Source organism: Lagopus leucura, unplaced genomic scaffold, assembly GCF_019238085.1.
Source record: "Lagopus leucura isolate 7727_CA_CO unplaced genomic scaffold, USGS_WTPT01 Super-Scaffold_100017, whole genome shotgun sequence".
NCBI lineage: Eukaryota > Metazoa > Chordata > Aves > Galliformes > Phasianidae > Lagopus > Lagopus leucura.
This window is the reverse complement of record NW_024962271.1, coordinates 13,381,229-13,453,317: the sequence shown is the minus strand read 5'-3', so window position 1 is coordinate 13,453,317 and position 72,089 is coordinate 13,381,229. Positions and strand designations below refer to the sequence as shown.

Below are 72,089 nucleotides of genomic sequence, written 5' to 3'. Positions count from 1 at the left end.
GAATTGCAAGAGAGTTGGTCTGTACTGGCCCCTACTCTAAATAATTCTGTCAAGGTCAATTGAAATATTTCTTGAACCCCATTGGTTTTGCTAAACCTTTACAGAAGGAAGAAGAATGGCACAATTCAATTCTTTTCGTAATGATCACTGCTAACTAAAATATTGTAAATGCCTGTATTTTAGAGATATAAGTATACATTTTAAATACATACATACTTATAATTAAGATGGCAAATTCAACTCTATTTTTCCCCCCAACACCAGTTTGTACATTTGCTGCAAATGCTCCGTTTCTAATCCAGAAGAAGTAGAAAGCTTTGGTTTGTCCCTACCTGATGAACTGGTGTAATTGCTGTGGCTGTGACCCCGATCACTCGTGTAAATTTGCTTCCCCAAATTTGGTAGCCTTCAAATTGCTTTAATTAGCGCCGTGGCATAGTTACATTTCTGATTTCCTTGGCGTTGGGAGGAAATACTTGTACCTTTAAGTGTCTCCCTCTGAATTTAGCCAGAACTAACTCTTCACATTTTTATTTAGGAACCTGGACTGGACTTTTTTCATGAAAACATTGCCTGTAACGAAGGCACGGGCAAACATTGAGGCACTTTGTTGTTTGTCTGCTTTTAATGAAAACGTTGTGTTGGTCTGAAATCACACTTGAAGTATTCTTTATCTTCTGAAAATGTTTCCAACCAGAAATACTTCAAAAGCTTATTTTCCATCCACTGAAGAAAACATGTTCACAAAATGAAGTACTTTTAAATGTCTATGCAAGCAAATAAGGAAACAGCCTTTAGAAGAACCAGTATACCAGGAGAAAGCACTTCAGGAACAGGCTCATTCTATCAGACAGATCATTTGCTGTGAGCATAGGTTGAGATCCAAACAGCCAAAAACCAAAGCAGCAATAGGCTGCAGCCGGGGTGATTCATGATACTTTGGGATCTGCTTCACGTGTTTTGATGGAGACACGGCTTCGGAGCAGCTTTCTTCATAGTCATCCTCGTCAGGCTGCATCACCAGCTGTGGTATGAAAGCCAGGTCTAACCTCTGTCTCCTCAGAGCAAGGACCAAGGGGGGATGTAAGCATAACAAGTGGAAGGAGAGAGATAGAATGCTCTTTCAGTCAACTTTGTTCTAAAGTCTATTTTTAGATTTATTTTTATTTTTGCTTCTTCACCTTTGTTGCTCTCGGTATGCACTTTCTGGTTCATGGTGTTACAGCCATGAGCCGTTTTCTGCTCTCTGTAAGAGCTGCCAGGCAGTGTCCAGGGCAGCACCTTGCTTTCAGTCATCGAGGTGCTGACCCGCAGGAGGAGGTAACATGCACAGCGTGTACAAAGCAGTGCTGCTCCAGCACGTTCTGTGGCCTGCATGTAATAGCAGCTAGCGCCAGTGCACTGATGGGCCTTTGTCCTGCGTGGATTTGTCTCATCCTGCTTTGAACCTGGTCATACTCTTGGTCTCTGCAGTGCCACTGGGCAAAAAGGTTCGCGTGCTAATTGCATACAGAGCAGTGTTTGAATGGGGGAGAGGGATGTGCTTACAGCACAGTGTGGGTCCACGCTCCTTTGGAAGAATGATGGCTTGATTCATTCTCTAACTGGAAGACCACCGCCCAGTGAAAGAATTGAAATGTATTTGGAATTGCTACCCGGAGCAAGTAGTAAGTTGCCAACGTAAGACATCCTGACCTGCTTGTGTGAAAATATATGGGAGCTCAGAGGGCTTGCACAGTTTATAGTGCTGACATTTTATGAATCATGAAAGATTGATTCTCAAAGTCAATCTGAAGATTCTGCAAACAGTGTTGGTCATTCTGAGGGAAGCTCTGCAGTGCAAATGGTGAAACTTCTCTTCATCTCCTGTGCCTCTCTATTTGCCAGCCTGTGCTAGCATCAGATGGCAAATGTTTCTGGTTAGGAAGTGACAGCCATTTTTGCAGCTCCAACTTGCTTTTTGAATCCGTTATCTCATCAATTATTTGTCAGTGTCTTAGATTATTCCAAAGAACCAAGGAAAAGATGCCTTGTCTCATTCAGCATCAGGCTATGTGTATGGATATTTTTCTCTCTTTTTGCTCTGTTTGACTGTCAGCCAAGGCAGGGAGTGAGTGAGGGATCTCTGTTGTAGTTGGAGTTGCTGCTTCATAAAAGAAAGTGAAAACAAAGGCTGGTGGCATGCAACTACATTATCCAGGGAGACTTGTTTCTTATTTGATTATAGGAGAGGCTCAGGTGCCTGTGGATATGTTCTTCATTTAGTGCCTCTCTTTTCCTGTCCGTGTGCCAGCACAGGGCTCAGAACTGCACTCGAGCACCTGTTCATCTGGAGGAGAGAGGGATATACCAATGCTAACCCGAAAAAACCATGGATGCGTTCTAGGCCAGGCTGGATGCAGCTCTGGGCAGCCTGGTCTAGTGGTTGGCGACACTGCTTGTGGCAGGGGTGTTGGAACTAGATGATCTTTGAGGTCCTTTTCAACCCAGGCCTTTCTATGATTCTACGATTCTATGATTCTATGTAAAACTCCCAGTTAGAATTTCTGCACAGGTACTGAGTACAGGTGTTCATCTGTGCCATGTAGGTCACAGATCTTGTGGAAAGGAATAATTTGGGTTTTCAAAGCAAAGGGAAATCCAGTTTAGAGGGATCTGAATTCCACCCAGGAAGGATTTATCTCCATTCTTTCTTATGCTTCTATCTGCAGCATGGCTGCACAGTGCTGCACACTGCTTGCCTTCTGCAGCATGAGGAGCCTCGCGGAGGAAGCGGTGCTATCTCCTCATCAGGTGCTGCGGTGCCCAGAAGTGAAAAGCTGAGCAGTGCAGACTCCTGAGGCAGCAGTACTTTGCTCCAGTCGTGTTGGCGTCACGCTGCTGTTAGTGTGCTGAGCAGGGGGATGATGGCTTTTTGGCCTCTAGCACAGACCAAAATGAGAGCTGCTTTTGTCCCTTGGTCCTTTTAGCTGCAGAGAACCTGATTTTAGCACAGTAGACTTTATATATATCTATGTTTATGTACACATGTATCTGTTTATATACACATTCAAACTAAAATTTTAAAACACTGAAAAGCCACAGAGCCTGGAATTAGTGAGAGGCCAGGGAAAATTCACAGCCCTGCAGACACACTTGCCTCCTGCCAGCCCCATGGCATGACCGACGTGATGGGCTTCTGTGCATGGCCTGGCCCAGCGTGTGGGGTGCCAAGGCAAGGGGTGCTTGGGGTGGGCGAGGGAGCTGTGAATTCCAGAGTAGCCATCTACATCCATAATGACCAAAATGCTTCTTCAAGTTGGGCTGTGATCCCTTCCCACCTTGAGGGTGCTTTGCTTTTGTTAGAACAAATTCTTCTGAAAACCAGACAGCTGTTTGAATTTAACTTGACTGTCTGATGGCAAGGAAGTTATTTCACAGTTCGGGTTTCAGATGAATGACTTGTGCAATTAGATCATTTTTATCTCAGAAATTTAAATAGACTGTGATCTTTTTATTTTATTTTTGTTCATTCTCCTGGAATATTGTAGTGTTGTATGTTCAGAAAAAAAAGAAAATTACTCTGGTAGCTAGCTCTTATGCAGAGATTACAAAGCATCTCTTTATAACGGCCTTTATGAGAGCCAATATAATCAGCATTATACTGGGTGCCTGGAGACTGTCAGAAGTCAGAGCTCACCTTCTGCCTGGGGCTGCGTGCATTCTCCTCCAGCTGACTGCTGCCATCTATTTGCCTTGGTTGCCTGTGTCCCACAGGGTGCTCCCATGGTGGGGCGGTAACACAAGTGGGGCAGGGCAGGGAGCCGGCTGGGCTCCGAGGGCTTGTGGGAAAAGTGGAGGGAATCCTGGTCAGGAGGGACAGCAGCAGAGATGAGATGCGTTGCCATTCTGAATCCCCCATAAAACGGCTGCATTTGTTGCCAACATGTATGTTGTAAATTCTGCACAGTCTTTCTTCTGGAGACTTGCAGAACTGCGCTAACCTGGCTGTGCTAAGATTAACATGGTATCCTTTCAATTACCTTAAACAAAACAAGCCAATTTTCTATTGCCTATTTTTAGGCTTCCAGCTGGGCTTAAGAATTGAAAAGTTATTAAAGAAAGCCAAGATCTGAGCAAATGTGCCTGTTATAAATTGCAATATAAACCACTTATAAGTATAGGTTTTATCATCCTAGAGTTATTTCTTAATTTAAATGTTTCATGTGCGTATCGTGGAGATTGGGACGTATTTGGGTGAGGAACGCAATTATAAAACTATTTCTATGTATGGCAGACTGTGATTATTCCAGATTGTAAAAATAAAAGTACTACACATCTGTGAAATACCTGACAAACTTCTTGGACAAACCAGATGTTAGACCATTCAATGCTTATTTTTAAAGATATGCACACAAATGAAAGAATACATGCAAACTTCTTCTGTTACGATGATAATGTTATAGCTGTAACATTAGTTTGTTTTGCTTTTCGTGTCTCCTGCAGCACAGGCAGTCTGAGCATCTGAGTCTGGTTCCCATTTGTTTAGCCTGGAATGTATTGGGCTGTCTTGAATATCTTCCATCGTTGTACGGACAGTACATGTGCAATAGCTCTCTCTTATTGTATGGCAGGGAGACAGACTGTAGGTATATGGTGTAATTAACTATGCAACTATTCAAGAGCAGCTGTTCCCTATTGTTGTTGCTTAATGTTGTGCAGTACAACAAAGCCTTAAGGCAGCACTTGTTAGTATTTATGGAAACCCATTAGCCAGTCTGTGAATAAGCCTGCAAAAGAAGAGGAAATTCTGATGATAATAATAAACACTGGTTCTTGTTAAAGCTGGAGAGCTCCAGTCATCCCTGTCTCTTGATGCTGGTAGGAGCTCTGTGCCTTTGATTTTGAGCTTGGATCTCCGAAGCCCAAATGAGTGAGCTCCCTTCGAAGGCAATGCTTTGCTCTTCCCAGCCCAATGCATTTTTTAAAGGAAATCAGAAACTCTTCCTGCTGCAATCTCATTTTGGTGCCAGGATGTCCACAGGAAATACTATTTCCTGCCTGTGCTGGCAAGTTTAGTTATTAAACCACTTCCTCCAAGAGCCAAACTTTGAAGAAGAAATAAAGTTCAAAGCCTTTTTAAGAGACCATTTGTTCTTCTTATGTGCCTAACCTGAACGTTGCGCTGTGTGCCATATAAATAAAAAGAGCTTAATCTCTTGAAGATGGACTGGCCCCGGGCTGGGAGCAGCAGGAACAGGTTCCAGCAGTGGTACTTTAGGAAGCTGCTTTTTGACTCTGAGCAGTTAGCTAAAGGTGAGGGTGGCACCCAGTCCATCGGGCAAGGGAAGAGGCTTTGGGCTGCTGGGTGTGGGTATTGGGGTATGGAGCAGCTCTGAGTGCACATGGCTGGAGCAGATGGTAGGAAGGCAGATACCTCAAGGCACTTTCCTCTTCCTGTCAAAGCCATCTCACTCCTCCAGGCATCCAGGCTTAGATCCTGACTAGCAGTGCACAGTGCGTAGCAACGAACAATAGCAACCAGTCCAGTAATGGAGCAGAACTGGTGCCAAGTGAGTGGTACTGGTCCTATCCCAGCAGAAATCATCAGAGAACCCGCAGGACAAGAGTTCATCAGAAACTAGTTTTTTTCCTGAAATCATTTATTTTTACGACTTGTTCTCCAGCTTTGCCTTAAACAGTATAGAGACAATTAGTTGGGCAAAAAGCTCCTGGTAAAAAGTTCCCCACTCTGACCGATCAAAGCAAGAAGAGATGTTTGTGCAGTGTTGTCGGCACTTTCTAACCTTGGAGCATGTTAGCAGTGAGGTACATCTGTGAAGAGCAGCAGCAGTGAAGTGTTTGTTATTGTGCACCTCCATCCTTTTTGCGAGCATTGTTCTGTGAGGATGGGGCTGCTTTTCATCTCCTGCGTGCTGCCAAGGTGGATAAGAGAGGTTTGTGTGATGTCAGATCTGAAACCAAGAAACCTGTAGACAGGTTCTGAGCAGTGATGCCTCTGGCAACCGGTTTCAAGGCAGAGCTTATGTAGAGTGCCTGAGGTTTTAATAAGCATATAGATGTCTGAACAGCACATAAAGAGCATGGGAGGTGACAGGCTGACCCAGTCACTTTCATTAATTGGGATCAAGTTACCCTCGTACTTCTGGGCTGAATGCTGTGCGGGAGGTTTGGGGAGTGAACAACGCCTTGCTATTGTCTGTGCACCGGGGCAGGGGAGGTGAGCAGGCACAGCACTGCCCCTGGCTGAGGGCACCAGGCTGCACCGGGCATGCTTGCAGAACGGCACTCACAAATTAAAGAGAGATCTTTGCTGTGTGTGTTTGTCAAAGGCTACTGACCAAATATGAGCCCCACACTCTGCAATTCAAACGCTGCGTTGGAATTTCTGATGGTGTTTGCTCTGCACTGGTCAAAGTTTGGGGCTAAATCTTCAGGTAGCTCTGTCAAATACTTCAGTTGGTGATTGGGTACTATATATATTCACCAGAACAGCTTTTGAAGACAGTTGTTCTAATTTAAGCAAAGTCTAAAACCTCAGCCTTACAGTGACTAGAAAGTACAAAACTGCAGCCAGGGAAAAGGCCTCTGACAAGGCTCATGGACTGTGACTTGAAATCCCAGGTTTGTTTGCAGAAATAATTTGTCGATGTTTGAATCTACTTTTTGGCAGCTGTGTCCCTGAGTGAGCCTTAAGGTGATCCAGTTACTCAATTACAATTTATATATCGTACTTCAGGACCTCAGCAGCAATGGGCTGCGATGGCTGACTAAAAGCGTTTATAAAACACATGTCTGTCTTCAATGCAGAAGCTCCTCTTGTAGCATTTTGACAGTTTTTTTTTAATCAAAGATGGACTGACTGATAGAAGGAGAGCACATCCAGAGAGTGGTGAGTGCTGGAACAGCTGCCCAGAGAGGCTGTGGATGCCCGTTCCTGGAGGTGTTCAAGGCTAGTTTGGATGGGGCCCTGGGCAGCCTGGTCTGGTATCAGATATGGAAGTTGGTGGCCCTGCATGTGGCAGGGGTTGGAGTTTCACGATCCTTGGGGTGCCTTCCAACCCAAGTCATTCTATAATTTTGCAATTCTATGGTCCTATGATACATGAACAAAAAAAACCAAACTGGTTTTCTGAGAAGTTTGCACTGTGAAAGATACTAATGTTATTTCACTGTAGTACCAAATCAAATTACAGATCCTTGCAGCGGTATTTCAGGAACTGTTATTTTCCAGACAGCTTTCCGTAACATTCTTAGTTATACTTTTATGAAGGTTGAAATATTTTTATCTACTTTTTGCCTTCGTTCCTCCCTCCCTCCCTCCTTCTCTTCCCCTCTTTTCTTTTCTGAGTTTTTGGGATGTATTTTGGTCATTTTTAGGCTTTTGCATAGAAGCCTACAGGAGAGCTGAGTTTTTCCTCTGGTCTTAAATATATAAGGTGTAGGGATATAAGTAAAGCCATTCTGAATTGTGGGATTTGAATCAAAGTGGTGACAATTGGCTACACTGAAGGTGTAATAGGAGGATTCCTTGATATTAACTTCTGGTGCTCTCTAGTTTGAGCACTGGAAAGCAGGACTGTGTCTGGTTAGTGAGAGCTTAGCCATGCATACAGTCAGAAGTCCAGGTGTGCCTGGAGTCTGTCCTGGAGGTAAATCGTATTAGCATTACTTCTCTATCCATACATACATGAATGAATGTGCATATATGTACACATTCTCCCACATGTGAACTGTGGTCAGGCAGTGAGCAGGCGGATGTCAGCATGCTTTCTTCCTGCTCTGTGTTTCTTCCTGCCAGCAGTCTGTGGTACCTCTGCTGCCCTCCTGGATGTACCTTGGGGCAGCGAAATGCATCAATTGCTGACACCCTGCATAGCATTTGTCAGTCCCTCTACTGCAGCTTCCCAGAAACATTGGCTTTGGCTGACTGGAAAAGCCTGTTCATTTCCTGTGCTTTGGGGATCTGAACCTTCCCAGGATGGTGAGTACTGGTGGGCAACAACCTGACAGGCAAGTCTGAGTTCAGCCAGAGTTGCTGGGCTTGAATACAACGCTGCTGCGCTCTCTTACTGCCAGATAGCAGTCTCCCATCTCCACGCCAGATGCAGCCAGCACCTTCATGTGAAATTCTTTTTTAAAGCAACAGATCAGCTTAAAAATGTGAGTTTTATATGCAAGAATTTGGGGGAAGCTCTTTCATATAACTTTCCTGTTTTCTGGCATTTCATTCTAAAATGATCATAATCTGCTCACTTCATTCAAGTGTATCCAATGTGAGTTAAAAATAATGAAATGCAGTCTGCATTAAATTCTATCTATATATTTAAAACATTCCATGAGGATATTTATTTTTTGTTACTATCTAGGACTTTTTGACAGAAGAACCCAGCGGCTCTGCTCAGACATGGAAGCCCATTGTGCAAGCTGTGATGAGGGACAGTAAAAGTCACCCCTGCCCTTGGGAGCTTCTGAAATTTTGGACATTGCAGTGGCAGATCTGAGCCCGTCCCATTTCTCAATATTATGCTCTATTTAAAGCAAACAGAAAAAGCAACCTACCAAGCCATACTCTTTGGGAATTTCAGGCCTGATCCAAAATTGAAATGCCCCTGTTGTCTCTGCCATTCAGAATTTGTTTCTTTAGTAAGAAAGGGAATCTTATACTGAGGTAACAGAAAGAAGTTCCTGTGTGAGGTGGTTTTTATCACTATTTTTGTACAGCTTGAACGAAAACGTGTCGTGGCTAATTGTGTTTGCTAATTGCAGAAGCACACTGGCAGTCAGGCCAGTCATCTTCCTGCTGAAAGCAGTGGAAGGAATTCAGAGTGGTTGTGACAAACCCACTGTTTCAGGGTATGAGGAAGGGCAAGGCTGTTGGATGTAGATTTGGCTGCTGATTCTAGAGCCACTTAATGGAAGCTAAATAGCCTGTGTTGTCAGGTGTCATTAACTGCTCTAGTTGGCACTTGGTGTCTTCCTCTTACCTGGACCAGTTTCACTGCATTGGTCACATCAAAAGTGGCTCGCAGTCTGAATTGTGTAGTTACACAATTATAGCTGCTATGGGAAACTGCCAGCCAGTTATTTTGGGATGTCTTAGAGTAAAACATGTCTTGAAATTATAATCTGCTGGGAGAGGTGTTATGGTCTGGGTTTGTTTTGGGTTTGTTTGCATTTTGTTGGTTGGTGTTGTTTTTTAATTTAGATTGTGTTAGCTTCTTGGTCTGAAGGCATATGGCACTCAGCTGTCTGAGCAGAGTGTTGTGCAGTCCCGTGAAAACAAAATTTAGGAGATTAAATCCAGTACAGACTGTCTTATCTGTTAACTGTTTTGGTCCCCTTGCCAGTACACTAAGTCTGTTCTGACTGCTTTTGTTCATACATACATAACAAAAGGTGTCTCACAACACTGAGTCTTGCTATAATGAGAAATAATGTTAAGAAGAAAACTCCATGTTGAACATTAAGGTGACAATCCTATTCAAAGAACCGGGGTGGGTGATGTGCACCGTCTGGGCCACGCTCTGCAGCACCGGGAAGCTAAGGGAACCAGACAGGGGCTACTGCTTAAAATTACATGAGCAAAAAAATGTTAATGGAAATCAACACATGGCTGCTTCTTCATTTAATTTGCAGAGCCTAAAAAATATTAGCTACAACCAGGAGAAAACAAAAAACCAATCCACCACACAGTTTTAAACAGAGCTATTTGCTGGAATAGCGCGTACCTTCCTTTGGCAGTCATTGATCTATTTTTCACGTATAAACCATCCAGTGTATTAGCTGTATATATTAGCTAAGAGAGTAGGAGTTCTCGAAGGAACAGATGGTTATTCCCAGCCTGGACAGCACTTTTTAAGCATTAAGAAATCTATACAACTGTTCAAGTGAATTACCTGGGTTTTGCTATTGCAATTTTAAAGTACAATATAGACCTAAAGAGTTCCTACTACTAACATTAAAAAAAAAAAAAAAAATTAGAAGTTTCCTTTCTTATGCCCTCTTCATTTGCCATGCACTTTAAAAGTGACAGTTGTCGTCCCTATGAAGATTAGAAGATCCATGTTGGCTATGTCACATGCTTTGATGGTAGTATTGCCCCAGGCGTTTGTCATCCAACCTACAGGGATAACAATGTGTAATGGTAGTGCTTTTCTCAGAACACTGTAAGTATACAGATATTATTAAATTTTACAATTACCACAGGGAATGAATCAAAGCCTGCAATAAGCAAATGAACTATATATTAATGCCCTGCCTTTGTAATTTTTGCTCAGTGCTATCTGATTGCGTTCCTGTTATCACTTCGTTGTTTCTCTGCGTGTAGTTTTATCTAATTTCTCTTTATTTTGGTCACTTGCCGAGGAGATAAATGGATTATTTCAGACTAATTGCTACTTGTTTAAAAAGCCATCAGCCTCCTGTAAGAGTTCCAAATCAGTGGTTTGAACTGGCTTTTACTATCTGCAGTATTTATCTTGCAGGATTTCATCACTGTAGAGTCTGCTAATGAGACATTTTTCTAAAGCTGCTTTCAGTCTGCCCTCACCTGTTCTGCCAAAATTTTTAACACAAACATCATCACGGTTAGGTAGTTAATGAGATATTTGCTGCTTATAGCATCCATACAGTTGGAAATACTAATGATGGACCTTCCAGCTGTGTGTGTTTTGATGTAAAGCATCTGACTGAGAAAAACAGAATAAAAATAAATATTACATTATCTTGTTTTCTCCATCCTTATGTGATGGAGGAAGCAACTGCATTATTTATCTAATTGAAGAAATGTTGTGGGTGTGCTTAATTAAATGTAAGAGAACTTAGTAATACTGGAGAAGTAAACAAAGAATAAATGACAAAATGAGCCCAAGTGATCTAAGATGGTTTAATTCCCAAGTGTTGTGCTCTTCCAAACGATTATTGTAGTGTATACCTGCACATCAGAATCAATGTATCCAATCTATATTCAACAGCGTATCAATTTCTCATCCCCCTTAACAAGCTACCCTCTTTTCCCAGTGCAATTGAATAGTGACTTCTTGGAGCCTAATTTTCTCTCATCCATTTGCACGCCCATTTTCAGTGGGATTTGTCTATTCTTCCCTTTTGAGAGAGCAAAATGCAGGTTCCTCGTGCCGATGCACGAAACATCTGAAGTCTTGTTTTAAAACACTGTAATCCCAATTTATGGAGTTAGTCTTGAGTAGGGAATGCGATTAACACGAAATTAAGCTTTGGCAGCACGGACCAAGTGTGAGGATTTCTCAGTCATTCTGTGTGATGCTGCCAGCAAGAGATGCAGCATGGCAGCCTCAGATGAACACACTCCTGATTATTGTTGGTATCAGAGGAAAAAGCGCAGCGCAGGAGTTAAAATATTTACAAGTGTTAGGTTCTCTGAGGGAGTAGTTGACACTTCACAGTCAAAATGGATTTCTGGGGGATATAAACCTGTGTTTGTTAGCTGAAGGTTTCCACGTAAATGGACAGAAAGAAAAGATCCTGCAGGATATGGGATGTGGATTCTGGTGAAAAACGTGTTCCTTGTGAAACAGTCCTCCTCTTTACAACCAGCTGCCTCGAAAGACTGGGTGTAAGCCATAAGACATAATTAGATCATGGAGTTTGATCCCTGACAAATTCATTATTTAAGTTAATGTTTAAGTCACATCAGCAACAACAACAATGTAAAGGAACTGCCGTTAGTGCGTGGAAGTGGTGCTTTCATGTGCTAATACAGCGATCACTCCAATTCTCTGTTAAAGTCAGAACTGGAGAAGTCCTAGCTTCATCCTCAGTCACTTTGGGTCGTCTCAGAGGTGGCTTTTAAAAAGTTGTTTCAGTTTATTAAAGCAAAAAAATATCATGGAAATGCATTTTTAAGTGTCCGATGGGAAGTGTGAAGTTTGGAAAATATATATGTGCTTTGCCAAAGGTAAAGCAGCCCTGCTCAGGCCCTGCTTCAATAGATCGATCTTGGTAGCACACCCATTCTTCCTAAGCACTGCTCAACTTTCACAAATATAGCAAAATAAACATGAAGGAATATCATCAAGAAGAAGATATGCTGCTTGTGTAAGTAATTATGTCCCTTGTTAGTTCACTATAAAGTAATTTTTTTCCTCCACTCTTTACATTTCTTAGTGTGCCCTGGAAGGTATTTTTACTTAATTTTGTTTAGAAATTTGAAAAGCAAGAGAAAGTGAGGGATGATTACAGACTTTAAGGGTTTGATTTTGGTTTCTCTCTGTTCTTATATCAAAGATAAAATGGAAGTGGTGGTGTCATGTTCAGGTAATGAGATTTTATATTAAAAAGAATAAATTAAGCTCATAAAGCCAATGGCAGGAGGGACATGAGGAACCATTTCTAGCTCACAAAAAGGACTTTATACATTAATGCAGTGAGCATCAAGAGTTATTAGGAGTTGAAATTCAAAGCTCAAAGGATGTCAAGTGCTTCAAAAGCAAAGGCTTATTTTGTATTGTTTATATTTAGAAGTGATACGGAGCTCCCTTGAAATATTTTACCCATGATGTCAAAAATCAAAAGCGTTACAGGGGAGAAAAAGAACTCGGGACATTTCCCTTGCAAACAAGAGTTCTGTCCGTGACACACCAGAGGATTCCTCTGAGGTACAGATTTGTACACAGAGCTACTTACCAAAAAAACACAAACATCCTCTCTGCTTAGCTGCATGTTGTTGCCTGCCTTGAAAATCCATAGTACACAGAGCGGTTTTACAGTACATTTACTACTTTCTTTTTTTTTTCTCTCTTTTTTCCCCTTCTGCTTTTTTTTTTTTTTTTAAGAAGAAAAAAAAATCCTGGCATAGCGGTATGTGGTCATTTTTTAAATAGATATTTTTTTGAAAAGCTGTGTGACATTTTTCTTTAATGGCTGATTTTTTTTTAATGTCAGCTACATTTTTAAAGCATGAGGCCTGGTTGTAAGTAGCCTCGGCACTGCTACTGTACATCAGACTGTACTATTTGATCATTAATTTATCACAGTTCTAGCAGTTTGTTTGACAGGTGATAGTGCTTTCATCTAATGGCTACACAGCAAGTGTGTGGTGCACTAAAGAGTGGATGCCACTGACTAGAGTTAGAAATCAGCAGACAACAGCCACTTTGCAGAGCCTTATCGATTTACCAGAATCATTTAAAGATATGAAACAACTAGAATAATGAATGCCAATTCTGCTCACTGTGGGATTTCTTCTGATAGTTATTTAGTATGGAGTGCATTAGTAGAATTTAGTTGCTGGTGTCATTATTGTTGCGACTATTTGCTATGGTATGAAAGGTAAAAAAAAAAAAAATAAGGTGAAACTCTGAAGATGTGAACTAGAAATACAGTGCCTGTGTTCAGTGGGGTTTAGGAAATTGATTCTTGGCGGAAGGGTGGGGTATTTCAGAATATTGCAGGTAACATTATAACCTTCAAATTCAGCTTTCCTTAAAGTTTTTGGTGAAGATGTTCTCTAAGATAGGTATATAAACGTGAACTTATCTGGAAAATCTGAATCCTTATATCCTGCCCAAGAAAGTCATTATGTCTGGTGACTGTGCATACAGCCCTGACCGCTGCATTTGTCTTTCTTGGCCAAAGACACTCAAAGACAAAACCCTTATGGCTGTACTGTGGCTTTGCAGGGATGGTGTTCTACCAGGAATCCAGCACCCTGCTTTGCTGCAGCACAACCTGGGAGCTGCTCCAGCAAGATGCCAAAGAAATAGTCTACCTGAAGAAAGAGTAAACCTGTTAGCAACCTCATAATCTTCAGACACTCTCCAGTCCTGAAGCGCTTGGTTGCAGCAGGTCTTAGCTTAAATTATATCAAGAGGTAGAAGAGGCCCTTTGAATTTTAAAGTCGGTGCTGAGAAGCTTGTGCTCCTGATGTGGGACAGGTGAGCCTAGGCAACTCATGGCAGTTAATTAGTTTTCTGAGGCGCTGATTGCTCCTATTTCCCACAGGGACATTCCCACATGTTGCAGTGGGAGGTGGAAACTGGCCATGCTGTGTTGTGGGACATCCAGAAGAAGCTGTGATGTGTTTTGTAATGGAGGCAGTGGGAGTTGCTTACAAACATGAAGGAAACCAAAAGGATGCCAAATGAAATATTATTTTCCTCCTTCTTAGTGGTTGTTAAAAATTACAAGTAAACAGTAAACACTAGATTTTATTCAAACATTTTTAGCATTTGTTTTAAACATACCTGCATGCATGCATAAATATTACCTTGTTTCCTTTTAAGTCACAGGAATATCTGCCAGAGGGGCTGCTGTGTACTTAGCTCTGAGTGACGTGGTATTTATTAATCTGGAGTTATTACTAGACCACCCTCTCTAGGTTTGTAGTGACCTGTCAGTGTTGATGGGTTTGCATAAGCCCTGCTCCAGGAAGTAGCCTGTTCCTTGGCTTCCCATGTCAGCAAGTCATCTCCACTGTAGATGAGCATGCATGGTATTTTGCTCAGGAAGAACAAGTGGGATTGCCAGGGCTATATTGCAACAATTGCAAGCAGAATAATTTATGACAGGCTGAAAAGTCAGAAAACCTGAGATCTAGAACCTCACTGTCCCGAAACTATGCAGGTTTACACTGCTCAAAAATCTACGCTGGGTTTTCATCACACAGGTAGTTGTCTGTGTATTAACAGGTAATTGTCTGTGCAGTAATAGAACTTGTACGGGATAGATCACAAGTTGTGGGTTTTTTTTCTCCCATGGAAGTTTTTAAGTTCCTATGCTATCAACCTGTCGCGTTTCTAAGGTATTAAACCTTGTTTTATTTGTTTGGAAGAAACTTCTGTAGTTAGATCTAAGTAAAACCTGGTCCAATTTAATTGGTAGTAAAGTGAATGTGATACTGTGTGCTCCGGTGAGGTGAGGCATTGAAGTGGAACTGTTTTAAAGTGATATTTTAAAAAAAAAAACAAAAAGTGCTGTGTTATCCTCTTCTCTCCTTTTGTAGTGGAGACCCAGTTAGGGGCAGCTCAACACTCTATGTAATCTGCAAATCATGATCTGCCTTTCTATGTCCTACCTAAAGAACCACAAGCTAAAAATACCATAGAAGAGTGATTCCCTTCATCTTCTCACTTTGGCTTTCCAATTTCCTATCCAGCTCCTCCTCCTTCCACCATTTCAGTGCCAGATTAAGGCACTCTCTTTACAGGTTTATCTGTCATGCTTCCAGAAGTTAGGATTGGTTTCCCCCCAGCCAGTCTGGACACAAATAGCTATTTGACTAACTGAAGAGCTCGCCTCCCTGGCAGGTGGTCTGAATGAGCAATTGCCATGTGATGGAGCCATATCTTATCTTCTCCTCTAAGTAGTGCTTCTGCTTCTGTGAGGTCTTTCCTGGAAGTCCTTGCTCACATGATTTTAGCATTAACTCCAGATGCGTTTCTACTGTGATGTCAACAGGAAAGACTATCCGAATTTTGACATGTGCAGCAAAATAAGGAGGTTGGACTCAAGCAAGCAGATTCTCCTCTTTATCACTGCTTAAATCCAATAATAATTCCATTGGAATGAGCAGGGTCCTCCCAGCAATAGCCTTGTTCCACAGAGATCAAAGTCTTCCCCTCACTCATGTTTGAAGCTAAGCTCAAACCACTATGTAAACAACATTTTTGCCTTCTTGTTGCCAGTTCCCTATTCCCACAGTTGATGTCCTGTCTTGAGCCTTGAGCCTATCCCCACTTTCTCCAACACGAACATCCCTTGCCTTTCCCACCTGAAAGCTGCAGCCACAATTTGCATTTTCACTGCGATTAGCAAGCATGTCTGCAACTCAAATCCTGAATCTCTCTCAGAGTTGCTCATTTCCACTTGCTATCATGATTTGCTAGGCAGAGGGTGGCCCAAGCGAGTGCAATTGCATGGCAGTGGGCAGGCATGGCTGGGGTTGGCGTGTTTGTTGCTCTTGTTTTGGCTGAATTGCTCATCAGAGCCTAAATTTCAGGAAAACATCTAGTGTGATTCATGTAGACGCTGAAGACAAGTAGGACTGGACTTGCCAAGGGAGGAATTAAACGTAGAGAGATTAAAACACTTGGTGTGGATTGGCTGCCCTAAGACTCAGCTCAAGAGGTATGCCAAAAAGCTCTTTGTCTCACATGCACATTAGGATAAATAACATTGCTCCTCACCATCTGTCTCTCCCTATGAACCTCTGCCTCATTCCCATGTAATAAGAAAATTCATAGAAGTACCAGCTGTGACCTTACAGGGAAGCCTGAGAAACTTTGCCTCTTTAACCAGCACTGGGAGAGTCAGATTTGGCACCATTCAACACAGTTGTGTGTAATTTTATTTTATTTTTTTTTTGCTGTTGCTCTGCCACCATCTCTTCCCCCAGCAGTGGCACATCATTCACAGTAAGACGAAAGCTGCCGTAGCAGTTCAGGAGAGGCTGGCTGCTATCACTTGTAAGTTTCAGTGGGATATTTTTTCCCGTAGTTTCTTCTTGTTCTGTTAAGGCTGAATAACATGAAGAGAAGAGACCATCGGATGCGGCAACTTCCTGCTCTGTGGTTGCTGATGTAGGCCAAACAGACCAAAATAATAGTGCTGAAGGTGAAACAAATGGTGTCAGTATTTTTTTTATTAACTTGGCACAGACCGTGTAAAACGTCTGCCCCCATTGGGGTTTTCCTTCAGGTATGGAGATGTCCTCCGAAATAGATTAAACATAAGTTGTGTCCCTCATTCTCCATCTACAAGGACGTCTGGTATCTCAGATCGCATCACTGTGCCTATGGTTATATTGCAGATCCTTTTGCAGCTATCATACAGGTGAATTTATATTCCACTTTTCCAAACAGCAGGATTCTAATCTTTCTGTTTGTTATATTCATGGCGGAAAAGACTCAAAGTTCCCCCAGCCCATAAATGTGCGGTGGCAATTGTGTGTGTGGCTCCTTTTTATTTCAGAGTCATTAAAAAAAAAAAAAAAAGAGGACATTTGTTTCAAAACAAGAAAAACTTTGGCTAATCAAAATCTAAAGGAACATTCAATTCAAATGTCTAAAGACATTCAATTTGGATTCTGCAAGTCCACATAATTCAAATCCAAATTAAACATGTGATCTTCAAACCTGATTTTAGTCCACTAAAAACAAGTTTCAGACTGAAATGTTTCATTCTGAAATATCAAAAAGAAGCATTTTTACTTATTCATTAAAAAGCATTTATCTGAAAGCACTGCCATTGTGGCTTTCATAGAATATTGCAATAGACTTATGCCTACATTTTTGTTGTTGAAAAGTGTAAAATGAAAAATCTTCCCAACTGTAACTGTGGGACAATTGAAATTCATGGGTATTTTTCCAGATAAAATAATTTCTAAAGTAAAAGGATTATACAAAGTGCTCCTGAAATTTTCCTCTTGAGCATCTATACTTCTTGAGAAACTCGTTGTAACTGAATAAAACCAGCTCCTGCAAACATCATCCTTTGATGGGTATTTTGACCATTATTTATCCTAAAATTTTGGAATTAGAACAGAAGTTTATTGTGCTCCCTTCATTTACAAGCATGGCGCAGGGCAGCACGCCTTCTCCCTGGGACTGCAGGAGCGTATGTTAGTGAGACTCGAAAATTGCACCCAATATCACCAGGAGCAGCAGATGGATCTGTCAGCTGTTTTGCTGAAAATAGTGAATATCTTCCCTGGAACATTCATAAGTTGCCTGAGGCAAAATTTCACAGTGGAAACAGTGAGATTTCTCTTTACATAACATTCCTAGTACTCACGACAGCCTAGGTTCCTCCCGCCCGCCGGATTAAAATACCCATGAAGCAGAGGATGATGAATAGGCACAGCTGGGCTGCCAGAGGAGACTGGCAGAAGTCCTCGGCCATAGCGTGCCCACAGCCCAGCAGAGCTGTGCTGAGCAAACGACATCTCCAGGACGTGCTGCTGTCGCTCCTTTCCTCACGTGCATGGCGGCCAGCGGGGCCTGGTGGGGCGAGCGGGGCCTTGCTCAGCTCAGGGGCTGTGCAGGATGGCTCCAGAGCGGTGCTGGAGATGCCCCCTGTGGTGCTTTGTGTTCAGAAGGCTGTTAAGTGGACAGATATCAGTTAAGATTTGCACAGGTAGAGTCTGCTGTGATAAGCGACCTTTGGGCACCGCCTTGATTACATTACCTTCCTGAAGTTAATTCTTGCTACTGATTTTTGATGCTTTGTGGTGTCTGTAGCCAATAATGATGTTAAAATCTCTCCTAATTTTTGTTAAATGAAGTGCTTATTGCAAAAAGGAAATCGGAGGTGTTTCTGAGAGTGAGGTTCGTTGGGGGCCCTGGCAGTATTTGACACTGGCTGCCGAATTCGGGTAAAGCAATGCAGGAGTCCGCTTGCTTCTGTGTCCTGCTCAGTTTTGATGACCACTTTAATGATGGGGAGAAATTGCTGTTTATGAATTTACATATTGCTGCTGTAGACTGATAAGTGGTGAAGGTGTGCGCCTGTACCAAGGGGATTTCCACATGATTTCTAAGGTTCAGCTCCAGCTTTTGTCGAATTTCTTGCTTGGAAGCCTGAACTATTCAGTGGTTTTGTAAGAAGAAGCATCGACACACTGGATTTTAGACATTTCTATCAAGGGAAAGTTATTTAAAAAGAAATCCTGAACACAAAGTGGAAGTTTTAATCTACTGGACATCAGCTATATGCATATGCAGACTTTGGATTGAGTTTTGATCTTTTACTTCATGTGGGAAAGGCTTGTGTGATTAGTCTTAATAGGACTAGACTCTTAATTGGGAAGCGTGTGAGCAAGTGCTCGCATGCATAAGGACTGCTTGGTTGCTGGTAAATCAGCCCTGTCTTTTGAACAGAAGGAATGAAAAGTCTTGTCTTGGGCACCCTTGAATTGTATTTTGTTTGAAATTCGACTGCAAGGTTTGTAACGTGACTCAGATTGTGCAAAACCAAACTGTGTAGTCAGTTCTGGTGAAATTCCTCTTCACAGCCTGACTGCTTGCATGGGAAGGAGTACGAAGGATGCGTGGCACAGCAGAGATTTGTGAGTGGTCCTAGTGACCAGAAGCAGCAGCACTGATGTCCTGGTGACTGTGGTAGAACAGTTTCGTGCTTACATTTTTCTGCCATTCCACAGCTTACTCAAAAGCTCATACTCAGAGGTTATTGCCAATTGAAAATGTAAGCTGGTTTAGTTTATTTAGGGTGAGGAGCCACATCACAGTTTGAGAGTGGTACGTGCAACATTTGCCCTTTTCAGATGCCTGTTTCTTCCCAGCTGTCCTGCTCACTTACCTGCTCACAAGAGTAGTGCATGAGCTCATGCAACTAGAGAGAAGAGAAAAATCAAGGTACATTTTACACATTGGGAATCATTTTCATGGGCAGAATCACAAAATTGCGGGGGTTGGAAGGGACCTCAAGAGTTACGATTATAAATGTGCCATGAAAAACAGGTGAGCAGAGTGGGATTGAGCATGTTATGCAAGGGGACATTCAAATGGGAATCGAAGCTCCGAATGGCCATGTTTGTTGGTATGGCTGTTCAGCAGAGCAGCACACATAAAATCTGAAGAAATTTAGAAGCAGATGGGAGTGAGAAAAGAAGTATTTCATGAGTTGGACAAGGGAAAAATTTCTGATCAAAATGAAGTTCAGAAAAAATAAATGGATGGAAATCAAATGCTTCCAGAACAGTTAAAGGAGACATCAAGGCAGTTCCTAGACAGAATGATGTGGGGGGAGATGCAAAAAACATGAAAGGACGGCTTTTAGTTTTCATTTTTGAGAGGTTACAGCTTCAAAAGAAACCGACTACAACAAAATAAAATGTTTCTCCCTCATGCAGAAGTGATTGGCCATAGGTGCCCATGTTCTTCTGTAATTTTGTCCTCTGGAGGGTTCCAGTCCTCCTAAAGCTCTCTCCAGGCAGCCAGTCAAGCTCATTCACCTCAGTGATTAGTGAGAGGCCTGCGGTGCGCAAAAATATTACAAGGAGCCTATAGAGGAGCTCATCATGAGCCAAACAGGTTACTGCCTTGGCAGGATTCCTCTTACTGGTTTGTGAAGATAAAAGGAGGATAGGTAAAGGTTAGTATTTCAAAGCGAGTGTCTTCGATCTTAGGTATTTGGTGAAATTATTCAAGAATAGTTCATCCAAGTGAAAGTAGTTTCTGTATATTGCTGTCAATGTCAATGAAACCTGAAGCCTGATGCTGGCCAAGCGAGCAAAAACTGCCTGTGGGCTCTTTTTGCTTACACACCTGGTGACTCTGAGCTTGACATAAAGTGTATGGGGAGCAGAACTCGGAGCTTGCGAACTTTTGGGGTCAGCTTTGCTGCTTTCAGTTGAGCTAAAACCTCCAGCGTCATGAAGACTACGCAGCACGTACTTGAGGAGGGCTGGGTTCAAGCTCAGGAGCTCATTTCTCCCCAGCTGCCCACCCTGTCCCGGTTCTTGGCATCCTACCCAGCCCAGACCTGCTGACCACCAAGGCAGGCACCAGATAATGGCCTGCAGGTCAGGTCCAGTGGTCAGCTGCCTCAGTTCACATCCTGCTGTGTTAAATACACTTCACATCATAATATGTTAGATAATTGGCTCCTCTTTCAGTATGAAATTAATCTTTAAACGTACAGATTTTCAAACAGCTGAGATGTTAGGCAGCTCTGATACGTAGGGGACCTTCTGGCTATCACCTGGCTGCAGTCACTCTGAGCAAGGGATTTTGGCAGAAGCTGCTGCATGGGATTGCGGTGCTTATCCATTACTGCTAACACAAAGCTGTTTACAGGGGCTGAATGCTTTAGGAAACCACCTCCTACTTAGGAGCCAGTGTCATATCTAACGACCCTTCATCTGAGCAGACCATGAGTGCCAGCGCCTGCTGACCACATCTTCTGGAGCCATAGCTTGAACTATGGATCTCTGCTAATTGCAAGGAGTTAACACAAACATTTGTGGAAGCTTAGCAGAACATTTGTGGAAGCTTAGAAGGTCTTGTTCCCAATCATCTGATTTTTTTATGGCCTGTATGCCAAACTGTCAGGTTTAAGTGCTTAGGCTTCAGTAACTTATCAAAGAGAAGATGCTAAAAGATGGCTATTAAAAGGACATTGCTCAGACAAAGGGGGAAAAGGTATAAGAGCTGGAGTTCACTGTGACTGGCAAGTGCAGGCAAGGTGAGATTGCTTTATCATTTTTATAATGTGGTAAATGTTTTAGGCTTAATTTTATGGATGATTATTTGCAACTCAAAATATCTGTTGATAGGTGATTACTTAAGGAACGTGCCTGCATCTGGGTGCAAAATAATCCTGCTGTGATGTATGCATCTCCAGCTTACAAGGGGAATGGAAAAGGTGCATAATGTATTGGACGTGACAGTGATTTGGACACCAAAATGTGTGTAATTCATTAAAAATAAGAAGTATGTTTCTTTGTTGATTGGCAGTGGCCTTCAGCAATTTGGCAGTGCAGTCTGTGTTCACATTATTATGGAATTTCTTAGTTTTCAGAGGAAACCAGGTATAAGCACATGCTATCCATCAAAGGAACAGAGAAGGATATCTCTTTGCAATTGGTGTTACTAATCTTTGACCTAGAGGTATTTAATAAAGTCATTTTGGCCTGCAATTCTCCAGAGGTCCCATACATGGTGTTTTCTGAGGTCTCTGTGGAGCAGGGTGATGCTCCATAAGAGAAAGCAGGCACAGAAGCATGGTTCCAGGCACCACTGCACTTGCTGTGAAGCAGAGGAAGCTCTTTTTTGGTGGACTGGAAAAAAAAAAAGGGGGCTACATCTTCAGTGTCATTTGAATCTCGTATTTGTTTTCTGCCATTTTGATGTCTGAATTTTGTAGCATGCTGTGTGATTTATTGGGCACATAAAATGCACATCCTGCAACTTAAAAATCTACATGTTCCTGACTGTACCCTGAGGATATCTCAAAAGGGGGGGGTTCAGAAACTGGGGGAAGAAAGGTTTCATGAATTTTGCAAACTTTTTTCTTTAAGTGCTTTTTTTATACTTGAGTGGCGCTTACGAATTACTTACACCATCTGCTATAATTTAATGCATTACACAATAAAGAGTATCTGCTGTTCTTTGTGTATTTCAATACCAATGCTTTCCTTATCTGTTTTCCCCAGCTTGTCATTCTGTGCAGTAGAGGTTCTGTCATGTGATATTACTCCACGCAGAGGGAAGCCAGAGCAGCTTTACACCACTGGTAAGCAGTCAGAGGATTTGCTTTGGTCATAAATGCAGTTTCACATCTGCATCTCTCTTCTCTCTCCCATGTTGAACATGGCATTTCAACAGCTGAAAATTCAGTGGTTTTCAGCTGAATCAGGATTTGAATTAATAGCTTGTGTCTTTCTTTGGAGCAGTGTTTTTAGCCCTTGTATTGATTTGTGGATATTCCAGAGCGTGCTCGCGTGTAAACGTGCGAGCGTTTTCTGTGAACATCAATGACATTTCCATGCTGAATCAGGGGTACACCACATTAGTTGTGTTTTCAATATTGCTGGTCTCATTCAAGCTCAGTGTGGTATTTCCCACATGCTTGGAGAGCTTTGAAAAACAAGGAACTAATGTTTTCTAAACAGTCATATTTCAGGTTGCTGTATATATATTGTCAAAACACCAAACCACTGTACCAGTGATGACACCTGCGTACTTCAGTTACTTCATTCCTACCCCTATGACTCAAAAATTCTTTATTATTCCTCCAAAATACTTTGTGAGGGGAAAGGAAGATGAGTACCTTGGGATGGACTCATATCTTGCAGAGTAGAACCACGTCACCTTATTTTAAGAAATGTATTTTAATTCGTCCTTTAGTGCTGCCTTCATTGAAGAGCTCACTCCATCTTTTAATAGATATCTAAGATGGATATCTATCTGTACATAGAAAAGGAGTCTAGACACCCAATTTTGAATCGGATTAAGTTATTATAGAAGATTAGGAAGCATCCATTTCTTAAGTTCCTTGCAGTACTCAGTTTACCTTGTCCCCTACCCTGCTCTGTATTTTTTCTATGCTTTCCATTTTAGATACAGTTTGGGACCCCATACCAGGAGATGAACTTCTCTGGATCGGGTGTGATTTGTCTCACATAGAAATTCTGAATAAAATTACCAACAGCATACTTACATTCAATTAAATCTGTTTCAACACACACGTCGTTTAGCCACTCAGTAGGGAAATCCTCTCTGCCACGTTCAAGGAAGGGTAATCGATATGTGCTCACTGGCAACATGTCTGCAAATTTCAAAACACTGTAAGGAGTTAGGTGATGTAGATGACTGTCTTAGTAAATTGTAACCTGACAGCTTCGCTTAGCCATAATCAATTCCCATCCGTGTTGTTCAAAGGCAAATTCTGTCGAGCGTTTTAGTTGTTTCTGACTCAGTGTCAGAAATCGTCAAGTGCCCTGTTCTTGGGAGAGAAGCAATGTGGACATGATCAGAAAATGAGAGGACGTGTTGTCTGAGGTTACGTTGAGAAAAAACATCAGTCTGGAGGTGAACCAAATAGGTATTCTTACCTCTTAGAACACTGTACGCTCACGCAGGCAGGATAACATTATAAAAACAAACAAACATTCAACAAAGGGAAGTTGCAGATTTGTTTGTGCTTATCAGGAAGATGCGAAAGGCCACCTCTGATTCTGTCAAATTGTTCTGTGCAGGAAAATGCTGAGCTTTGGCTGGGGAAGCTTGGAGTCAGGAGGTGTCTGAGCACAGGGCAGTCCCATCACTGGATCTTCACCCACGTTCCTGCTTCTGCAGCAGGTAAGTGGGCAGCAGCGGGAGAACGAGGGAAGTCTTTGATGTGTGTGCACTCACCAGGCAGAGTGCTGTGGGCAGCATGGGCTAGTAGGTGACTTGTGGGGATGACAGCAGCATCTGTCTGCGAGTCTTTAACCAGGCTGGCCAGTCAATACTGCATGTAGACACCTCGTTTGGCCAATGCTGAGAAGTAAAAAAGTGTAAATTTCTTGTGCGTTTCCTGTAGACACAAAGGTCAGACTGGGCTTGTGTTTGGATGCTGGATATATTTGAGTTTAAATGTGGGTTTTGGCCAACCTATGAAATGCTGGACAGACAAAACCTTGTCTCTGCTGTATGAGTAGCTTCATTAATGCGTACTTCTTTTCCTAACAAACCAGCCTCCTGCTTCCCAGTGAGCAGGTAAGAAGTGAAAATATTAGCCTTTAAATGGTTGGAACAAGCTGGGAGTAAAATGACTAAGATAACAAATGTGGGTCAGGATCTGTCAGAGCTCACAAAAGACCCAGAACCAATCGATATGATTTCCTCAGCCATGAATACTCGAGTCATACAATTGTATAATGCATCCAGCTCTTTCTAACATGTATGTGCAGCCTCCAAGCTGGGACTGCACTCCAGGCTTTTGAAGTTTAGCCAAAAGCCACTGCATTTCTGGTTCTTTAGCACTTGCTAAAGAAGGGCTCAATAGCACCAGGGTGAATTACAGTTTTTGTCCTGCGAAAGAGAAAGAGAGGAAAAAAACTAGCCAGACCAGTAGAAAGCCTTTTGGAAAAAGGATTAATTTGTTAAGGAAAGATCTCGAAAGATCAGATGTGACTTTTCTTCATGAATGGAAGTAGAAATGGTCTGTGTTGCAGTACAGTTTGAGAAGGTTCATTAAGGTAGAAGGGTTACGTGAGAGTGGCTTGAAGGGAATTGATGGATGGAACATGAAGTACACAGAGAAATCGAAAATGAGAAAAATCAGCATAAAACTGTAAGCACGCTGTGGGTATAATGCTGTGATAGAATGAAGCAGACTTTGCAGATGTCTTTGGTGTTTTTTTTTTGTTCGTTTGTTTGCTTGTTTCTTTGCCTAGTTTTAGATACATTAATTGTGGGCTATGCAGTTTTCTTCCTTTGCCATTTCTGGAGGCTGCAGCAGCCATCCCTTCTGGTAGCGTTGTTTACAAGAACTTTTGCAACCTTTCCATTCTGTGCCCTTATTTTTGCTACACCTGGTGTAGTGATGCCATAGGACATTTTAAGTGTGAATTGATACTCCTTGTGGTATGTCCTCAGGCCTGTTCTGCTCAGGTTATTTGCGTTACCTGTTCAAACACCCACGTGCAGTGTGGTTACTTTCATTTGTGACTGAGTGCTGGCTGTGCAGTGGGCGCCTCATGAATATGTTAAGAACTTCCATTGATCTCTTTAGCTACAAATAATCATTACAGCAGCAAAACAAACAGTGGATCAAAAATGTGGGAATGTAGCCCAAAGGATGCTGCTCACTTTTCCTTCGAAAATGGCGTGACATGCAGATTTGAGGTATGGCATACGAAGTACTGAAAGGTATTAATCAGGTTAAAAAGCACAGTATATCATTAAGCAAGGAAGAAATAAGCTATGTGTTAGACTCATAAAAAAAAATAACATGAGATAAAGGTACGGGCAGCTAGAGGAAGTTGTCAGTCTTGTGTAATTCCTCAGCACCAACATAGCACTCAACAAATCCCCTACTGTAGTTTTGACTAAACACCAATTTTTGCTCTACAGTGCTATGCAACAGTCTCTCAGTGTGCCTGTTTCACCCCAGAGATGCCTGCTTCTTGTGGTGTCAGTAGGGATGCTGTATATACAGCATAGACACATCCTATGTTCTGCAGGCTAACACGTAAAACTTCCTTCTTCAGTTGTTTAGTTTTATGTAATAGCTATTTGCCTGGAGAAATCTGAGCCTGGAATAAGAGTTACTCGAAATTTTAAATCAAAACTGTGTCAGGTTGCAACATCCACCAGGGAGGGGGTGGAGTCACCAGCCCTGGAGGTGTTCAAGGAGCGTTTGGATTTTGTGTTGAGGGATATGGTTTAGTGAGAACTGTTGGTGATGGGTGGATGGTTGGACTGGGTGATCTTGTAGGTCTTTTCCAACCTTGGTGTTTCTGTGATTCTGTGATCCTAACTCTTGGGTTGTTGGGCTTAAGAGAAAGTAAACTTTCTGAGATCTCATCCAATGAGAGTGTCATTTTAATGGGAAGGTGATCCAGTGTTTCCCTCCAGATTTTTGTTCAACTCTTTCCTCTTCTATCTCCATGGCTGTAAACCTGAGCAAGTTACAGAGGGAGGTCTGTGTCCATAGCAAGGATAGAGCTGGCTGCAGTGCAATTCCTCACCATCTTGTCCCCTTTCAATAAGCCCTGTTGAGAGTCTGAGTTCAATAGTAGCCCACTGTGAGCACAGACCGCAGTGTGTCTGTGAGCATGAGCTGTCAGAGCTGTGTCACTGCACTGTGCAAAGGACAAGCTCAGCTCCATGCTAGCCTGGGGTGGTCAGCACTTGCACTGCTTCATACAATCAGTCCCTTTCTCTGCTTTGATCTCCCTTCTGTAAAAAGATCCATTTCTCTTCTTCCATGAGCGCTTCCACAGATAAAGCATTGATGAATACAATGCAGGTAGCCATTGAAGGACTGGAGAACTGTTTATGTGTCTAAGAGATTTGGATGTAGATTATTGCTAGTTGAAACTCGTTCTTCTACAGAGCCAAGAATGCTTTTAGGTCTTCCTTAGCAATAGTTCTGGTCCTCATTAGAAACTGGTGGTTTGCATATTTGAAATAATTGTTCATAATAATTCCTGTCTGGAAGAAAAACCTAAGAAATGTGTAGGACTTACAGCAGCATGATCTATCAGCAGTGTGCAGGGCACCAGGCTGGCTTTGGCCCTGCCAGCTCTGCCCAGCTGGCCAAGCAGTAGTGTAGTGTGGCTGTAGTATGACAGTGTTTATTGGTAGCATTGCTCAGTCTCTGAAAAGTTCTGGAGTTTATGCAATCATATCACAACTGGCTTGGGATAATTATTGAATGCAAACAAAAGCAACGTTTTTTTTCCCTGCACACAGACCGTAGTTGATGTTGCGCTATTTTGGTTTTGTTTTCTGCTTAACATTCCTCTGTAAGTGCATCTCCTCTGAGGCTTGAAATGAGACAAACAAAACTGAGCCAAAGTGACTTTCTTTTCTGTGTGTAAGGGGATGGACGCTGAGTGATAATGACATACTTTGCGTGTGAGCAGCAGGTGCGAGACCAAGTGTCTACTGCGGATTAAAGTAAATGTGTTTTTTTCTATATTTAACTGATATGTGACAAAGAAACAATGTTTAAATGTCACTTTCCATGTTTTTTTGTGTGTCTATAATTATACATTCTAATGTGCCAAGTAGCTATTCACTGAAGTTCAAATTTACATAGTAAAGTTGTTCATAACAAGACAAACAAGATACAGTCTAGCATTCATCTCCATGCATCTGGGCTGCCTCCACCCAGCAGTTACACTACCAACAAATGAATGTTTTCTGCTTTCTTGAGTTCACATAAATAGCGTAAATTCCTATAATTAACTGTGATAAAGTCACTCCCCACTATTAAAACAAAGACGTGTTTGTTTATCGGTCCTACTCGCATCCACCACTCTTAACATTACGGTGTCGACTGATGTTTTTTCACTGTGTTAAACAAAGCAGAAATATTCCAGTTGGGCAATGCCAGAGTCCCAAGAGCGGCCTCAAAAGCAGGAGCACCAGGCTGTCGCCTGCTGAATGCTCCACTTCTCTGCTGGCTCTTTCTTTCCCTCGCCGCTTACCGCACCCCCTCCCAAAGGCAGCAGTGTCTGGGGGGCAGCTGGGGCACAGGGAGCAAGGCACAGTGAGGAAGGGGAGGAGTAAGCAGACTGAGGTATCAGCATGGGTTGGTTCTTTAGAAGTAAAGCGGTTCTTATGAGCAGCATCTGACATTTGGATGTCAGGCCTAAATTTAGTCATAGGTGATTTGTGGGAAAGCTGGTCCAAACTTTCCTGGTTTGTTTTTTTGTTTGTTTGTTTTGTTTTTTTTCTGTTCCTGACACTAAGCTTAGATTGGTAGCAATATAATTTATTTTTTTTCGTATTTGGTTTTGTTAACGCTACAGGCATCCAATTCTGCCCCAGAGCCTCCCTCTTCTTCTCTGTTATCTCTTGAATTTGTAAGTGCACGCTCAGAGCTTAGTGGGAACTTGGGTTCACTTATTTCTTGCATCCGTTGTCTTCCGTGTGCTAGGGCTGTGCACAGGTTGTGCCTGCAATGGAAGGATGTGCTTTTCACAGCTTTTAACATCTCAGAAGTACTACATCCTAAGAGATGTAGCCCACAGAACTCACGTAGGCGCCTGAATTGCAGCTCCTATGAAAAGGAAGGAGGGAGGAAATATAGCAGTGACAGTTTTGTTTTGCTTAAATTTTTCACGGGGAATAATTTCATAAGTTATGTCATACTGGAAAGCTGGTATATATTTCTTTCTCTGCGTGGGCACATAATCTTCTGTGACATACAGATTACTGGAGAGAGGATGTGCAATAGTGATATGATGCTGGTGGCAAGAAATGGGGTTCGTTCTATACTTTCTCACGTCTTTACCAGCATGTGTTCCTCTTAGTTACACTGGGAGTTTATTCAAAAATTCACTCTTCAGAGAAATTAGCTGTAATGGAGAACACAAGAGGAGATTGATAGTTGGCAATCTTAAGTAGCAGAGATGCTCAGAAAGAGCATTACGAAATTCAGAGCCACTGGTGACATTCTGGTTGTTGGTCATCAAAGAAGTAAGAAGTGATTTTCTTCAAAGGTGGTTTCTTCAAATAGTAGAAATAAGAATCTTTCCCTTCAGATTTTAAAAGCAGACTGTATGTAGCTGCTTCCTTCCTTATGGATTTTGCTATACATAATTACCATGCATGAACAGCACAGTGCATGGATTATACAGCAAATTCTGTTTTAGCCATGCAAACTCCCAGTGACACTGTGGGCTCTAGCAGCTGTGAAGATGTGATTACAGTCTTTCATGTTAATATTGGGTGCCTTTAAGCCTGCTGAAGCTGTTCCCAGGTCAGCAGAACTAGAACAAACTAGCTAAGACTTCACTAAAACAAAGAGATGGTGTAGAGGATTTTCTGTGAAAAATAAAGAAAATTAAGATCAGCAAGTCTGTTAAAGTGCTGCAGGAGTTAATTGTTCAATCTCCACCCCAGAACAAGGTGCAAGTCCCAGCTAGGTTCCCAGACTGTGCTTATCACTTGGCCTCAGATGACAAGTTATTAGTATTGCTCCACATGGATATTTACAGGGTAAAACTAGTTCTGGCCTCATTCCACTGGCTGCTGTGTTACAATAGGTGGCGAGAGATGTGATTTGAGGTAGCGTTCTGAACAGAATCCAAAGGCAGAAGACAAAGCCATCATTCCTCATGGAACACTGAGAAACTGAGGCACGAAGAGACGCAGTGCCCTGCCCAGGGCTGCTCGGCACGGCCCTGCCAGGACAGGGAGCTGCTCTGTTTCTGGAGCAGCTGGTGTGAGCCTGGGCCTTTCCTGTCCTGCCACCAGCTGGCCCAGGGAGTTGAGCCTGGAGCCGGGCAGTTTGTACCTGAAGAGTTCATCTTCCTGCACTAAGTAGTCTCCTCTAAGAAGTGGATCAACGGATCAATGAAATTTTGCAGCTGTAAATTCTGCTTTTGGGTAAAAGCAGTTCAACTGGTTGTCTCTAATTTCTGCCATGTATTTTAAGTCTTGGCTTTCGTGTTCTTTCCAGGAGGAGAATAGAAACACAAAAGCTGGGGAAAGTGGGCTTTTTTTTCTCCTCCTAACTCTAGGCTTACCCTGGGACCAACTTATTTTACATAACTCAGTACAACTATGAAAGGAAGAACTAAGAAAAAAGCCAACAGACCCACTTAAAATATTACATCCCCAAATACCACAGAGCCTCACCTCTCTATAATCCTATTTTATTTAATGGAACCCCTTGTGTCCAATTCACCTCATATTTTTATTAATCTCTGTGATGTTCCCTAATGATCCTGTTATAAAGACATCACAGCACATGGCACAAGGACAATGCACATAAAAAGTTAAGAATGCATTTAACTACCAACCATTGATTAGTGTTCTTGATGAGTTTAAATACTACCTGGGAAAGGCTTTCTATCAAATTCAATTGGCTGCAAATGCATTAAGCTTAATGAAATTCAAGATTTGGGTATATATGAGTATTTTTTTTCTTAGAGGAAGTGCCTTTGCCACGAGAATGTGCACTCGCTATTCAGCCTCCTGCCTCAGGGGAAGGGGTGGCAAAAGTCAATATGTGTGACCCCCCTCCCTCCCAGAGTCTGACCCAATTCCCATTCCACTTAATTTGCTATAAATCACGAGAAATATCTTTGGCATCAGTGAAATTGCTCTGGTCTTAATAGTTCTTGTGATCTGAGGGTGGAGAGGAGATGAAAGATATTGTCTGCTTGTAAGATCCTGGGAAATGTCAGTGTGGGATCAGGTAGTGGATTTTGGATAGGACAGAACAGCACTGCTGCATCAGCATCGTGGCTTCAGCTTCGAGGTCCCTGTCAGCTGCCAGCATGCCTGCGTCAATTCCCTAGGGCTGCCAGGGGGAAGCAGAGCAAGGCACACTGGGGACGTCCACAGAAAATGTAGTCATGCTCGTTTCAGAGAATGAAAACTGATACAGAGAATGTTGGTGATTATGTTCAGGTCGTGGAATAATCCAGTGGCAGAATGAGGAACAGTGCAGGGCTCCTCCTGGCCTTCCAGGAGCTCGGGTGTGTGGGTATCAGGCGCTGCATGGTAATCACACAGGAGCACTGTGTGGTAAGTAGGAAGGATACTCTCATTCCCATGAGCATCCTGCTGTGACAGCTAAGCTGCAGCACGCTGACCAGGAATACAGATGAAAAGGCACAGCAGGGCAGCAACATGTACTAAATCCTCATTTTAGTCTGCCATGGGGCACCTACTGTATGTGGCCAACTTCCCTACTCTGTTTTGTGCTGTCATGAAACTTCTCAGATAGGCACAAAGCCATTCTTAAACCACGTTTTACTTTTTCCAGAGATGCTGTTCACCTTCAAAGGAAAGCCTATCTACTTGCTGTGTCTGCAAGAGAATTTCAAAAGAGCTCTGAAGGCTGCAGTACAAATCAGTGGTTTTGCACAGTTCTAGGCAGTGCATGAATTCTGTCACCTCTTCCTGGACTGTAGTGTAGTCTTTACCTTCCAGACTTGTTCTTTTCTGTTCTCCAGACTTATTTAATTCAGAGTAGTTTGCATATTGGTTACCACACATATTTTCTTTGGCACCATTTTTTCCAAAACCTTTCCATAAAACTAAAAATATAACACACTGAACAAACCACTCCATTACCCAGAGAGAAGAACGTATTACTGAAACTCAGGAAAGTATGTTGTGAGCTATTCATTTTAGCTGCAGCTTCTGTCATAAAGTTCTGAAAAACAAAAAAAATCTGGAACATGCAATTAAAATAATTGTAGGTGTGCAAATGTCTGCCTCCAAGCAAGGAATTTAATAATACATTAAAACCTTTATTTTTGATGCTAGCAAAATATACAATTATGCCCATACAAACTGCCATTGCATCACTTCTTGGGTTCATGGAGGAAACTTCACCTACTTCTATTTCTACTACATGGCATGATGTTATTGCAATTCCTACTTAATTTAACAGGGCAGTGTGCTCTGCAGCACGCTGAACTGAAAATGACACACGCTTCTATAGTAAGATTGTATTTACTATTAATTTATCTTGCCCTAGGGAGTTCTGGTTAACATTCCAGTGATAATTGACCCTGCCTCATTTAACTCTTTCAGAAGTGCATCCTCACTCCCAGCAGTGCCTTGATACTCAAAGACACTGAACCACTGGCTCAAGACCTGCATTTATAACTGCAGGAGTGTTTCATACAACATTCCAAATTTCTAAGATTTAGAAGAAAAACAGCAGTCTCCGGATACAAACTTTAGCAGGCGTCTTTCAAACTAGTAGTTATCCCTGCCTGCACAGGAAGAAGTGTCATTTTGTCATATTCCAGCAGATGCAGTGCAAATTAATGGCTTTTTTGTCAATGGGAGGCTCTGCTGGTACTTTAGCAAGATCCCCATCATGTCTACACGTGTCTATATCAGTCAGTGGAATGAAAAATAGTGCCTCTGCCTAAGAACTGGGCTTTGCTGGTATATTTTAAGATATACTTTTAAATGCTCCCATTCAGTGTGCCTGATCTTTATCCAGCTATCACTGGTGTTGTACATTTACCACATGGATCCCCACTGTTAGTAAAAATGTGTTAAGGAGGTAGAACATACAGGGTTTACTTGTGACATCAAAATAATGTTACTGTTAGAGTTAGTTACACAGTCTGTCTCCCCAGCTTCTTCTTTGGTCATGTGCTCATGGGTTAGTGACTCAGAAAGCTCCTTCCCATGGACTTAGCACACAGGAGTGTGATAACAGAGCAGCATGGTACTGTGTGAGGTGAGCAGGTAACATACCAGATGATGGCATCCAAGAATGACCATCGCTGAGTGGGGCTGTGCCCAGCCAGGGCCTGAGGTGCCGGGAGCTCTATGGAACTGCGGCTCCCATCCGCAGCCAAACTCACCCCTTCCCCTTTCCTATAACACAGTGGTGTCTCATGCTTCTGGCTTGCAATACCTTCCACATCGATCTTGACTCCCAGCAGAAGATTAAGTGTGACTTCTTTTATATGTAGTGTATTTCTTTATAGGTCCAAATTTTGCCACAGATGGAGGATCACACTTTTCTTTGAAGGCTGTGGAGCATTTGATCTTGTCCTAGCTGTAATGCTCAGTGCTGTTGACATACAAAACTGCAATGTATTGCTTTGCCAGAGCAGCAGAGGTGGATGACACCTGAGACACCAGGGATTGTCCCGTGGCTTTGCCATTGCCCCGAGGAGCATGATTTCAGTTCCGGTGGTAATGCCCTACTTCATCACACACTGCTTACTTTGCTAATCCGAGAAGTGGCAGTCATAAACACCGATAATTAACACCAACAGTGAACACTTAAGATGTGAAAAATTATTCCTCCTGCCTCCCTCTTGAAGCTATCCCGTAATTACCATTATCCTCATTTTACATAATCGCGGTATTTGCCACTCATTCACCTCGTAACCAGCAGTAATCTGAGCACTGGCAATGCCTGCTGGGTTGTTTGCATGCCCAGATCAGCCAGCTGTTAGCATGCCAGGCAGGCACATAGCACCACTGAGATACTGTTAGTTAAAACACCAAACCATCATCTCGGATAGGACTGAGAAAGGGCCTAGCCTCTGCTCAGGCTTGCTGCTGGCCTGTGAATGCAGCAACACATTACTGGGCCACAGAACTGCTGTGAGGTATCTCTCCTGCCATGCTGCTCCTTGCCGTTCATTCCCACCCCATTTCATGGTTCATTGCCCCAAAACGATGTCCCTCAGAAATCACAGAATCATAGAGTCCTTTGTGTTGGAAGGGACCCTTAAAGGTCGGTTAGTGCAATGAACAGGGTACCTGCAGCTCTGTCAGGTGCTCAGAGCCTGGTCCATCCTGACCTGGAGTGTCTGCAGGGGTTCGGCATTCACCACCTCTCTGGGCAACTGGTTCCAGTGCCTCACCACCCTTTCTGTAAGAAACTTCTTCCTTACATCCAAGGTAAATCTCCCTTCCTTTAGTCTGAAACTGTTTCCCCTTGTCCAATCACAGCAGACCCTGCTGAGGAGTCAGTCCCCATCCTTCATATCTCAGATCTCCCCAGAGCCTTCTCTTCTTCATGCTGCACAGCCCCAGCTCTCTCAGGGAGGGTGTTCCATTCTTGGAGTTGTTTTTGTGGCCTTCCTCTGGACACACTCTAACAGGTCCACATCTCTCTTGTGTTGAAGACTCCACATCTGGACGCAGTGTTCCATGTAAGGACTCGCCAGCACAGAGCAGAGGGTCAGGATCACCTCCCTTGACTTGCTGACCACACTTACTTTGATAATTGCCAGGATACAGTTTGCTTTCTGGGCTGTGAGGGTGTAGGGCATGGAGCAGGAGCAACTGACTCCCTTTCAGCCGCTTGCAGCTGTGCCTAACATTTCTGCCCCTCATGTCTTCTCCTCACCTTCAGGCGCAGCAAGATGTGGATCAATCAGTGGGGAGGGGTTAATGTGGAGGAGCAAAGAGCACTAGAGATTCCTCTGTGCCTCCTTCAGATATTGGCGAGATGGACTTTTTAAATGCAGATTATGTAATGTGTTTGGGGACTACTTAGAATAAATGTTATTGACAGCCATTACATTGTATAGTATTAATAAGCATTTAGGGAATTTTTTTAAAGGTGAAGTATTGACAGGAAAGACCATAACAGCTACTTCTGGGCCATTACAATTTATCTTCTAAATCAGATTGGGTTTATGGTTCACTGACATGTTTCACCCTATTACCTGCTAAAGGGTGGTTAATGACAATGTGTTTGCTACGCGTGATACTGCAGCCTGTGACACAGCACATCTACAATAGAAAGGCCTCACAGAGAAGTGCTCCTCTGAGGAAAGCTGTTCACTGCAGATCTTTGCAGGGCTGGCTCTTAATAGCTATATAATAACAGAAAACAAAGCATTGAATTTGGTCTCTCAGGGTAATGTCTAAACTTGCTGATGGGTCCAATTCTGTTAAATCCTGGGTGAAGTACAAGCCCTGGCTCTATGGATTTCCCTATAACCAATAGAGGCCAAGAGCCATGGTTGATATTAGTGCTCTGGCTCCTCTGGCAGTAATAGAGAAGCACAAGTTGGTGCTTGCTGTTTCTGGGCAGTGCAGAGCTTTCTTCTCTAAGCGCCACTTTCAATTCAGCCCTTGATTAGTCATGAACTGAGGTCATTTTAGGGTTGACTGTGTGGGTAAAAACAGTCAGTTACAAACAGCTGAAGTCAGACAGCATACACCTCTACCGTGGTCCTTTCCTTGTTGGAAATGTTTTCACAAGTAAGAGAAAATAAGGATGCAGCACTGACCATAAGTAATTCTAGTCTGTAAATAATCTAAGGTTGATTTCTTGGTCTGCTGCTTTTATCTTTTCACTCATACTAATTTGACTTTATGTTCATTTTGCATTTTTTGCCACTGAAATATGAAGCAATTAATATCCACCGGAATTCATCTGTCTCCTGCCAAAAGGTAATTTCTTCTTCATCTGGAGAACTGTCTAGAATTGAGACTTCCTGTCCATCTGTTTTCTCTCGCCATGCCAAAGCACTCCAGAAACAAAACAGGCGTGAATTAACTTGTTTATCATGAACCCTCACCTTTCCAACATGAAGGTGATAGACTTTCACACACATACAATGACCCAGATTTGAATGACAGTGTTTTTTTCCCATGAAAACAATAGTTCTCTCCCTGATGACACAGGTGTGCATTGCCACGCTTAACTTCTAACTCCACCAACTCCTTTGCTGGAAGCAGCCAGTAGATAAGCTGAGTTTTGTCCGGGCACAATTCTTTCGGCACAGAGCTTCCTTCTCGTGGACATCTTTTGAATTGTTGAATATCTCTTGTGAATCCCACTCGTGCCCTCCATCAGCAATAAAGGCTGCTCTGTTTCCACCTAAAGCCAGCCTGCTGTCGGGATGCAGGCTGCTTTGGATAATGAGACCATCTTCTGCTCTTTGTTTTGTTTGCACTGGATTTTCCAAACGCCCAGCGAGTGCCATTCAGTCCCTCAGTTAACATTTACACTGCAATCAGCATCCTGCACCCTGTTCTATTTTCTGCAGACATGTAAATAGAACCCTTTTGTAAACTTCGTTTAATCATAGTGCCATATTATGGGTTGTCTAAAACAGTGTCAAGAGATCCTGTTTCCTTTTAGCTTCACCATTTGGCTAAGGTATAATCTACAGTACGTCAACACAACACATCTCTCTATTGAGTGTAGAGGTGAGATACAAAGCTTTCAAAGCAGGCAGATTCTTTAGCTGTTTCTTGGTTTCCTCAAGCACTTTGTACATGAAAGATTGTTTCCTTATCTCTTGGAAAAGCTTTTGGATGAAATTAACCCCGGTGTAGAGGGTCAGCCTAACGGCCCCTGCACTACTTAAGTCCTACTTAGAACCTATTCTGAGAGCTTAAATCGGATTTGTGTGGTGCACAAGGTGTGTATCCCCCTGTGACTAGATAAAAAAAAGGTATTATTTATACTTACGATTTCAGGTCTTTCTGGATCTATTTTATATGGTGCAGTTTGGGGGAACTCTGAAGTAGGAAGTCAGTAACGTGTGGCTTTCTGAAGCTGTCCAGCAAACGTGGAGTAACTGGGCCTGGCTACCTGTGGTGCTTCTGGCATCTCCAGACGCGGATGTGCAAGCATTACTGCAAATGCTGATCTGATCACCAAGGTCCAAATCCCACAGAGCTGCTCCAGGCTGGAAACCCAGCCACAGCCCCCCCACCTCGCTCCCTTCGGGGTGATGCACACCCTGGGTCAGGTGGCAGTGAGAAACCTCAGTCTTCAGTAAAATTCAGGGGAGTAATTGTAGCTGCTCTCTGAAAACTTCAGAAGGAGAAGTGTTAATAGCTTTTCATATTGTATTTTGCCTTATAGCCAATGCACAGGAATTACACAGCTCTTTGTCCAATTAAAAGAAATCTGGTACAAGTTGCTGATTTAGCTGTCTCAGTGTACAGTAAGCATGTTTGATACCAAATAAGTAGTCTCAGATGCCTTTTTTTTTTTTCATTTTCCTTCTTGAGCATTCTGAGTAGGGTTCTTCACTGTTTGACATAAGTGCGAAATAAATCCAAAATGCCAGCCTAGTGTGAGCCTGTGACAGAGCTGTAGGTACAGATACAAATGAGAAAATCAGGGCCCAGATGAACACTAAAAAGATCTAATGGTGCATTTGTCAGTCTCAGTTCTTCCCAGCCAGCTTTGTGGGCAGCTGCAGTAGATAGCCTGATGGCAGCTGTGGCACACCTATGTCTCAGCTAAGAATACAGTCCTGCTGTTTCCAATTAGGTCAGTCTGGCACTTGTCAAGTCCTAAATTCAGGTTGTCATTTTGGACATTTATAAATGGAAACAAAGCCATGTTCCTCCATCATGCCTCTAAATAAGTTCAAAAACAATGCTAAGTCCATTTTAAGCTCCGGGTCCACCCAGCAATCTTATTTCCCTTTTTGGTCAATTGATCTTTCTATTATAATGTACGGCCTCAGAAGTTTCAATGATATAAGATCACTTTCCTTTCCCACCTTGGGATCTATGAAGCTTGTCTTGCTTGACCTTCTAGTTCCAAAAGTTCATTTGAATGTATTCTTATAGTGGAGGTGGGATAAGGGACAGTTGCACTGTAAGTGGAATGAGTTATTTCCTAATATATCTGCGGTTTTATTGAAATGTGCACCATGGAATTAGGAGCCTCGTTTCTCTGGGGGTACCTGCTGCTGTGGGCCTTCTCAAATCATCTGTCTCAGCATGGTGAAGAATTTGTAAGGCCAAATTCTAGTACTGATTAGTTGGTGCTGGCCAACCCTCTTCTAAGAATTCAGAGCCTGGAACTGAATATCTTGCAGATGCCCATTAGAATTAGAGAGAAAGGCAGTTAATACATTTGGGAGGGTACTTTTCTCTTCAGAGGACTTGGTCCCTGGAGTGTGTTTCTGGTTGCATCTAGAGATGTACCTAGAGAAATCTGTAGAGATTTCTGCGTATTATATAGAAGTGAGCAAGCAGGAAAGTTTTCCAGGAGCAGCAGCTGGCACTGGTAAACGTGTTTAGTGAATGTCAGTGTTCAGGTAGTCGGGTGTTCTTTCTGTCTCATCTCGGAACTCACCGATGGCACAAAGGGTCTCCTTCCAGTAAGTCCCAGCAGTGGCTGTGCTGTGTACAAGCCTGCTCAGATACAGTGGGATCCAAGCCATAGGGGAGTGGAGCTCCGCATTGACTAATTTGCTGGGAGTGAGCCCCACCCTCGGCTGGAATCCCTGTTAATGTAATAATCATCCTGAACTGGGAGTGTTAATGGCAAAAAAAAAAAACCCTGGGAGAACAAGAGCTACAGGAGGAGGTGAAAGATGTGGGCAGATTAAAAAATAGAGCGCCAAATTCTTGGCTAGAGTAAATAAATAAAGCTCTTTTGAAGCTACTGGCGAGACACCAGGTAACCTGACCCAAAATTTGTACAGGTGGGTGAGCCCTTGCAGGACAAAGCTCCATATGTTTGTCATTACTTTAAGATATCCCATTGCTGCTCAAGCCCTGCGCTTCCACAGCCTTCCACTTCCACTGCTGTGCAGAAAGCAGAGCAACGAGCAGAAGGCTTCTTCTCTGAGAAGGCCATGTCATAACATGCCAGATGTGGACTAGAGAGGTCCCATCTCCTTTTCCTTGCAGGCTTTGCTAACCCAGTGCAGACCACTGGTACATAGCAAAGCTCATGGTGGGGGGAATTGGCACGGCTGAGGGTCAGAAGGACTTGGCCCCCAGCTGCAGGTGGGAAGGAGCTCACACACACGGCACAGTGCAAGGGGTGCTTGGAGGTTGGCCTGATGTGCCAGGAAATGCCTTCCAGTCTGCCCATCCACCTTGCAGTGGTTCTCAAAGCTAGCAAAAAAGACAGTCCTATGGTAATAAAAATAAAAAAATAAACCACAAATCAATGTGATATTTGACTTGGCTTTGGGATCCATTTTTCTGAGCACATTTAAAGCTATTATGAGTAACATGGTGTTTAGCTTTCAGCTAATGTAACAGCTTGGAGAAGAAATGCATTTTGCTCTGGACTTGCTTATTAGTCAATGGAAAAGTATAACCACAAACAGTACAGCTCCATTTAACCACTGTATTAAATATTAAATTTGAAACTGTCACTACCAATTATTTTCAGTAGGTCATAATGGTTTGAGGCTTAAGTAATATGGAATAGAAGCCAATCAGTCTAATCAAATGAAAGTATTACTGGTGGGATAGTGCTGCATGGCAGGGTGCAGTGGTGCTGAACCTCGGTTTCTGCTTTTTGTTTCTTCGTGCCGTTTGTTCCTTCGTGGCTGACTTCCCTTAGTGTTGTTGATGAGATTGGTGACTCAAGGAAGCAGAGGCCAAAAGCCTGGAAAGTTTCAGGGCTGTGTATATATCTTCTGACAGGACTGATGTCCAGCATGTTGCCACATCCACTCTGCAAAGAGCTTGTTGAGCAAAATCAGAATTTCACTACTTAAAGTAACATAATGAGATTGAAACATACCCTGCATTGCCTGCACGTAGGAGGAAAAGGCTGAGAGTCCTGTTTGAAGGCTGTGGATGAAAAGATGCTGTGAATAGTTACAGGTGCTCCTGTACAGAAAATGTATTTAATGAAATCCTGTTCACATTAGAGGAATCCAGTGGTGATGATCAGAAGCATCAGATCTGCATCTTTATTTATGGCCAGGTGATCGATTTGCCGGGGGAGATTTTCAAGTGTTCTGTATCAACAAGCATAAGAAAAAGTACTTGGTGTCCAATTCCATACAGCAGCTCCGGCCCTACTTTGCAAAGCCCTTTGGCACGTGCTGAAGTTCAATTCAAGCAGAAATTAGTCTCCACACTGGTCCTGGCCTTGAGGCAGCCAGCAGCATGGCTTCTTCTGCTGCCTGACAGTCCTTAGTCAGCCACCGAGAGTGGGCAGGCAGCTGGCACACCAGGCCTGCCTGTGACTTGTCTGGGCTCAGCGCATGCTGCAAGTGTCTCTGAGGTGCGTTTGATTCAGATCTGTGCCTTCGAGTGAAGCCAGGTTTTGTCAGAAAGATTCCTGACCAGGGCTAGCCTTATTGTTCTCATGGTTCAGCTGAGGTCAGTAATGCATGTAATCAGTACCAGGGTGTGGATGCATCTGGCAAGTAATGGCAATACCCCGGCCTGTGAAGATTTTGCTCTGAATGACAGTGCTATAATTAAGTCTCCAAATTCAGGACTCTGAGCCAGAATTGAAGTTCGGGAACTTCACAGAGGTAGGGGCCAGCTGTGAAGCTCATCTCGGGATGTGGATTGCAATTTCCCAAAGCCCTGGGGTGGTTTGGTTCTGGGGGAAGATGCTCAGGATCTGTATAAAGAGATTGAGCAAAGATAGTGAGTTCTCTCACACAGCCCTAGACTGAGTAAACAGGTTTGCAATAATCAGCTGTTGACAGATGGCAGCAAAACACCTGTGAGTGACTAAACTTTTCAGCCACTTAGTCAGAGCTCCAGGAAAACCTAGTGCTGATTCTCAGAAATGAGCAGCAGATCTTCCAGTGTGCTCCGTATCTCCCACTGCTTTCTTCTTTAGCCACAATAAAATGCTTTTGGAAGAAGCTAACGTAGGTTGATCAAATTAATTTGGCACTGATTTAATCCTACATTTAAAATATGTGAGATGTAACACTAATCTAGGTGCAACCGCACTGTAATTAGTGTTTGGCTTGCTGCACTTTACTAAATGCACCTGACTCAGCTATTTCACAGTTAGATATAATTCTGCTTTGAAGCCATATTTACCATCTGCAGCTGAAGTATTTGCTTAAAAGTACCCTATAGACAATAAGGCACTAGTCCCATTGTTCTGCTGTGCTTTGCTGATATAATGACCCAGATGCATACCCAAAAGACTACCATTTGTTTGCAAGTGTTAGAGCCCCGTGTGTTGTGGGACACGTCTTGAATTTCTGAAGAGGTGGTTTCACAGTACAACAAAGAGGAGTTTGTAATTGGACTTCTTGTTAACTTGGAGGCTCCCACCACAGAGCCACTTCAAAATCAGGGCAGTGGGAGGGTTTTGCTCAGTCGTATGGGAACCAAGTGAGTGAAGGTGGGCAAAACAACTGTAGTGTGCTGCATTAGAGGGCTCTGCCTCACAGCTCTGCCTCTGCATTAGGCTGTCTGGGCTGGGGCGCCCAAATCCCTGTGCAGGGGGAGCTCAGGTCTGCACCCCAAAGGACACCGTGGGCCCTCACTCCCAGCAGCATTGTCAGTCTTCAAGAGTTCATCTTCAGTCTTGTGTTATTTGCTTAAAGTTTCACCCTATGTATTCCAGTGGTGAGGAAAGTGTCTCAATTTTCATGTAAAAAAAAAAAAAAGAGTTTTGATTTCTTACGATTACAGAGAAGAACTTGAAAACATAAGCTTTAAAGGCTGAAAACCCAGGAGGCATTTAGGTGTGATTTATGTGTGTGTGACTCCTGGTTTCCCAATGCTGAGGGTTAGTAACACAGCCAGCTTTGTTTTATGAGGTAGAGTGGAGCTGGAACACTTCAGATAATGGAAAGTCCCTGGTAATACCGATACAGCTGGTTCTGCACTGCTCCCCACTGCAACTGTTTGCAGAGGGCTCTTGTCTCAGCTGCAGCACCTCATTCACGTCACACATGCGCCATGATCTGCAGCGTGTCACAGCACAGCGGCAGCGCCCTGCAAGCAGGGACTGCAGTGCTGCAGGTATTGCAGGGGTAGCGTGGGGCTGGCAGAGGTGAGCGTGGGCTGTGGGCAGCCCTGGCTCCATGCACGGCTGCTGCGGTGCTGTGCACGAAGGCAGCTTGCAGTGCCTGTACTTGTAGCAGCCTATGGCTGCAAGGCACGTAGTCTGGCCCTGGCCAGCACACGGATCACATGTGGATGACTGCATGGAAAAAAACAAGATGACACTCTATAGAGGTCAGGTATTCTGACTGGGCCTCATTTAGCCCCTAATCTGTGGATCTGGACTGCAGGTTTGGAAAGCACCTTACTCGCTGGCTGAGCCTCTGCAGATGTAACTGCCGGAGCCTCCAAGAGAATCTGACCCTTGTGCATAGAGCCCTGGCCTGGCTGGGGTGGAATTTCATTCGCTATATGCACAGAGGGATGATGGACACATGGTTTCTGTGGCCAAATTAGCTGATTAGCATGTTGTTTTGCTGTGTTGCATATATTTTACATGTTTGGAGGCACACTGGAGATATGTAGATCATTGTTCTCAAGAGCTTGAGGAGCCAGAGAAGCCCCTAAACTGTCTTTGATTTTACTTCCACTTCATTTGTGTGAATTTCAGACATTGAGAAATAATGAGATTTGACTGAAAATACCGACAGTCTATTTGGATGGTTGAGGAATTTCTGCTGTTAAACTTCTTAGCCATGAGTTGGATTTGTCTCATATCGTAGATCTTTGTTCTACACTGAGGGAGCAGCAACAAGGATATTTCTTCTTGCTGCTGTCAGCCTTGTTTTTTCTTAATGCTTTGAAGGCTCTTCTCCTTCCTTCCCTCCCCAGATGTGATGTGCCTGCAAGGTAGAAAAGCATGCTCTTTCCCACTGGTTTCTTTTCCAGCCTCAAGGAGCCTGCATCTCTGCTGCTAAGCAGCGTGACCCATCGGGCAGGGCCTGAGCATGCTCACCTACCTGCTCATGTCTCCTATTGTGTGATAAGTTTCCAAACTGAGATTCTGTCCTATTGCTATATGAGTACTGCTGTGCAGCAGGACACAGGTACTCATGAAACCACTTGTGGATGGTCCATCACTTGTCTATCTTGGGTTGCTCATTACATTCCTCCTCTGTGCTCAGGCTTATAGAGCTACTTCAGGGGAAAAGAGCAGCTCCAGCTGAGAGGGAGACCTTGCTCTATGGCGTTATAAAATGTAAGTTAAAAGATAAAATCAAATGCTTTGTTCTTGCACATTAGAGAGAGATCACAGTGTTTAAAATAAACTTAATTAAGAGGATACTCAAATATACAGAGGACTTGATTTTTCATGTAGAAGAATTAAGCCAAATTATCGTTGTATCAGTGACAGCATAAGGTATAAAACTCAAGAGAATCGTATCTTTAATATCTACCTTCTCATGGAGAGCAAGATCAGTTTGTCTGAATTTGTGCATTTGCTTTATTTGAAACTTCAAATTCATCACCTTTTCCAGAAGCTCCAAAGCAGCATTTTACTGGGCTTTCTTTCTTCAACCACCAGGGAGTCTATCCCTCACTGATTCAATACAACAGAGTTATTTTTTGTTATTACTTACTGTAAGACTAGCCCATAGCAACGACGTGTGAAAGGAGCTGCTGTGTTATTCAACTTCTTAATAAAAATGTAGCTCCCTCTTCTGCTGACCCAGATAATTAGAGCCTGATATTCAAAAAAATTTGCACGTAAGTCTTCAAAACAGCAGCTGATGTCACTTCATTTTCTCTTGTTGCACAAATTTGGAAACATCTACTAAAACTCTTTGCATGCTTTGTTCTCAGAATTAAAACTAGCAGCATTAACTGGGTGAACATTTCATAGACATGACAAGTTTGCATTTTTTAGGCATACCAGTATTGTATTCCTGAATAAAAATAAACCCCTAATTATGATGCTGCAATAACTGCACAGCATTGTTAACATTTGAGTCTACACTATCCTACTTTCTGTTGTATGAGGAGAGAGAATGAGAATGTGGTTGCTTCCTTCCTCAGCCTTCAGTGCAGCAGCCCAAGGGTCCTGAGCTGTGCTACGTCGTGCAGTGTGGCTCTGGAGATGCCCACTCTCTTCAGATTTCTCAAGCTTATCTGAGTAATGTCTGAGTTCAGAGTAAGCAATCCAAAGCCACTCTGCTACAAAGTCCGAAAGCTTCCCTTATTGCATTAGATTTTAAACTACTCAAGACACCAGGAAAAAAAAAAAAAAGACACTAAAATACTGATTACCAGCCATCAGCAGTCTTGGCTGTAAACTTCAAATTTCAGGTAAATTTGCATTCTTTCTTGAATTTATGTTGATTTACACCGGTTCAGAATCTGTCCTTACTATAAACCTCATTATAAAATGAGCATAGCACAGCTTCTAAAGAAATCACTGTAATAAATGAGCTTTGCATTCACAAGATGAGTTCCCACATGTGTGAAAATGTTAATATTCCCGTGACTGAATTCAATGACATAATGAATCTACAGTGGAAAATCATTCAGCATCAAGCAAAGACAGGCATAACTGTCTGCTGGGCTGTTCTTGGCAGACAGGACGTTTTGTATCTCAAGTTAGGAAAGGAAAATAATTGCAAGTGAGTGTCAGAGTATGCCAAGTGGGCATTAAGGGCTAGATCCTGAGGCTATTTCATTCTGCTGGTTGCTACACCTGACTGAAGGATGTTGCTTGAGAGTAAACAGAATGAGAAACCAACCTGAAGATGATTTTGAGATTCAGATAGATACACTTTTAACCCTGAGTCACATCAGGCTTGTTCATAAGATCTTTTGCAACTAGATGTGAACAAACTCCTTCCAGTCTTGCTGCCTTTGAGACTGAACCCATTATAAGATAATGAAAACGCACCTGCAGCACAATCCCATGTCTGTTCACATGTTGGAGCTTTCAGCTGAGCATGAGGCCCTCATACTGTGGAGGCAATTACAAAAGGGATTGCAACTCAGAGCTTGTCTGCTATGAAGAGTTGCGAGAATTGTGTTGGACACCCTGTGAGGAATAAGTGGTTTGTGTATTTAGAAACAAAGGAAAAGTTGTGGAGCTAGTAATACTAAATCTCAAGTACTGTTCCGTTGGATTGTATGATCAATTAGCAATAAATTCTCAGCAGACGTAGTGTCTCTTAGGTATAGGACTTGCCAAAATGATTCAGAAGCCAAGCGACGCCTATCTTGAAATATACAAGCACAACTGTAATTCTTTTTCAAAGGGGATAGAGGAGGTGACGTAGGTCTGAAATAACGAAGATGTTTGTCATCCATCGGCACCTTTCCTTCCTGCCCAAAATCATACTTGTGGTAACTACCATCTGCTGAAGTTAGGAAGCCCCAGAACATACAACCCAATGAGCTGAAGCACCCTGCTCTCCTAGAAAATCAGCCTGTGGCACCAGCTGGGTGAGTCTAGCCAAGTTCCATATGGGGGTCCAGCACACATTTCCCTACGTTGAGGGGTGAGGCCAGCCAAAAGTGACGGGAAAAGAAATTTAAGAGTTACAACTTTCAGCACATCCATTGTGTTAATGAGCCAGCAGTGCGCTCTGGCAGCTTGAAAGGCAAATGGGATCCTGGGCTCCATCAGGAGAGGGGTGGCCAGCAGGGACAGGGAGGTGATTGTCCCTCTCTACTCGGCTCTTGTGAGGCCCCATCTGGAGTACTGTGTCCAGGTGTGGAGCCCTCAGTACAAGAAAGACATTGAGATTTTGGAAAGGGTCCAGAGGAGGGCGACTAAGATGATCAGGGGGCTGGAGCACCTCCCCTATGGGGACAGGCTGAGGGAGTTGGGCTTGTTCAGCCTGGAGAAGAGAAGGCTGCGGGGTGACCTCATTGCAGCCTATCAATACCTGAAGGGAACCTACACCCAGGAGGGGAGTAAACTCTTCAAAAGGGCTGATAACAGCAGGACTAGGGGAAATGGTTTTAAGTTGAAGGAGGGAAGATTTAGGTTGGATGTTAGGGGGAAGTTCTTTACTAGGAGAGTGGTTAGGCCCTGGAACGGGCTGCCCAGGGAGGTTGTGGATGCCCCGTCCTTGGACGTGTTTAAGGCCAGGTTGGACGGGGTCCTGGGCAACCTGATCTGAATGTGTATGTTTGGTGGCCCTGCTAGGCAGGGGGGTTGGAACTACATGATCCTTGGGGTCCCTTCCAACCCGGGTGATTCTGTGATTCTGTGATTCTGTGATTCTGTGATTCTGTGTTGTATACACTGCCTCGGAAGAATAACCCTACAGAATATAATTTACGCTAGAAGAATGCTCTAATTGTTTGTGAGTCAGGTAGTTCAGTCATCTGGCACAGAATGTTGTTGTTGGTCCTTTAAGTCCAACACGTGTGTCTGTTTTGAAGCTGTGAATGTGCATTGCAGAAGCATGTTCCAGAGCTTTCAAGTTTTGCGCTGCTGCTGCTTGGGCATTTTATGCAATCATTTGATGAACTGTCTTACGGAATTAATCACGTACTTTCCTTTCTCATATGGATCATCAATCAACTTTGGAGGCTCGGCTTTAAGATAAGCATCAGAAATAAATAGGCTGCTCTTTTCTGATAGAGGGGAAGAAAATAGATATATTGTCAGTAGCTCCAGTGTTCTGAGATGCCTTTGGTCTGTGCCAAACGTACACTTGTGGATGAGTGGGCCTACAGTTCCTGGTTCTTGGTTTTTCTTTTGGACTTTTCCTGTAAATTGACCATTATTCTGAGAAGTTGCCATTTTCACCCCTTGTCTCCCTCTAAAGGAAGACCAAGTGTGTGGGATTACCTAGTGGATAGCATGTGGAGTAGTGGTATCAAATGCCACCGGAACTGGGAAAGACCAAGCCTCGAAGTGTTAATACAGTGCATTCGTGTTCCATATGACCTGCTTAAAAAAAGAAGTTGTAGCCACTATGAACCATAAAACTGTCCATTTGGTTGTGAAGGGAGCTGAACAAGGTTGTGTAAGATAAAAGCAAATGAAACACTATCACACAACTTCTTGAAATGTACCATAAATACAAATAAGAAGCAAACCCTGAGCTGAGGTGTCTCTGAAGTAGAGCTGCACATCAGGAGGACGCGGCAATCCATTGGCTTCAAGCTGCATTCGCTTGGTCTGGGGAGTGTGGGTATTTGTTATCCTACAGCAGGACCTGGATAAACCCGCAGAAGTAAATCTGGGGCTGATGTATTGTGCCAGCATATAAGGAAAGATCCTGGTGTTCCTACTGCTCAAATTATGAAAGTTAGCATGGAGTTATGGCTAACAGCAAGAGTGCAACACTTTGAAGTGCAAATATGGACAGCATGTTTTGCTCAGTGATCCAAACATTGATATCGTGCTGGTCAGGGTGATCCTCCTTGTGGCATTTCACAAGGGGGTAGCATAGTGAAGGAAGAACTTCAGAGAATAAAAGCAGAGTATGTTCAGTGAGCAGGATGTGCACAGAGCAGGGCAGCAGTGTGAGTGGCAGCGATCTTCAGGGAATGATGCAGTTAAAATAAAAACACCATCTACTGGCAACATCTTAGGAGCAGCCTTGGTCATAATTGAACAGAACTGGTCAAATTGTTGTTTATCTGCCCAAGACATTCAGTTTGCACCTTGTAGCAGCTGGTGTGTGTTACTTGGTGCAGCTGAGATCACTTAAAAGCACATTTGTTGGTGGTTGGTGTTTTTTCTTTTTTTCTGTCTTCTGAAGTTCTGTTTTTATTATTCTGCCTCTCCTCTTTGGTTTACTATCACTGATCCTCTGCTGTAAATGCAGAACTATTCCTTTTGAGCAGATTTGCTGCAATTCCTAAATTACCTGCTTTGCTGCAACTTCTGCTGGGTGAGATCCCAGTGCAGCACGAAGCTCCCAGAGGGAAGCTTTCTCCACGTCCGCAGGGGTCGGCCTGCAGGAGGAGAAGCACTTTCTTCATGCAGGATTTCCTTTGGGAAATTACTTTTCTGTTTCCTATGTCTCTTAACAGGCTCAGTTCATCTGAGCACTGTGGACCACTCAGAGGCGCTCAGAGCAACCTGCTCTGGCGTTTTACACTTCTGCTTTGTTTGGATTTCTGAGGCTGAGCTGGGCTCACGGAGAGCTTTTGATGAGACAGCTTCCTGAAGGAAGGAGGCTGGAAGTAGGTCACTGCTGCTATCTGCTTCCCTCTCATTACTCGAACTGTGTGAAGGATGGGAACAAGCGTGGGAGGGCGGCTCTCAGGGAGCAGGGTGTAAATGCCATGCACAGCTGGGCCAGCTACGCTCCACTCCCTGTGGAGACAACATCCTGTGGGAGAAGGCACCATCTTAGCAGTCAGCTGAAAGCTTTTTCAGGTAACATTGGTGAAATGTATAGGAAACTCTTGAGAGCAAGGGCAACCCCCTCCCCGGGGCCATCCATCTCACAAGCCGTGCTGCAGTGTGAGAGACAAAGCAGGGTCTGCCCTCTGCCCCCACGTGCTGGAGGAACACGAATTCTGCTGGGCCAGAAGGTGAGGCTGCCCTGTGTCACTGCCCAAATGCTGCCAAATTGTAATGGCTTTTCTCCTGCAGCCAAGCATCTGCTGGGATGTTTCAGCTCCTGCTTTTCATTCAGCATTCTTTCTTCTTTGCACACTCCTAACAGTAGTGCTTTGCTGGCCTCTACAGAGCAGAGTTTCTTTCTCTTTGCTTTCCCCCTCTTTTACTGAATTTAACACTCTCCTCTTTGCAGCCCGTTTGTGTCCCTGAAGGCTTCTCGCAGTCATTGACTTCTGCATTCGTGTCTTTTTGAGTTATGCCCTCTCACTAGTAATTTTGTGGCTTTATTGAATTCCTTCACCATCGTTCAGGATGCTTAATGGGCTACCCAGACAGGTGAGCGCACTCTGGATCCAGACTTTTATTGGCTAATTAAGGCATAGATGATCAGGTTATTTCAAGCCGGTACTCAGTGTGTTTTGGGCAGGATTTTGCCCATCCCAGACAGCAATCTCACCATTTCTTGCTTCTTTAATGCAAGTATCCAAATTAAGTCAAAGGAATGGGAATTCCCCATGGCCCAGCCCTCTGCACAGAGGCTACCTGTGTGCTGCCTAGTGCAGTTTGTCATTCAGATCATTTCCACCGGTGTTTTATAAGCAAGCCCAACAGTACAGCCCCCCAGCTATCAATTTTACATGCTGTGTCAGATGTCTTCCACAGCCCTGTGCCATTCTCCCACCACTTTTAGCTAGAGTGAATGTGTCCTGAAATAATCCATATTACCAAGATAATTGCTCTGTTATATAAATATGATGCCCATCAGGCATCTCCCTATCCCTGTAAAAGTAAGGTTAGCATGACTTGAGATTGCCGGAGCCGTTAATCAGCCCACTCTGGTTCTTTCCCCTTTTGAAATTGAGTGGGATGGTTAGGGGTCATTTATCAGCCTGTCCCAGACTGTACTTATGAATAATAAATGGTCACCAGACTCGGAGTTGTGGCTCAGTGAGAGAAAGACCTTTTGGTTTCACTGAATGGAACCGCAGTTGATTTCAGGGGTGGCAGGATCAGACCCTTAATACAATTTAGATTCACAAGTGAACTGTAATCTCATAACAACAACAATAATAATAATAATAAAATCTTCTTAACATTTTTCCAGCATTATTTAGCCAGGAAAGTAGTTTTAGAAGGATGGTGATTGGGTGCTGACAATGAGCGTGAGATGTAATAGGTTGAAAGTGGCTGGAAGAGAGAAAGAAGGAAACTGTGGAAAATAGAATATGTTTATATTTCAAGGAACAATGCAATGTCAACCCCTTTGTAGGGAGGATTTGTTTCAGCAAAAAAAGTTGTAAACTGTCCAGAGCCATTCTGCCCTAGGCTCTAGATATTAAAAGCAGTTTGGAGCCCCAAATGGTGCGTGGCACTGCCTGTGTCCGAAGGCACAAACAGAGCTGAGCCCTCACTTATATTGCAACTCTAATTTTTCAGCACCGCCAACTGCAGCCATCTTAGCAGGAATCTGCCAGTAGTTGGTGGGCTTCTCAGTACTTCTGGAAAGATGTGAAAATGTGAGAGTGTCTCCTTCCATTTATTAAGAAAGATCTTAGACCTAGAGAGTCATTTCAGATTTTGTGGTTGGAGTGCAGACCGAGGGCTTTTAAAGAAGCAAATGCTGAGAATGCAGAAAAACATGCCAAAGTACTTCCTTTTTGCTGAACGTTATCTTAGGCTCCTGAACACTTGTGTGTGACAATACTGGTTACCTGAGTTGTGAGCATTCTTAAGGCTCTGTCTGTGCTTGCAGCTGGTATGGTTCAGCAGCCAAGGACCAGCAGACACTGCAGCTCTGCCTTCTTTAAGCCTGTTGCATGTAAATACCTGAAAAGGACAGAAAAATATTTGTAACTCAGGTCTTTGGTAGGGACAAAGAAGTTACATAGCCACTCAGCAGCCCCCGTGTTGGCTGTGGGCTCTTCCCCAGAGCAAAAGAAATGTGATGTTACCAGCATCAGTCAGCCACGGGAGGTGCCAGCATAGCACTGCATTGGTCATAACAGAGAACGGGACGATGGCAAATCCAGGGGGCCATCTGCTTTTTCCCTAATGTAATTAATGACGGGCCTTATCATTGTTCATGCTCCCATACAAGCCTTGAAATATCAACAGAATTCCTGTTTATAACTTCATTCCAAATCTGTTTGTTCCCGATCCAGTCTTGCCACCTTCGGAGCTGTTGCCATCTGACGTGCTGTATTTTGGCTCAAAACAGAAATAGCCTAATGAAATTTCTTGCAAAAAGGAACTCCATTGCACATGTACATTAGTTATTTTTCATTGCTTCAGGGGAACCACAAATGTGTGTTTTTTCTGTTTAATTGCTGGGTTATGTAAAGAGTGCTCCACACAGCAAAAATGGGGATGGATACTTGACGTGGCAGACAGGCCTTCTTCCCACCTATTGCTGAGCTTTCCACCCATCCTGTTCCCACTCTCTGGACTTATAGGTACTACCATGATGCCAGTAATATAAACTTCTGTTGGTGTTAAACCCCTGGTCGGTAATTGGATCTGCTATCTTCACATTTAGATTTCAAAATCCCTCTCAAATGTTTATGGACTCACTAGTGCCTTAACTGGGCAGTATGTTTCATGTGTAATAGCTGCTCTGTATACTTTGGGTGAGCATTAAAAACTGTTTCAAATAGTGTGTAGAATTCCATATGTTGTCTGGAATCGTGTTCTGCTTTTCATGCAGAAACAGAACAGAAGAAACAGCATGTATTTATTAAAGTCATATTTCTTCAGATAGCTTAACCTCTGCTTTATAAATTGTATTTAGCATCAGTATCATATTCTGTCTTAATCTACTATTGCATTTTAAACCCTGTTCCCATGTTGGTCTGGAGTGGTCCATGCAAATCAGTCCTCTGGACAGAAAACAGGATGGTATTATATAGCAGCTCTTTAGTGTTATATCCAATTTTATGCTTTGTTGAGAGCAGAAGTCACACTATAACAATCCCTCAAAGGCTCAAAGCTGAAGGAACATTAATCAACAGCCAGAGTGAGTGAGTAAATATAATGTCTGTGTTGGAGGAAGGGAGCTTGTATCTGGTTCCAAGCACGCTGTCGGATGCCTGGGACTTTTATCAAGTAAAGCTGAGAGGGAATCTTTAAAAAGAAGGATTTGAGTAAGGATGATTTATCATGTGATTGGGAAGAGTCCACTGGGAAAGGTGAGTGGCCAAGTCCATGTTGACTAAGTAGATCAAGAATGAGTGCCACAGATATACCTCAGTTTTAAATGCCTGTTTGCTGGTCTCATTAATCTGCTAAATTACCCAGCTCAAATTGCTTATGTGTAAGTGTTACATCAAGGTACACTATTTTGTATTAGCTGCCATATAAAAAGGAAACAGCCACTGAAGGTAGGAGAGAGTGAGGGTGAGTTATTGGCTGTTAAATAAGCCAGCAACAAAGTACTTACTCACGGGGAACAAAAATTGCCAAGAAATATTCACATGGGTATCTGATAATATCTAATTTGTTCCCAGAATCACACATCATTGTTTCTGCATGCTCAGGAAATAGGCAAAAACAGCAAAGGAGAGAAAGAAGTATGCACACACACACACAAATAATTAACACGCACGCGATCATAAAGTCCAGTATTAGATCCAGAATACAGTGCAGACACAGCATAAGAAATGTTTATTATGAGCAAAGATAAAAAATACTTGACATCAGGGCTAGCTGATCACAGTTATGAATAACAATTCCTAAATCATCCGTGGCAAATGCTTCTTACAAAGGAAATGAATTGTTGCAACACAATACATCCTTGTTGTATCGATATGATTAGCTAGTTATCCATAACATGTTGTAATTTGTTTTGATTTTTGAGTGTTCTTTAGCTGCAGAGCCTTAATGAGGCTTCTCTAAATTGATTAGGAACTGCGAGATACAGCATGGTTCGCAGATTATTTCAGAGCTGTCAAGATCCTGTGACTTTCATTTCATTGGATTTAATGATCGTTGGAAAAGGTGTGCATTACAGCCAGATACAATCACATTTGTCAGCATGATCCTTTTAAGTGCAATTCAATTAAAGCGTTATTCTCTAATTTTATTATTGCTCAAGCTGAGTGCTAATGCTGGCTACCAATAAAGCTACAGGTAGATAATGGTATACAATTTAATTTAACTAATTGGAGTTTAGTGATCTAACATGCTTTTCATATCTTAATTCTTTGAATAATCTTTGATTTTTGCATCCGCTACAATTCTTTTAATGGAAAAGGGCAACTGAAAACATCAGTTACATTTGAGATTAAATTATCTAGTAACATCTGCCTTTAACAGTGTATCAGTATGCATGCAAATTTCCCTCTATTACCTGCCACTTGCATCCATTTCCCATTGTCAGCTTGCTTGACCTTGAAATTAATTTATCTAACTGTGCTTACATTTGTTATTAAGTTAACTGCAGCCTTGGAGTGCCAGAAACGTTCTCACTGAGGGGATTCTGGCTGGATGACAAATTAAAGGGTCAGGAGCAGAGATAAACCAGTCCCTCCAACTAGGCAAAGCCAATGGGGCTTCTCCTGCAAAAAGTTACAGATAAATAAAGTACAGATACAAGAGCACATAAATACACAGGGTTGAGATGATTCTATTTGCTTGTAAACTCCTTACCACTTCTTTCCTGTAGCAGTGTTTTCATTGGTCTATTACAGCTGCTTTGCTTTGGCACATGGACATTAACACTCAGAAAGTGGGGAGAGGCTGCGTTATCTGCACTGCCGATGTCAAACAGGGCACACTGTGAGTGCAGAGCCTCAGCTCTCCGGGCCACTGGAGGTATTTTGCTGGGAGTTGGGTGAACCTTGAAGTACATCGGTGAGGCACAGGGAAAAGTGGACTTGTGGAGCGTGGTGCTGTGCTTTGTCCTGGAGGTGGCTGTTGTGCCTGTGCCGAGCGCTGTGCCCTCCTCGTGTAAACTGCAGTCAGGCAAACTATTTCTCTTTTTCTATACAGAAAGTGGAAGAAATGTAGGTCGTATCGCCCAGGTCTCACCAAGATGGCTTTATTCTGAACTATTTCTGATCTTTTCTCCTTTCCACAGAGTGCTGGTGTTTGTATCCTTCAACTGTGCCTTCATTTTCTGCCAGTGACAAAGCTGTTAAGTCACTGCAGTGGCAGCGTATCCACAGAGCTCTCCGAATTTCTTTGGTTGCCTCATTCTGGTGCTTGCAGCAAACCCACTGCTCTGGTAAACAAATGCATCTCTGTCTTTAATGGATTTATGACATCCCTGTGACAAAGCAAAGTGCTATCACTCTCAAGATATAGATGGCAGTAAAGGCACAGGGGAGCACAAGGAGTTGCCTAAGGCTGTACACAAAACTTGTGTGCAGGTTGTGCTGTACACAACAGACAAGTGATGAAATGGGAAAGTAACCCAGGTGTCCTAGTGGCTCTGTCGTGAGGCTTCTCCAGCACGGATGGCGGCTGGAACCAAAACATGAATTCCCCTTTTTCGGCTCTGTTGCATATAGATTTGTGTTCCTTCCTTGAAGTAGCTTTTAAAAAGAAATCATAAACATTCACAAGCCCCATTTGGGGATGTCATGAAAGATAGGGTTTGTGTGTGTGTTTGAATATATGTGTAGGGTATTTCTTACTAAATTCAGAGAGATTGCACTGAAAAAAACATTGTTTTATTCTCTTCCATGCTCTTCAGCTATGATTTTTCCAGAAAGAACGAGCACTGAGACCTTATCCATATGTCCCTACTCAGCTGTGTGCTCAGTTGCTAGCTGTGCTTTCTTATGGCATGCTTTCAAAAATGCATAATCCAGTATCTAACATCAGTCATTTGCCTAGAACTTGATCAGATAGTTGGGAAATCACAGTGTCCTTCTTCCTGTTGTGAATCATTGCCTGCACTTGACATGATCTTTCACACTTGAGATGAATTGGGTCCAGATTTCAACAGCTGGCTCCTCGTTTTAAAAAAAAGGCAGTAAATGTAAGAAAAGTAGCACTGATGTCAAATGCAGGGCGAGGGGCTCATTTTGTATATATACACGCTGGCCTTTGATTTATGTGTGAGAGTAGGGATCCTGGCTGCAATCAGTGACTTGGCATTGAGTAAGCATGAGAAAGTCCTGAGCGTTACAGAGCTGCTAGTTGTTAGTGCTGCGAATTGGCAGATTGCTCTCCAGTCTGCTCTGTTTAAAACAGCTTGACAAGGGCTTCTTTCTGTCCCTACTACCTTTCAAAATCAGGAAGCTATCTGCTGATGCAGCATCTCTGCTCACATGTCTACAATTAATTGACTTAATCGTGATTACGCATTGTTTGAGTTTTCCTGCTTGTCCTGCCAGGGCTGCAGAACGGCTTTTGACTTCCAGGACAACAATATTTGAACATTTTGTCATTGATGAATTGTGGCTGCTGTGCTTGCTGCTGGTATTTGATTGAACTTCTTTTAAAGTACAGATAGCTGCTGACAAAAGTTTCCTAACTAGCTTAGCAGCATGTCATCTGGTGGCATTCAGCTCTGCATGCCGTATCACTCAGCCGACTTCTTAAAAGTAAAATTAAACAAGACTTGAATCCTTCGAAAGGCCATGCTGGGTTTTTATATTTATTTATATTTATAGTACTTTGATTACATCAGATCCAATTTATGGGGGTTAAAAAAGGGTTTGTGGGCCTTTTCTATCTGAGAGCTCAGCCCAGAAGCTAAGAGCTAAACTGGGCCCTCTCTGGGGTACGCTAATGGGGAAATAATGATCGTACCGAATCAGATTCCCCTCTCATTCACCTAGTGTTTGTCTTTTCCCTGAAGAGGCTCATTTTAAAAAAGAAATGAGTCCTTCAACCACCCCAGTGACCAGTGTTACGTGTTTTCTACTGCGTCCTGGGTGAGAGCGCCAGTGACACGATGCATCTCCTTACTGTTTTCCTTACTGTGCGTAGTGCAGAGATCCTGCAGGCAGATGTGGTTGTTGGACGCCTGTGAAGCAATGGCAAACTTACCTTTTCACTGTACTCAGGTTTCCTCTTCAGGTCACTTAAAATGTGTGCAATGCAGAAACATTTTCACAGATAATTTTACCCACGTACGATCACAACTCTGTTTCTTTTAATTGCAACGTCTCTTTCTGAAATATTCTTATTTATTTGATGTAGCATTCCAGATTGATGTTCAGAGAAACTGTTGAGAAGCACAAAGGTGCAGTTTTTGTGAACTAAACAGTGATATATTCTCTCTCACTCGAACAGCTCAATTTAGATTTTCCAGCCGGGATAAATAGAGGAAATGTGTTTAGATCTCAGTACTTTGTCATGATCCATGGAGTGCGATCTGTACACCAGACCCAGCAAACTGTTAAATGATGCCATGGGTGCTGTGCTGGCAGAATTTAAGATGAGAAGGGCTTATTTCATGTATATTACTTCTTGTTTCTTCTTCTTCTTTTTTTTTTTTTTTTTTTTCTAGAAATGTTTTATTGCTTCTATCAATTGCAAGAGTACATAAGACTTTAATGATAAAGCAGTAAAAGAAATGATCTCCAAATATTACTGCAGATCCCTTGATAGATTTCTGTGCACTCTGCAACCTTTGTCTGAGCTAATTAAATAACAGGCAGAATAATTCTGGGGATGCTTACAGACAGTACTGCTGTGATGCTATTTCGAGAATGGCTTTTTTTCTGAAAGCTCCTCTTTTAGGAAGCAAACCTGGAGCAGTTTAACCAGGGGTGTGCTAATCCGAAATCTACCTACAGCGATATACACAGCACCAGGAACAGAAATGTATGTGATGGTTAAAAAAACGTCAAGAACATAGCTAGTCATCATTATAGCTCTGTACAAATGCATAGAAACGACAGTAAGATGTTTGGTGGGGTCTGGAACATCCACTTTGCTAAATCATCATTAAAATGATAAAGATGGTACATTTTTCAGTTCAACAAGTTATGTGTATTGTCTTATGCAGCTTGTGGTTATAGAAGTTTCTGTTTTCCATCTGAGTCTTCAATAAGCTATTCAGCAGCTCCTTACTGAGTACCCGACCAAACTCTGGAGTCTGAAACCATCTGTTTTCAGAAAGCAGAGCTGTTCGTTCCTAATCCAACTGGGTTTGTTACAGCAGTTTAGTGAAGTCCAAATGGATTTGGGCTACATTGAACTGAGTCTCAGTGCAGAATGAAAGAGTTCCTGCCCTGGAAAGCCTAACCCAAAAGGGAGAAAAAGCTTAGTTTAGAAGTGTCAAGAAAGGGGAAACAGAAGCGATGGCTGATAAAATGGCTGCCCATTGCTTTGCTATCAGCAGAACATCTGCTGAGCAGAAATTAAGATCCAGGTTTCTTATTCCCCAACACACCAGTCTCTTTGCAGTGATTCTCTGGGAGCAGAAAACGCATTTTGGAAAGGATGTGAGTGTAGCTGGGGTGTCTCAGCTCTGGGCCAGCTGTCCCTGGGCCTGGCAGTCCCAATGCCTGCGCTGCCTCAGCCAGGGCTGCGTTTGCGCTCTGGGGATGGGGAGTGTGAGCACCTGGGTCTGTGTGCATGGCCTCTGTGCTGAGCGCTTGGCCAGAACTCAGAGCGTGTGCTTAAGCAAGGTAGCATTTGGCTTATTACAGTAAATAGTCACTGTTTGTATTAACCAGCAGTAGAATTTAATGGCGGTCGATTTGTTTTGTTATTTGAACAAATTGGGATGTCACTGATGCAGGCATCCCACCTAGCAGTGAGGAACGCAGCGTGGACTCTGTCATTCCAAGGAGAGTTTTTAGGTAAGAGTGGTGTTTGTTTTAATGCTGAGCTTTTGCCAAGGCAGGGCAAGAAAAGCTGCAATGCTTTCTGCATGGAGGTGTTTGCTGCAGTCAAGAGGCTGATATTTCCTGCACACATTTAGCTTCTCTCTTGCTCTGGTGATGACACTGCAAAGCTTCCCAGAAGCATAGACCTCTCCTTCCCCAAAGCAGCAATTCCTGAAATGATGATACTCTGAAGTATCATCTTAAGTATTTTAAAGTGTTTGCTGGAGGTATCCACGGTGATGCAGGTATTTTAGGACGCTGATGGGAGCATTTCTAGGTTGCAGTCGTATATTTTTGTTGCTATTTTTAATCGCTGTGCTAGTTTGCAGAGCAGTTTTTTGTAATGTCAGTGTCTGCCACAACACATGCTGTATAAATCATTTAACAGAACCACATATTGCTTGAGAAAGCTGCATCAGCTCTGAGTATGAAGGCAAACTGTGAACAGTGCTCACAGAGGAGAGCTGCACCCGTGATACTTCTGCCATTCAATGCTGTCCCCTCTGTGTTTTCAGTGCACCACCTTAGCACTGCTGATTCGGCCCGAGGTCAGCAGGATGAAGGGAGCCCATGCACACCCTGCTGCTTCCTGCTGCTGGGGCTTCCATGCACAGAGCAATGCTGCCAGCAGAGCAGAATGCGCAGGTTTCCCACTGGCAGCAAGTGGGAGCCCCTTGGCATGCTGGTATTGCTGCATGTCCCTGCAGGTACATGCAGCCCCTCTGCCCTGCCTCCAAACAGCTGCAAGTGAGTCGTCTCCGTCTCTTCCCCAGATCGTTACCATAAAATTCAAACAGGTTAAATATGATTCATCTCTCTAACGCTGGGAGAGGACAGAGGCCTGGCTGTCCCAGGTAGCAGCACAATTCAAAGCCCCCGTCATGCTTTCAGGCAGCAATAGATTACTCATTACCGGGGCTTTGAACAGCTTCCCTGTGGGTTGTGTGCATCTCAGCCATCATCACACACAACTGGCACCGATCAATTAGTGTCACAAGCAGTTCCAGCACAGGGCCAAGCAGGGGACGCAGTGTGTGCAGCTATTCTCCCACCCGCTGTTCTCAACGGTGAGGCCGGGGGATCTGCTGTGCGGCACGGTGCCTGCTTGGGAGCTAATTAGTTGGGGAGATTACAGAAAGCAGGGTGTATCACTGCCTGATTGATCGCCTCCACAGCCCTTCAAAGGGAAGGGGCAAATGGCATCTTCATAATACTAGCATAAAAATTGAGGCAAAGAGACCAGATTTGTTCACTCAGAGAAAATCCCAGCGAGGACGAGCAGCAGTGACCAAAATGAGCAAATGAACAAAGGAGGAGAGACGGTGCAGGCTATGCGCTGTGAACCCACTGCAGTTGGTGTCAGGGGCTGCCACGGCCCACTGTGGGCTGTTTGTCCCATCCTGGTGCTCCGGCTGCAGCCCGCTGCCTTCTGCCACACACCTTCCCCAGCACTCCTCTTTTCTGCTGTCTGCTTGAGGGGAAACTTGCTGAGTGTGCTTGTGCCTCACCAATGGGGAAGCAGGGGGCTCTGCCTCGTACCTAATTACTCAGGTCAGTGAAAATAATGACAAGGGTTTTCTTAGATGTGCGTTCAGAGAAGTCTGCAGTTAAGATTCTATCAAAAATGAAAAACAGTGTGCAGCAAAATAATTATTTTTGTAAGGCTTTTCGGTTTTTACCGATGATGAGGGAAACAGCAGGAGTTCTCAAAAGGAATATATTTTATTGATGCCAAGGAATTATTGCATCGCTATTAGAACTTCAGGGGCATGTAAATGCTTGGGACAGTGAAATATTGCATTGTTAGGGAAAAATATGCCTTTGAATAGGAGAGAAAATGCACTTACATGCTGTAAGAAAGTTTCTGCAGCTACTCCGTTGACTTGCATACATGCTGCTTCTTGTGCGGGTCATAACCAATTCTTCTTGTCCTTCATCTTCTGCCATCCACCTATATCTGTGGAATAACTTTAATATATAAGAGAAATTTTCACCTGCTTAAAAAAGAAAAGTCTACGTTTGCAGTTAAGGATGAGATTCACTGTTAGGTCATGGCTTGGAATTGGTGCTCTTCTAAACTATTCCAAAGCTTTTTGTTTCAATGAAGGGAGTGTTTTGTTTTCCCTTGCCATGGTGCCCCATTCCCATGTTCCAGTCTGATACGCAAAGGCCATCATTGCTTTCCTGAGGACTCCAAGGAAGAACCCACAGTGCAAGAGAGACATTTGCAGACCCAGTGCCCTGCTTTGCAGCCAGCAGCAGTAATGTTTCTTTTGGGGACAGCATTCAACATAGTGCAGGTCTGCACAGAGAACCCTGGGCCAGCTGAGGAGGCAGAAGCCATGTCACTATGATTGCAGTGCCCAGAAGTACCCAGCTCTGGTACCTTCAGGCAGCACTGTGGTGTGCCATGTGGGTACCAGGGCAGCTTCCCCAGGGCATCACATCCATTGCTGAGGGACCTTTTACATCACCAGATGCATGTCTGGTACTCATTTTTCTGTTGCTGTATGGGAACTGCTGAGTCACGGCCTGAACCTCTGACTGATCACCTGAGGTGAGCAATGAGGCAGGCAGAGGAGCACAGGTGAAGGCAATTCACCTGTGCTGCAGGAAGAGGTGGAGCCAGGCTTCACCCCTGCTAGACCTGTTTAAGAACTGACTGCCAGGGGGGAAGGATCTTTTCTGGAGATCTACTCTTCTGGCATTTTGTAAGTGAGCCCAGGATATGGGTAAGCTTTTTATCTATTCTCTTTTTGTTGTCATGATCTGTTTTGCTGAACTCTCTTGTTTAATTCATAATTACAGCATCTTAAAATTCACTGATTGTACAGTTGCCCCTTGTGCATTAGAAGTACGCAGCTTTACCCTCATCTCAGGCAGGAAAACTGGTTCTCTCTGAGGGAGAGCTGGGCAGCTAAGAGTCTAGATTTGCTTTGTGCTTTTTCTGATGGTCCTCTTTCTCCATACTGGTAAGATGATGCCAGTTACGAATGTGTTTTCTGTTTTTTTGTCTTTAGCACTGTTTCTGTGCTGGCCAGAACATCGTCAAGCAAAAGTTTAATTGTAGCTGTAATTCTCCTCACATGGCTTGCTTAATTAGAAGAGCATTGTTTATTCAACCACCAAACACGCTTCTGGGGTACAAGAATTGCTAGAACAAATTTGGCTGGAATCCCTGCAATAGCAGAGACATTTTGACACCAGCCCCAGCCTGGCCAGGAGCTCACAGCTGGGCGGCTGCTGAAGGAAGCCTGTATCCCCAGGAAGAGCCTGGCGTGGCACGTTCATTCATTGTCTCTCAGTTGAGCGCTGCTCTCGAGTCAAGGTTTTGAACCTGCTGGTGAAGAAGCACCTAGAAGTGCTCAGAAGTGGGGCTGGAGGTAGTTAGAGATGCTTCACCTTTCACAGTTTCTCCTGCTCAAGATCAACCCAGTCTTTAAACTCATCTTTTAAAGAATCCTGTGCTCCCTCGTTTACATACCTGCATTGCCTCCTGAAATACTGCGCAGCTCCTTGACCTACTATTCTTAACCTCTACTGACAAAAAGATTGTAATATAAATAGGACATTTATAACCAGCATTGGAAATCTCTTCTGTTGTGTGATTATCTGCAAAGTGTTATTACCCCCTTTTTGCACAGGAAAATACGCCTAGATTTTCATTGATCCTTCTTGAATCAATGCTTTTAAAAATCTTAGACACATTTTACTTAAGAGCAGAAGCATGCATTTTATGTTTTGACATGGTGTTATTGATTGGAAAGGAGAAAGCAGTGCTCTCCACCTGACTGTCTCCTCAGTTTCCTAGTCTGGCAGTGTCTGGTAGCACAACGTCCTTAATGGCTTTGCTCCTGTTTTCTCTGCTTGTTGCCTCTCCTCTTTATCCTCCCAGTCCTCAGCACGGTGCCTTTCTCAGTTTTTTAAAGTAATCAATATTGTGCTCAAGCCTCCTGCTGTTTGCTGTCACTCATATTTGGCACAGCTATAAATTATGTATGGGTCTTTCTTGGCCCGTATAACATTTCTATTGCATTTGTCAATTGCTAATCGATAGCTCGCTTTTCTTATCCTCAAAGACACACACATGTTCTGAAGTTTTAATGCAAACATATTTTTCCCTTACATGCGGATGAGGAGAGCAGTAAGACTTCAGCTAGGGAGGCAGATCTTGCAGAGACATTAATTTAACCAGGTGTAGTATTCGAGAAGGCATTAATGTAATTTCTCTATCTGTAGTGCCTGGCTTTCTATTTTGCTGCGGAAGTGCTTCCTACACATAGGCAGTGTTTTAGCATGGCTCTGCTTACCTGTGACCCTTTCAACCTTCACTGCTCACTGTGGTAGCCTGTTTGAACTTCCAGAGCTAATGGCATCTGACATTTAAGTCAACCTTAAAGAAATCTCGGCAAACCCAGTCACTTAAAGTAACACAGTGGTGTCTCTTTAAGGAGGCATATTGACAGTCTTCCTAAAATGTCACCTTATGCTGATGTCTCAATCAGTTGCTTGGCCCTCCTCTCCCTCCCAACTTTTGCAAGCTTTGAAATTGAGTTGTAAGACAAAAGGAGAAGAAGAAGAAGAAGAAAAAAAAGAATTCTTTTGTATAAAAAGGGCATTTTGAAAAAGTTGGATTGCTGACTATCTGAAATAAGTGATCGAGCCCTGTAGCATCAGCCTCTGCTGCAGCATCTTTAATACATACACCAGTGCTGTTAGCTGAGGCAAGGAGAAAGTACCAGCGGAGTGAGACTGCTTGAAACCATATTTTGCTTTAGGCAAAACAGTGTGCTAAAAGAGCTGAAAACAGGAAAAGCTGCCTACTGCTATCCCTGCAACATTAAACATCAAAACTGCAGCCATTTGCTACTGAAGGCTGGTCGCTGGAATAAATGCTCGAGATTTGAGAAGCTGCTGATCACAATGGGGAGAAGAGAGATCTTATTCCTTCACAGCCCCGCCGCCTGTCAGTGCTGCAGAAGAGAGGTGGCTGCCTCAGTAAACCCTCCATGGAGATCTGCCTGCAGGTCCTGAGCTGCACCCAACAGAGAGGTTTGGCACAGTGCTCTTTTTACAGCTGTGTGTGCTGCAGCATTTGCTGACTTGGAGTCCAGCAGGGTCTGACCTTCAGGGCACGCCGAAAAGTTCACTTAGGACCAGGTGGTGCCACTTTTGCTCACACTGGGTATTATTTTCCTCTGTAAGAGAGCTGATGTCTCTGTCAAACTGCTGTGAACTGAGCTCAGTGGCCTGACTTTTCCAAGCAGCAATGATGGGGCAGTGGATTTCCACCAGGGCACAGTTCTCCAGCCTGCAGAGAGCAAAGGGAATTGGAGCAGGGGCCTGCAGCATCAAGAAGCTGAAATAGGAAGAGGTTGTGCAGCTGATCTGTGCTACAGCAACCGACTTTTGATACAAAAGGGAGCATAGAAATTGATGGCAATTTGGCAATTCAAATGGTAAAGAGGGAGTGTTTTTAATGGAATAATGAGCAGCAGTTGCTGAGAAAGTAATTCTCTGGCATGGGTTTCTCTGAGCCCGTTTGAAGTTTTCAGGTGGTCAAGCAGGGGAGTCATGCTGAGTGGATGGCAAATTTAAATAATGGGGTTCTCCATCTGGATCATGGAGATCTAGGGGAACTGCAGTGCTTTGGGCTAGTTCAGGTCCGCATTGTGTGACCGAGAGCACTATGTGGCACTGCTGCTTTGCTGCATGCCAGGAATCACGCATGCCTGCCTGCACACAGCAGGAGGTCCTGTGCCAGGATTGCTCAGTGGGGCAGGTGGGACCAAGTGGGTGGCTGGAAGGCTACAAGAAGCACAGAGGGACTGGCCTGGTTGATAAGGCATGACACGGCACACCCAGGTTACAGGATCATCCGCCTGTATGGGGTATCAAAGCAGCTTCCAGGTGAGCCACGCATTTCTGTTTGCAGAGGACCTGTGCCTGCACGCTTCTCATTGTGCTCCTAAAATGGCTTTATTCAATCGCTGCTGTCACAGTATATAACATTTCTGAAGTGAAGCTGCTTTGCAAAGAGAGCAATGGGTTGTGTATGTGCCACACAGCCAACACTCGGGTATGATCTGTGCACTTACGCTTCGTTCAGCAGCACCTCCTCTGCCAAAAGCTAGGCTACGTGACAAGGCAGGCAATTTGGGAAGAAGGCTTTTGGTTCAGAGTCGCAGCAAAATCCCATGGGCTTATGGTATTTAGCTGAGAATCCAGAAATGCTTTTTAATTTTGCAACTTCTGATGTCTCTTCTGATTTTGGAGGACTGGGTATTTTTTGAACGTGTGGTGCTGAACTGTAAGGGACATCAGACAGTAGCCCTTTCTCTTTTTTTTGTCTTCTTTCTTGGCTCTGGCAAATGGGGACAGATTAGCTGAGGTTGAGTGATGGGGTCACTGCCCTCAGCTGTCTGCTGTGTCCCCACTGCATGGTCAACTGAGCCATTTGTGCATTAGCTGCTGAGCCACTGATTCCTACTGCACAGAGGTTTAAAGTGAAATGAAATTGTTTATGGTTAACCTGCACATTAGTGCAGAGGCTGAACCATGGTGCAGAAGTGGTTTGGACGCTGCTGTGGCAAAGGTGGGACAAACAGCATGGGGCAATAACTCTTCCTTCTCTGCCAGGCAGAGCTGATGCTAGCTGTGCTTTTATTGTGGCTGTCTGAGGCAATGGCTGAGGCTCTTAATAGTTATGCTCTCTCTCTTTTCTGTTATAGCCATTTCATTCATCACCTCTTATCAATGTAGATGGGGGTTCTCTGCCTGCACAGGACTCTCAGGTCTGTCAGGGAAGCAAGGGGGGAGATTTGGTCCTGCAGAGAAAGTTGCAAGATGAACAGTAATCGTTTTCTGCTTTTAATATCCACGAAGGTAATTTTCCTGGTTCTTTTAAAGCTCAGAGCATCCCAGGAATGCTTCTTTGTAAGTCTCACTGCCATGTAACTATTTTTAAAGACACTTAACAGAATGAAGGCATAAGTTACTTTCTCTAACCCACTGTCAGCTCAGTGTCCGTCCACGGGCAGGGTGCAGGAGGTGTTCTGATGGATGTACCAGCCAACTTGTATGCATCCTTCTGCCTCTGTTGTTCGCACGGTGCCTTTTAATGCTTGGAAATGGGGAAGAAGCACGAGCTTTTCACCTACAAAACACACCAGTGTATCTTTGCATATTTTACCTTTCTAGAATTTGTATTTTACCCTAACATTGTTCGCTTCTGAATGGAGCAGATGATTAGGAAAGCTAGGAGGAAAAAAAGCACCTCTATCGAGCCCTTTTCTTGCTGACACCCCAAAGTTGCTTGTTTGAACGCTTCTTTCCCTGAAGCTTGTGTTAGCTGGGCCTCCCTCCCGTGGTGCTGCGGAGGCTCAGCTCAGTGCCCAGCAGCACGATTCCCAGCATGACTGCTGGCTTTTGAGTGCTGCAAAACCTTTCCATCAGTGAAAATCCTCTGCAGCCCTTGCAAGCCCTGCCGAGCCACTGAGCAAGACCAGAAGTGCTGCTGCTCCTTTCCTACGGGCTCTCATTCTCACAGCACTGATGGGAGCTGCTCAGCCCCTCAGGAGAGGGAATGGGAAGCAGGAGGCCAGGAGCCCTGCTGGCGCCCACCGCCCGGAGCTGCAGAGGAGCTGGGCCTGCTGTGCTGTAAATCATCTGGAGCAAGGGAGCTGTGCTAGTTAATCCCAGATGAGGATCGAATCACCTGCCTTCCAGTCCAGACTGTTTCCCTGGGATCACTATGCTGGTTCTGCTCCTGTTGGCTCTAATTCCACCCTTTGTTCTATTTTTGTACGGTAGGTTTTATAATTAGTAGTTCTGTTGAATTTACAACACATTACGACTGCGTGTCCCCTGAGCGTAAATAGTCAGAGCACAGAGAAGAAAGGAGGCAGTGATTTAATGCCAGATCGTCCTGGGCTCAATTCATAAAAGTATTATACTTTTTACGTAGGAAAAGGAGCACCCATGTCATGTATTTGGAATTCATTGAATCTCTTTTCTTATGCATAAAAGTTGCCAACTGCTCATTACTCACTGAAGGGATTCATAACTCAAAAGAGGGCAGAGGCAGAAGAGAAATGAACATGCCCTACTTAATGTGTAAAATTCAAATTCACTTTTTTTTTTAAGAATATCTGGCAAGGATATAGAGTAAGTAAATCATCCCTTTTAGAAAGAAACCTCTAATAATTACCCAAGTACAAGATTCATGGCTGATAACTAGTCAGAGCAAAGATACGCACGTAGCCTTACTTTGGCATTTAAGCAGCATTCATGATTATTACTGCTTTAAACAATGGCAAGTCTGTTTTCCTAACAAACCCTGTACTTCAAACAAAACTTTAATATGCTTACTGGGGGAGCCGCGTGCCGGAAATAGATTATTAGGGAAGAAGATGTTCTTCCATTTGCAGTGATCCTAGAGCAGGGAATACAGAGCAAACACATTAGAAAGCACTTCACATTTTTCCTTTGCTGTAACCCAACCCAGACTTGTGTCCAGAGGAGACAGCCTCCTTTGATCACCGCAGATCCATATTGACATGTCCCATGCCATCCTTCACTCTCTAATCTCTCAGCACTGTGCACATTGAACACATTGCTGTGCACACACTCATTACCATACTGAACAAGAAGCCGCAGATACTGTACCAGAAACCACAACAAGACAAAAGTCATTGGTCAGAGATCATTTACATTCCTTTTTAGTTGTTTCTGCTGCCTCCAGAGAAACCAATCTGTCGGGACAATCAAGCTGTAGTTCTTCCAGTGCAGGGCTTCCTTGCCCTGGGCTGGGGATGGGAGGGCCAAGGGGAGCAGCAGCAGCTTGATTTTGCTGCCATTTTGCTTTTTCTCATAGAGTGTTGGAAACCTCTCAGCTGCCTCTTCCCACCTGTCTCAGCATCTTCCTTGGAGGAAGGAGGCTATGAGAGGGCAACCCAGCACTGCTGTGTGCTGTGCAGCAGTGTGAGCTCAGGGCTGTGCCAACCCATGATGAGGTGTAGTTCTGAGGCTTCCAAACCCTAAGATGGGAATAGCGTCAGTACCAGACAGCGGAGGAGAAGTTAAAGAATGCCGAGAGTTTGGTTTGAAGCCCTGAGAGTGTTGGGCAATGGCTTAGCACCTCAGCAGGGGCAGGCAGAAATAGCCAAAGAAGTTTGGGACTTTCAGAGCTGACATAGGCATCCTGTATTAAAGTGCAGAAATAGTGCCTTTGACTTCAAGGGGAGCAGGTCTTTAATGAGGTCAACTCTAAGGGCATGGGTTTGTCATCAGAAGCAAGTTCTGATGTGCTTGTTATCTGCGCTCAGCAGAACCCCAGCTTGCTTTCACAGCCAGCAGCACACCAAACCCAACAGCTTATCCTAGAGTTCTCTGTTTTTTTTGTTTGTTTGTTTCTTGTTCCTTGTATGCCTCTGCACTCCTTTCATACCAGAGCTCTTCAGAGAACTTCAGGCAGCTCTATACCTCAGGTGTTTGTTAGGGGATGGCATTTGCAGTTGGCAAGAGGCACTGAGTTCCAGAATTTTGGTAGGTGATGCATACTGGAGGAACGTAGTGATCAGATCCAGAACCCCATCCCAATTCAGGCACAGACAGTTGCTTCCTCCCAGCCAATATTTCCCCTGTGTTTGCAAATGGGTTTAGCTGTCCTTCCCTGCCATTCCTGTGTGCAGTTTCTGCAGCTGTTTGGGAGCTGTGGAGCAGCAGCATGGAAGTGGCCACATTTTAATGGTGCCCCAAGCAGTTCCTGTCTAGGTAAAGTTCATTAAAAAAAAAATTGCCTGGGATAAGAAGACTGGGTGGACACAAGATACTTTATTATTTTATTGGGCATCTGATTTGTATCTCACTTGCACAGTTTTCTCACTGGATTGACCTTATTACCCTCATTGCAGTTTACACAGATCAGAATCAGTCCATATAATTATATATCACAATTATCAGCTGCTTTAAATTGGTGTTGGTCCACTGAAGTCTAATTACACCACCTAAGGAGCTGACTCATTTGTTGACTCTGTTATACAATAGGCTGTGGCTAATTACCCTGTATGTAGATGCGTGTGTTGGTGTGTGTTTTTTTTACCTCTATTTATCCTCTCACATTCCCCATTGCTTTTCCAGTGTTTCCAATTACAGCAGTTATTTTGCTCCCTGTGGAAACAGTTTCCAAGAGACACTTTGGGGAGCTTGAAATTAACCGACATTCTGGAGGCTCGATTTTGTGGCCTCGTGTTTGCTGTGATCTAGAGGTGTCAAATTGCTTACATTTTTACAAATCTAACCTTTCAACACATGTCAGAGTCAAATTTATGGCTGGATACGTGCTTACTGTTGATTCACTCTCACATCCCGAGTCAAGATTCTTTTTCCCCTCCTGTTGGAAAATGAACCTTTGCTGAAAAAAGCAAACAAGGAAGCTCTATTTTTATTAGAGCTGAGGCAGTGGTGAGAAGTGGAAGCTTGGGGTAGCGCTTCTTACAGAAGCAGCAGTGGCAGCCAGCCATGGGCCGGGGCTCCTGGTGTGTGTGGAGGCAATGTGGCGTGAGCCCTGCAGAGCGACATGGAGAAGCCCTGTAGGCTCAGGGCGGTGCTGGGGCGTTCTTTGTGTGCTGCCATGCGATCCAAACTGACTTGTCTGGTGACTGGTAGCAAGTTTCAACTGTTACTAAATCAATTGGGGAGAGCTTCCAGGGATGGTGTTGGGTATATGAGATGGAAGCACCCAGATAAGAAGTGCGTGCCGTGGGCACATCCAGAGCTGTCAGGAGTTTCCAGGAAACAGCTGGCATAGGACTTGCTTGAGTTTACAGAGCCTGGGAAATTGAAGCATAACATATTTCGATGTAACTAACGTTCTGCTTTCACTCGAGTGTGCTACGATCAGATTGCCATTTTCTTCAGCTTGCTCTGCCTTTACGCTTGGTAGTCGTTTCATTCCCTGATTTGTTCTGTGTTAATTGCAGTGGTGTGGCTTGCTGAGCAACTGGTCCATGGCACTCTCATTGCTCTGGGGCTGAGCTGACCCTTGGCAGAAACATCAGCTCAGCTTCAGCATCCTTACCAGGTGAGACAGCAGCATGACCGCAGCGCAGGCTGGAGCACGCTGTGCTGCTCACGTGTGCAGATGTTTGCTCTGCCAAGGGAGGTGGCGGCAGGAGCAGGCTGTGGGTGTGTGATGGAGGAGCAGGAACAGGGCGCGGGGCTGCAGGGGGTGCAGCCTCTGCCACCTTTGGGGGAGGCAGGAGCAGGATGAGAGGTAACCTTGTTTAATGGGGCTCTGCGTGGCACATTGTGTTTGTAGCGATGGAAGCTGCATTCGTCCCTTCTGCCATTGCAGTCAAGGCAAATGTCACACAATAGCTATTAAGGCCTGGAGGTGTAAGGGTCGGAAATGCCAGCTTTACTCACTCACTGTGTTTGACGGCTGTAGGACAGGGCGTGCTTTGAGCACTGCTCTCTCGGGACAGAACAGAGAAGATCCCTCGCCACATGCTGTGGCTGCTCCTCACTTCCCATTTCCACAAGCTTTGTGAGCTCCAGGGCGGGGTGAAAACCTCAAATCCCCCAAGAGAAAAGCTGACTTTGTAACTCTTTCTTTTCTTGGTCTGTGCAACACCTTTCTAGTAAGTCACTCTGCTTGGGATCAGAACATCTCTGTTTCCTCCAGGAAAGTTTCTCTGTGACAAAGTTTTTCTGTGTTCAAGCTCTGGCTCCACACTGTGCAATTATGGTATTAAAAAGAGGGATCTTCTGTCATACGCTTCTATTTAGGTGAGCAACTGATAAACAGATTAAAGGCGAAACTGAAGACTAGCAATTAAGCCATCAAAGGAAGCCTACAGCAGATTTTGTTGAAGGCCAGATCCCATGGTTCTTACCCAGGTTAAACCAATCAGTTCAACAGAGCCAGTGCGGCTGTGGTTTTATCAGTGCAGCAACTGCAAGATGTGGCCCTCTTTGCAGCTTACTTACACTCGTTATCTCTGGTTCGTCTCCAGTTTCAGCTGCTTATACTCACTGTGTGAATTTATTAGTCACTTGTAATTTCTTCATTGATTTTTGTTAAACTGTTTCCTGGCTCGTGATCTTGGCAACCTATTTCTGTTGTTTAAACAAGCCTGCTTGTCAAGCAGGTTTTCCCGATGTCACAGTTCTAGTATTAACTCCCTTTATTGAGTAATGCTGCTTCTCATCCAGGATGAGATCAGACTTCATAACAAGTGGATCAAAGCCATGAAGTTTAGATCCAAAGTCAGAGCTGAATCCAAGCACTCCTGAAATTTGAGGATGTTCAAATCGAGTTCTGGCTTGACTCTGCCATGGAGAAAGGTTTGAGACAGTGAAGTTCAGAGCTGGATTCATATTCTTTCCTTAATAGAAACAGGTTTTAATCCCATATTTTGATGCTGGGTCCATCTTTGATAACTGATGGCCAAACATGATGAGCTCCTAAACTGCCCAACAAAGAGGCGTAACACCTGTTGGGATATGGCTCAAGATTTCCTCAGAAATGCTCTGTTGTGTTTAAGGAACGTAACTAGTGCTGGCAGCTGGAGAAACCTGGTCAGTTAATAGATGGAAACCTAAGAAGCAGCAAAGGGCCAAATTTTTATCAGAGCACTTTGATTCATATTAAACGCTACACATTTCTGAACACTCTACTCAGATTTCCACTCAAATACCAAAGGTCTGTTCTAGCTGTATCCATAACAAAGGCAGGATGACTGAAACCTCATGTGAGAAATGCTGTTGAGCTTTGCAAATGAAGTAATGCTGATTTGTTCAGATACAGCCCAAATGGTCACGTTAATTCTGCAGGGTGTACACCCTGCCATCTGAGCCGTGGCAAAGGTTTGACCCATCACCCCGCTGACACCTCGACCAATACGTTATGCTGTGCAGGGATGTGGATCATGTTGCATTTCCCAGAAGCTTTTAACTCTGCAGCATGATGATGAAGACACATCTTGATGCATGAGTTTCAAATCCAATCTCTAATATATATCATCTCCATATCAGTATTTCAAAAGGAGCTCCTGAGAATGCATTTTAATAAATTGCACCTTGTATCTAGTTACAGGCAAGGAATTGCACCATTAAAAGTCATTAGTTTGTTGGTTTGGGTTTTTTTTTTTTCCTTTTAATAACAGGAACAACTGTTTTCCTGTAGAATCACACTTTTACTACATTTGATTTTGGCCAAACCAAAACACAAATATAATAACTGTATAACTGAAATCATTCTGGAAAGAGCCCCGAGTTGTGTAGTTGTGCCTTGGTAGTTTATATAATCTAGGAGAACTGACATAAGCCTTTGAAGTTTGTGTCATGCCAGAGTTTAAATGAACACTCTGCTCATCATGCTCAATTGATGATGAAAAAATGAGGCACCGTATTTATCTAACAGAAAGCTTTCTGATTTACACTCTTCTTGTAAACTAGTCACCTCCTTTTTTACATCTTCAATTACTTTAGAAGTAATTACACATGTTAATCCCTCCCTAGTATAGAGTTACTGTAGGATGTTAGGATCCTGTATAGGCCCATACCGTGATAACCTCCTGAAGACATCACCTCCTCTTAGAATTGCTCTTAATTATGAAGAATTTCATACTGAAAAACTTTGACAGTGCTGACCTAACAGATGGGTTTTTAAAGAGGTAAATATGGATTTCTAATGATGCAGCCAGTATTGGCAGAGGCCTCTGGCTTTCACAGTGATTCACATGGTGGTCGTAGTTTGACTTCTATATTTGTGAGGTCACGATCAGCAGAAGACAAGGGTTTATGCTTATGTATTTACCAGTTATGTCTGTAACCTGGAATTGAAAGGGAATTGCTTCCAGCACTGCACTGTGCCTCTGCTGTGTACCTTGTCTGTGTCACTCAAATTTTTTCTCATCTCCAATTTGATTTAGTGACATGTATTGCAAAGAGACCCCATGAAGATCCATTGCATGTTGTAAAGGTGCCCTGTTGAAAGATAATTTCTAGGGCACAGTGCCATCAATACTTCCTATTGATTTCAGTGGGGTTTGCAGTGAAGGTAACACCACCACCAATAAGTGAGGAGCAAAAATCACATTGAGATTAAATTTGACTTTTTTTTTTTTTTAACTTTAATGGGTTAGTTTCTCCTTCATCAACCTTCAAAGATTACTTTTTTGACTTCACTCACAGTGAACTATGCAAGATACACTTGAGACAAGAGTCTGGAATAGACAAGAGTTTGGAATAGAAAGTTTCTACTAGTTCCTGTTTTCCTGGATACTTTCAAAGTTATTTTGGTGTGTTCAGCATGGTTACTGGCACTTAAATGAAAAGGAGGAGTAACGTGCTAAATGTGTAGTATTTAGCAAACTGCCAGTCTCCGAGCAATTGCACGTAAAGGTAGTTTGGGGTCTGTCTTTATTTTTGGTGCTGAGGTCAGTGCAAAAGTATTAGAAATAAATATGAAGGCAATGAAACGGATACTTTTGCTTTATAGTGGTTCTGAAAAAAGTGTGGATTAATGTAGCGCTTTATTCTGAGAGTGTCTTGTGTTCTACAGGATGTTTTGTGACCTGAACGTATGTTATATGTAGTATTCTTTAGATCCCAAACTTTCACTCAATAGCTCTACAGCAGCGTGTCCAAGTGGGATGAGTGAATGTTGGAGATGTCCTTGAAGCCTCCATGTGACATACCTGGCACTCTTCTGTGCCAATGGGAGTACCTGCCTCTCTTCTCCCAGCACGCTGTAACAGCTTCCCCTTCTGCCTAGTCACATCCAGACCACATCACCTTGCTAACTGCAGTATAATGTTTTAAACAAAATCTTTAAATAAAATGTGTGTTTATGTGCAGTGCTACATTTCAAGTACAGGAGAGAATCCCAGTGCCAAGTCACTCCTAATTGTCCCTCCTGGCTGTATCTGCTAGGCTTCTGGAAGAGCCAGTCCCACAGATCACTGTAAATATAATCTTCTTATACTTAAGGTATCAGGTTTTCTTTGATGTTACCAAACGTGTTGACTCTTATCTTAGTTGAATGCACAATCCAGACAGAGTTATCATTTTTACACATAATGTTGTGTCTGTTGCTTCTTTACAGGGGAAATAGCAAGATGCTTCCTTTCAAAACTACAGCTTTTCTGCACTTTAATAATGATCAAACCTATTTGATTTACGCCATTTTTAGTTTTCAAAATGACACGTTTACTTTCCTGAACCTAGAAAGTGAGCGAAGGCAGTGATCCCGATAATGTGTGTGTATGTGCTTACCTTGACACTCACGAGCCTCTTCCAGCAAATAATGTATACAATGTGATATAATAAACACGTGAAGGACTGAGCCCCCACGCTCCCTTTGCTTGCTGCTGTCCCGAAGGCAACAATTTTCTAGCAAGTGTAGTAAGCTTTCAACTCACAAAGGATCTGAGTCTTTAGCTGTAACTGGCACAGACAGATCCACTTAAT

At 43.4% G+C, this 72,089-nt stretch overlaps 1 long non-coding RNA gene across 1 annotated transcript; it reads right to left on the bottom strand.

The window, feature by feature from the left end:
- Positions 1-38,713: 38,713 nt before the first annotated feature.
- Positions 38,714-52,273, bottom strand: LOC122183276. Its single transcript, XR_006180190.1, has 3 exons — positions 52,172-52,273; positions 49,539-49,653; positions 38,714-39,966 (listed from the first exon to the last, which is right to left on the bottom strand). It is a non-coding gene; the product is annotated as an uncharacterized LOC122183276 (long non-coding RNA).
- Between the last annotated feature and the right edge of the window lie 19,816 nt (positions 52,274-72,089).